Below are 72089 nucleotides of genomic sequence, written 5' to 3'. Positions count from 1 at the left end.
TTTCCATAGATTGGAGGGAAGGTGATTCAGATGTTGCACTCAAATACTCACAGTCTGGATTCAGAATTATTTCTGGAAAGAGGAGAAAGTTATTGGGATCATGACTGAGATCATGGATCGAAAAAAAGGCCAAACTGTATTCATAGATTGATCTTTCTTGTAAAGATGAAAGTTTTTTTTTTATAAATGAAACTATTTCTAAGAATGGTTACTTTTGGAAATCTATACCTTTTTGCATTTGTATTTTGCATGGCATTCATTTAATCATTTTTACATAAGTTAATCATATTTTGTGGGGACTTTGAGGAAGTTCTTCTAACGATAACTGTATTCACACAACACTAAGAATGGAAGAAAAATTTGAGCAACTGAAGAAAGAATTGGAAGAGAGTTTGTAAAAGATTCAAGTAGAGTGGGAATCTAAAATAGAGCAGTCACAAAAGGCCACCATGGAGTGTATCTTGCAAAACCAAAAGGACCTAGTAGACCAAATGGTAAAGAAATTGGTTGGGCTCAACCAAGAAACATGCAAGGAAAAGATTTCTTCAAGCAGATAAACCTCCGAAGGTGTGATGGCCCATGCTAATCAACTGATACTCATTTCACCCTACAAGCTTCCAAGCCATCAAGCAGAATTCTCTGCCACTAAAATTCATACAACTCTGTTAAATCCTCGGGGTAATTCTATAGATACATATCCATTCCTAGGGAATGAGCAAATCCAATAATGAGATACCGAAGAATTTAAAACAGTGGCAAAGAGAGATATTTAAGGGAATGAAAGGACAAAGCTCTCACAATGAAATGGATGCAACAAAACTAATCTTAGTTCCTGACTTGGTGGTTCTGTCCAAATTCAAGATGCTTGAGTTTGAAAAGTACAGTGGAACCAGTTGCCATAAGGCTCGTATAACGATGTTTATTCTAAGGATGACTGGATACACAAAAAATGATTGGATGTTAATCCACTACTTCCAAAACAGTTTGAATGGACCCGCATCTAGGTGGTATAACCAATTGAGTCGTACCCAAGTCCGCTCTTGGAAGGATTTGGTTAGTGCCTTTCTGGACCAATATAAGCACATGATTGATATGGTACCTGATCAAACAACGCTGCAGAATATGGAGATGAAGAGTGATGAGATCTTCTGACAATATGCTCAACGATGGAGGGATGTTGAATCTCAAGTACATCCACCAATGACTGAAAGAGAATTCATCACTCTATTCATAGATACATTGCAGTCTCCATATATCGACTACATGATAGGGTTGCCACTAATAGTTTCTCTGACATAGTCATGTGCACAGAAATGAATGAAAGAGCTATTAAGAATGGCCAGATAGGTGGTACTAGCCATACTGATATTGAGGAAAGAGTTGATATCAGTCTAGTGGATCTAGCTAGTATGGGGACCAGACCTCATAATGTGTTCCATAAAAAGACTCACATCAATCTAATTCCAATGACGTATGAGGAATTACTCCCAACGCTAGTTGATAACAACCTGGTGACTCAACTTCAATCCAAACCAAGAGATGACCCATATCCTGAAGGTCATGGTATTAACGCCATATGCAGATATCACATTGGGAGCTCAATGCATACTACTGATAATTGTAGGGTATTGAAGCACAAGGTCCAAGATCTGATCGATTCAGGGGCATTGACATTTAATGTGTAATGGGACATTCTGATTAGGGTCGGCTTGGGCATCCATTAGAAGTTTTATTGCATAATCAAATGCATGTTATCTTGTTTGAACCTATTTTTCTACTTATGTTTAAATGTTTTTAAGTCATTTAATGATCAAACATTTTAAATAAAATATTGCCTTCTAAGGAAATGAACAATGAGCAAATTTTAATATTGAATTCTTTGAATATCACCTTAATTAGATATTCTTTAATAATTAAGGTTGTAAATATTTGATAATTGACAAGATTGAACCCTACAAAACAAGAACCCCTTGATCCATAACATACAACAGAACACATACCCTTCTCTTGCAGGGACCAAGCTAACTCTTTTCTCATATGTACAGTTGATCATCTTGGTATTCAGGTATGTGTTAAGAGTGAACAAAATGGGGCATATAGAACATGAAATTGCAAAGCTAATTGGTTTCTAATTCTATTGATGACGTTCAATGATGATAATGATCTTCTCAGATAGAATGGTCAAGTAGGTGAATTTAGTTTAGGTCAGTTGCTTGGGAATTAAACTCTAACGATGAGATTTTCTGACCTTCAACAAACATTGGAACTATAACAGGTTCTCCTTAACAAGCTTAAGAAATAGAATCTGTTTACCCAATATATATATATATAATATGTATACAATAAAGCTGAGCTATTCTGCTAAAGCAATTAGTTATAGAGGAAACTTGAAAGCCCTAACTTTATGAATATATTATATTCAAACCATGACATTGATTGGATACTCGACAATTCGGTGTATGCTCCACTGTGATTGTCAAGTCAAAGACTTTGTGACGACATGAATCCTTCAGCTAGCCTGATAAAGGTGATTATAATATATATACAATAAAGCTTGAGTTGTCCCTCTAGAGTAATTGGTTGAACGCCCCAGCTTTATGGATAAGATTCAGCTAGCCAGATAATGGCAAATTAAATCAAGTTTACTAAATAAGGAGTTTCGATGAATATGGACTAAGGGAATTGAGGAACACCTGTTATAGTCAAACTCACACAGCACTCAAAAATCTCATTTTTTATATTGATATTTCTGTACTACCTTGGTTAAAGGAATCTATTAAGCTTGAACAAGTGGAATATTTCAGATAACTGAAACAGAATTGTTCTGAAAAGTCTAGCATTGACTATTCTAGTTATTTCATTTTGTTCGTATCTGATTAAAATGCCAAACCAAGAAAGAGGAGCAAGCCATGAACGAATCGAGGAAACAAACCTTATGATTTAGGTAGCCCACCTCTAAACCAACTTTTCGATCTTGATATTTGTAAAAGATTTGCAGCTATCAAAGATTAAAAGAGCAGTTAATTCTTTGATATCCAATGAACTTCTGTTTTATTATTTGTTTTAATTGTGAAATATAAAAGGAGGTAACATTTTTCAAAAATTCCCTTTTTATATTTTTCAAAATTTTGAAAATTCGAAGGAAGAAAAACATTTTCAAACAAGATAGGTTCTCTGGAAGCATATCTTAGAATTCAGCAAATATTTCTTCGAAGCTAAAGATTGAAGCTGGGGCAAGAGAGCCAAATATTTGGGGCAACATCTGATGGGGCAAGGAAAATAAATTGATTTAGGTCGAGGTTTGCAAGAGTACACCTGGTGGAAATGAAGACAAATTGAGTCAGGGATAGAATGAAGACTGCTCACACAACTATTCCTCTCATAGATCAACATATACACATGCATACATGACACATGAAATTTGCATTGTTACATTCATTATCATGTGCATCAAATATATTTTTCTCATCTCTTGAGGATAGATTCAATAAAACATCAAATAAATTTCATCTTGGCATCCATCATAGGATCTAAGATAGTCAATCATAAATGCATCATTTTGATCTTTCAGGAAATAAAAGCTCAAAAATGACCAGATGTATTCAACTTGAAAGAATAATGACATCCACAGATTTGACTTCTGAAGTCAACGATCAAATCTGCTGAAGATATTTCCTCAACATGAAGGAGCAAGCAGACTGTCTATCACCTCTGATGGTGTTTTTCTAAAAACAAATTTTGTCTCGCTTGAGATAATTTATCAGAACTAAATTCGTCTCGCTTGAGACATTTTCCTTTGAGATATAAATTTTGAGTTTGTTTCACATGAAACAAAGCTGACCACCTTTGAAATTGTTACTCTTGAAACAAATTTTGTCTCTCTTGAGACAATTTCTTTAGAAAAATCTTTGAAACAAAATCGTCTCACTTGAGACAGTTTTCCTCAAAACACCATATTCTAAAATTGTTTCACTTGAAATAAAAATCAACTTTGAGTCCGTTTCACTGGAAACAACAACATCTTAGAGAGCGTTTCTCTTGAAATAAATCTTATTTTCCTTGAGACTATTTTATGAAACAATAACCATCTTTGAAATCAATTTCCTTGAAATGAATTTTGTCTCTTTTGAGACAATTTCTTGTGAAATACCCATCTTTGAGTCTGTTTCCCTTGAAACAAAACAAATATCTTTGAGACCATTTCCCTTGAAATGAATTAAATCTTTGAGTTTGTTTCTCTTGAAACTGAGACAATTTCTTGTGAAATACCATCTTTGAGTCTATTGCCCTTGAAACAAAACAAATATCTTTGAGACCATTTCCCTTGAAATGAATTAATTCTTTGAGTTTGTTTCTCTTGAAACAAAACCTTCTTTGAATCATTCCTTTGAAACGATTTTGTCTCTTTTTAGATAGTTTCCCTTGAAGCATAATATGTGAATTGGTTTCTCTTGAAACCATTATCCCTAAAGATAGTCAGCAATCCTCATACGTAGGAACCGTGCCATCCCTTCACCAGACCTCCTCATCACGTAGGAGCCGTGTCACCCCTAGATAATCAGCCGTCCTCATCTCGTAGGAACCGTGTTATCATATTCCCTAAATATGGCCAAAACTCTTCATCACGTATGAGTCGTGTCATCCCCAACCTATCGTCCTCATTGCGTAGGAATCATGTCATCATTTGACCTGATCTCCTCATCACGTAGGAGCCATGTCAACCCTAGATAACCAGCCGTCCTCATCACGTAGGAACTGTGTTATCACCCTTAGATGGCCTGCCGTCCTTATCGCGCAGGAACTGTGTCATCATCTGACCTAATCTCCTTATCACGTAGGAGCCGTGTCAACCCCAGATAACCAGTCATCCTCATCACGTAGGAATCATGTTATCACCCTTAGATGGCCTGCCATCCTCATCGCGTAGGAACCGTATCATCACCCGACAAGATTTCCTCATTATGTAGGAGCTGTGTCAACCTTTAATAACCATCCGTCCTCATCGCATAGGAACCAAGTTATCATCCTTCTTAAAGATGGCCAAGAACTCTCTTCATGTATGAGCAGTGTCATCCCCTGATTAGATCTCCTCATTATGTAGGAGTCGTGTCACCCTTAGACGACACGAACTCTTCGTCTCTTATGAGCAGTGTCATCCTCTAAATCAAACACTATCAAGTCTGAAAACAAAAAAAGGGATCGGACAAAAATTGATTGTCTTTTTTGGTCTTTGCCCTATTCTTGTTAACACAAGAATGTGCAAAGAGGGGCAGCTGTAGATACCTGTTTTGTATGGATCGAAAAAATTCTTATTAATTATTATTATTATTATTATTATTATTATTATCAATTATTATGTTTACATTTATGTAGGCCTGAAGTTGGACCCAAATGTACAAGACCCAACAGCTAGCCCGAAGACCGGTTTCAACCCAAATTTGAATCCAGCATCTATTGGCACGCGTGCACATCACCGCTCAGTTCCACATAGCCAACGTTCCAGTCGCTACCGAGTCACCATCGATGCCATCATCACCCATTTGGAAACAAGTCCACTTAAAAATCCACCAAATCACTCCAAAAGCAACCAAATTCACCATTATCTATTTTAAATGACATTAAAATCCCAAAATTAGGTATTGTTACCCTACCATTATTCTAGTGGAGAATCCATTACAAAAAAAAACAAAAATCTATTATAAATGGGTGTAACCATTCGAACAAGGAAGGAAAAAAATAAGAAAAAAATTGAGAGAGTTCGGGTTCTCTCCAAAGTATAAAGAAGTAAAAAGTGAGGGGGTAACAGATTTTTGCTTGAAATTTTAGTCATATATTTGGCTTTAAAACAACACAGTATAATGGGTTAGAGTTTCATGCGTTAGGCCCATGGGAAAATAACACTTGGGGTCCTTCAAGTTTTGTAACCACTACAATCAGGTCATATAATGAAAGTCCAACATTCCATTTTAAGCTCTTTATTCATTTCGTGTTTTATTTTAGTCCTTTACTATTTGCCATTATTTGTTTTCATGTTCAGTTTTTTGGGTGCTAATTTTGAATATTCGTATTTTGGTCCCTCTTGATTACTGAAATATAGTTTTATGAAATTTATGTTTTGAATATTATGTTTAGCTCCATATTTATTTTACTCACCATCTTTAGTATTTTAGTGTTTGGGATTTATTGCCCATTAGATCCTCCCTTTTATGTTTCTTCTTATTTTTAATCCCTGAAGTTGTTACATAATATGTTTAGGTATTTCATTTTCTTTAGTCTTATATACATTTATATATAAATATTTATATGTATTTATCACCATTTATATTTATGTATGAACGTCTTGTATTTTAAATATTTATTTTATGTTAAGATTATAATATATTACCATTGATATGTGTTTAGTTAATATTTTACGTCTATGGTGTATACTTATGTATATATATATATATATATATATATATATATATATATATTATGCACTTTAACTACATCTACACTACAAGCATATTTCATGTTTTATGTATGTTGGCTTGATATGTTTTGGTTCTAAATAATATTTATATATATATATATCTTTATTTCGAAATATAAAATTTCATACTCTTTATTCATTAATATATATATATTATTCGAATATTTCAAGAATATGTATTTGTAGAATAGAGCGTGAAAATATCATTTGATCGAAGTGGTACAATCTAATACGACGTCCAAATGAAAAATAAATTTATTTTATTTTATTAATAAAATATTTTTATGTGAACGAGTCAGTACAGTTCTATTAATTTATGTCTATTTTTATACAAAGTGTCAATTTTCAATTTATATTCAATTTGCGTTTTATCACTGAGGAAGAATATTCTTTACGAATGAGAAATAGTTGAAATAGCTTTCCCGACGGAGGATAGCAAATTTCATGATTTCTTATCCACTTAAAGGATTTTCTTTAAATTACTAATTCGAAGCGAATTAATTAAATTTCAATAAACAGGTCATAGTTTAACTTTGTATTCGATTCACGATTTCCACCAGCACGACAACTTGTAAGTGACACAATACTAATTTTGGGCGCTGTGTGGTGTTAATCCTTCCCCACACGTAATCGACTCCCGAACCCGTTTTAATTGAATCTTTGTAAACGCAGACCAGTTTCTGTCTTAAAAAATAATTTTTCTTAAAATTGTTTTTAAAAGGCATTTTTAGGTATTCGACCTACCTAACCCAAAGGTCGATGGCGACTCCTTCTCAATTTTATACAAATCAATTCCAAATCACTGAATTTTCCAAATAAAAAACATTATTATTTTTTTAAACAATAAATAATTGTTCCACCTAAAAAATTGGCTATGACACTACCAATTTGCATGTTAAACTCCTGATCTGTCTGGAAAATTTCTATCAGTGACTTTTTAATCTCTAAGAAGGTACAATCTAAATTTTTGATTCATGAGCAATTCTTGAAGACCATTTTACCAAAAGCACTCTATATGACTGAATTTATTGAAAATGACATAACTACCTCGAGCTTTAAAATGACCAAAACACTCTCATGACTTGGATTAAATGAATTATTTTGGATAAGTTTTGGAAATATCGGTAAAGCTTTAAATGATGCAATGTCCACAAAGATTATGTGGCACGGCCTAGTTATTTCAATTATTCCTAATACCATGCAATACGAGAATAAAGTTAAACAATGATGTACAAATATACATGAAATCTCCTTGGGATCTGTTTAAGAAAATTAAGAAGATAAATTGTTCAACTTCATGGTGTAGTTGGAATTAAGGAATCAACATTCGTGAAGTGTTCCTATAAGAGTTATGGGTATATACCACAATGAGAAGACTTATGTAGTAATTAAACTTGGAAGTTGATTAAGTTATTAGAAATCTTGAATGCTGCAAATTTCCTTTTATCCTTATTAAGCCATCTTACCAAAGTTTCTTCAATAATCAAATGACAAAAGTGCCTCTTAATGTATGGAATATTAGAACTTTTTCTGATATAACTAAAATCGTGAATAACAATGGTGTTCTAGTTTCTGAATACTCAGATGATGTATTTGCATCCTAAATTACCTGATTTATTAGATCTCTATTGTCTGATTTGATCTAATAGTTATCGAGCCATTTAATATAGATCTCACTCATGAAGTTAGTTCGAAATCAATTTTTGGTTCCGCCTCTCATTTTCTTATAAGTATCAAGTACTCATGGAAATAAATTGGGCCCTCTAGTGTGTTCTGTTGGTATTACAATACCATTATAAATTATCTATATGAACTATTTTAAAATTCTGAAGATATTAAATACTCAGACCGCATGACATCTATTTTACTGCATTCTTTGACTTCTGATATCTGGTTTTAAATATTTCTGACATTTTCTTTGGTTACAATAATTTTGTATTTGATTCTAGGATTTGACATGATTTAACGCTTTGGAAATTAAACTATTATTTTCACTATTTTTCGTGTTTTATGAGTACTAAGCATTGGATGCAAATTATGTGAACATATAAACAATTGCACAAGTAATACGGTGATGAGTAAGTATAATCTCCACGAACGTCACCTTAGCATCAGATGCATAGCATGCCACTACCTCTAGCTTAGCTATGGAGGAAAAACTTTGAAAAGATGGAAGATGAAAGAAAGGTTGAACCTTTAGCTGTCCTTTTTCTTGTTTAGCTGACAATTTTCCAAAATGAATTAGCACATTCCCTTTAGTTCTAAACCTTTCTATTTATACTAGGAAAATATCCTAGGTTTTTGTACCAAAATACCCATAGTACCCTAGGATATTTCCCTTCATGTGAGTTTGACTACAATAGGTGGAAGTCATCCCCACATAAGTTGCTGGCAACAAAGAGCACCTGCTGGAAATATAGCTGGCCACTTGTGAATATATCTTCACTCTTTATCTTTTTCTGCGCATAGAAATGCCAAGGCATTTCATTATACTTAAGTACTTAGTTTTCCACAACATTTTTTCTCGCACACCCTTTGCTCCTAGAATCCTGCACACCCATATCCAAAACAAGACCTTCCTCATAAAAATAACACAATTCATAAAACAAAATGCTAAGGCTAGCCAAATCCACCAAATGTGACTATATGCTCCTAAATGCATCTAAATGAACCTATATGAGCCTTTAGACAATCAATAACTTATGTGAAAATGCCCTAAATATAGCCTTTTTATGGAATTATCACACCCCAAACTTAAGCTATTGCTTGTCCTCAAGAAATGGATAGCAGTCAACAAAATACAAATGTCATGGAAAGTTCAGAATCAAGACAATCATGTAAGATAGAGTTTCAACCCTCAGAAATGTTTTGGCATCCTCAAGTTAGAAAAGTGGATATTTCAAGAATATTACCCTAGGACAAGGTCATTTACAAGTGTGTGCGCTTGAATGTATCCAATCTATACTAGTCAAGTTAGAAAAATTCTAAAAAAACACTACTATTCTGCATTAGCATGTTTTTGAGTTTAAGTACAAGTTTACTCCCATTTATTTAACACTTAATAAATATAAATAACTTTTTTGCACTACTATGAGGGGAGTCAGCTTGTCATAACTACCATCTCACACTCTATATGAATGGGAGCATACCTTCTATCCTCGAGTTAGTTAAGAAGAGTAACCCCATGACTACTTTCATTCACTCGTATGACTATGGCTGCCATTTAATAAAATACAGTATCCAGACAATGCCATGGTAAAAAGGAATGTCCGTTTACAGTTATGCCGAAGCATTTATTCATAATTAACCACAATTCAAAGTCTATAAGGGAGTTTAATTCAACAATTAATTTCATTTACATTAATATACACTAAGGCATTCAAACTTTCTTTCCTAAAAAAATTCTAAAACTTCTAAGCATAGAGGGCATACAATTATGTAACCATTAAAAGTACAAATAACCAAGTCCTAGAGTAAATCTTATCAAACTCAATGTTATGTACATTCAGTTCTAGCCATAAAGAATTATCACCATTGGTATTCATCAACTTATTTCAGCATACTATCCTAACTCTTACTAATGTCATGGCAGAATGATTATGCTAACCCTATAATACAAATGCCCTACTAAGAACACTACCTCCCCCAAACTTAAGGGAAGTGTGTCCTCAATTCTTTAATAAAAATTAAATTAAAGTTAAACCACATATTATGAAATACAATACAAGGTTGCCGTGTTGGCAGTGCTAGTAGTATTGCGCCTGGTGCGCTCCTTCAGTGGCGCAGGGCTTACTTCAGGGTTGGAATTGGGTTAAGCAAGTGATGAGCTAGGGTCTTCAGTATTCTTGGTAGTTGGGGTATACACACGCCCAACATATTACCTCAGGCGTCATATGCTCCTATGCGAAGAAGGTTGCCATGACATTTCTTTCTGGCTGGGTATCTCACTTAAGGGCTAATCAACATTATGAGTCCTTTATATAATTTGGGCTCGGTCTAGGATTGAGGTTAAGTCTTAGGCTTAGGTATTTATTTCTCTTCATAGGGCACCGTGTTGAGTGGGTCATCGTCTTATGCCTCAGAAATAGTGTCTTACTGGATAACATTTGGGAATGTTGTGGCATATTCATATAGTAGTAAAATCTCTTCCGAGAAGACTGGAAGATTATGAGCCAAATATGGGAGAATCTTCTTGTAAACGGATGCCACGACCGCATCTCTTTGCTTGACATAAGCAAAGAAATTATTGAGATCATCGCTTAGGTTGTCCATTTGCTCCCTCACATGCCTTTTGATTCCTCGATAACATCCAACTTTGCCATGGCGTATTGGTCCACTCTCTTGAAAAACATTTACTTTGATGGTGAAGAAGTTATCTTGTGCTCCATCTGCTTGATGCACTATTTCTTGTCTTAGTAATAGGATGTTCAGGCTCTAGGATGGTGGGTAGTGGTGTGTCTTTCTCATATTCCACAAGTGGAAAATTCCAAGCATGATCGGCTATCCTCTCCAAGTCATACTTGGTCAGAGGTTTCGTAATTTGCCATGTCATTTGTTCAGGAAGGTGAACATCATCAGCAATGTTATTGTTTGTGCCAACAATAAATGTGTCTTCCTTCTAACGGGAGCATCATCCATGAGGGCTTTGTCCTTGGCAACATGCTTGGGAAGTTTTTCTACTAAAAATTAATATTAAAATTAAAAATAAAGAAATAAAACAAAGAAAAACAAACAAACATACAAGACAAAATAAACTTGCAATGGCATAAATTAAAGAGGGTTGAAGGGATACAAAGTCCAAAACATCCTAAATTGATATGAAATTTTTGTCTTGCACGATTGGAGCACCAATATAGATCAAAATGACCCACACATATAATTGTTCCACATTCAAAATATTTTGCTTGAGCATTTCTTGTCTTCCATATATGCTCATCGTCCCTTGGCATCTATTACAAGATTTATAGAAATCTTGGGTATCCTTAAAGAGTGTAGGCCAATAGAACTCAAATTGTAGGACCTTTGCAGTATGCCTTGCTCCTCTAGAGTGCTCTCCACATGAATATAAATGACAGTGGAATTGGATCTCTTTTTGCTCCTATTTTCTATGGCATCTTTTAATAGTTTGGATAACAAATTCTATTATGCGGTATGGGTCATCCCAATGATAGTAGCCACCATAATTTACGAACTTGTTCTTTCCATGGATATTCAAGTAAGGAAGTAAAATTACCACTAACGAAAAAATTAACAATATCATCATACTATAAAATTGCCATGAAAAATTTCTCGTTAGGAATTTTATCCTTCATTTCAGATTCAGGCTAGGGCTTTAACTCTAATATACGTGCATGTTCAAGTGAGGGATTGAGAGGAGTAAATTAAATGAAATCCAAAGGTTCAAATTTCATACATGGTATAGCTATGAGTAATCTAGACTGACTTATCTCCTTTGGATATTCATTGTGTTCCTCTCGTCTTCTTCATGGTCCTCTGGTCATCTACTCTCACTGGTGGGTGATTATCTTTTACCGTGGCAATATTTTTCCTATCGCAATTCGGTCCACTCATCCAACCCTTATGCTTTCTCTCCATCACAGGTGAGTCCTCTTACAATTAAGATTCTTCATGTACAATCTCAGGTTGGGTTTTCTAAGCATCTCCCCTCAGACTTAGCTTCTTTGGTGATCTGGGGGCTACTCCCTAAGGTGAATTCACTATAGTACTCCTTTTCATGTGCCTTAGTGACATTAGTATCACTAGGTAATTTGTCTTGTGGATGTTCTAGTAATGTCATGACAAAATGACCAACCTAACTCTCGAAAGGTCTTAGAGATGCGATGTGGATTTGTAGCAATACTGAATGACTTTGCAATAATGCTCATTGGTTATTGATTGAAGTATAATGATCTTGTAGCATGGTCCTATTAGATGCTATGAATTCTTGCATAGTAGCCTCCAATGAACTTGTAATTGATGAAGATGTTACCCCTTTATTAAAATTATGTCCTGGCATGTTCGTTTGATAGGTTAGGTGCTCATTCATATTCTGCTACCTAGAAGGTTGACTAGCATTACTAACTCCTTGATTTCCCTAAGAAAAATTAGGATGTTGAAGCCATCCTGGGGTGTAGGTTTTGAGTTGGGGTTGTTGTTGTTCCGATTGAAATTTCCCATGTAGTTGCAGACTCATGGTTTTCAAGCCATTTGATCACATGATGATTGCCACAACAAAATACACAAGCAGAACTAGCCACCTTGACTTTGTTAACTTTGCTAGGACATTGAAATTTTTCAACATATTAGTAATGGTTGACAATTGAGCTGAAATTGAGTCATCAGTATCCAACTCAAATGTCCGTTGAGCTTTTCTCCTAGTTCTTAGACTTGAAGAAGATAATTGATTATACACTATCCTATCAAGGATATCAAATGCTTCTTCAAGTGATTTGTCAAGCAAGGTGCCATTTGCTGAGGCATCTAGCATATTCCTCATAGGTGTATTGACTCCATTGTAAAACATCACACTTGAGTCCAATCGTGGAATCCATGGTTTGTGAAATTACGTAGGAGTCTCTTGTATCGATCCTAATACTCAAACATAGATTCATCATCAGCTTGATGAAAAGTTTCTATGGCATTCCTAAGGTGGTTATTCATATTAGGTGGATTATGTCGTAGTAATAAAAATTTTGTACAAGTCTGCCATGATTTTATTGATCCAAAATGCACTCCATTAAGCTACACCCTTGCTCGATCACTCAATAGTATGGAAACAACTTCAATTTTAGCACCTCCTCATGCATACCTTACAGTAGATAGCAGTCACACACCAAATTGTCCAATCATGTCCAACATATCGAACATCACTAGTTTGAGCTCAAAGTGGGCTGCCTAAATCTCGAGTGCCACAGTACCAAGATATAGATCATCCATGATAGGAGCTAAGTGATATTGAATAGCACAAGGTCAAGCAACATTCCCAGCAATTGTAATTACTATGGCATTTTGATATGCATGATCCTCCACTTGGCCAACACCTTGGTTTCTGAATGCATACATGTTTATTTGAGCACGTCTTTCTCGAGTCATGCAACTTACAACACCTAAAAAAGGTAAAAAATATAACAAGTAAAACTATACAAAAATAAAGAAGTAAAATAAAAATTATATGGCAAAACTATTAAACTTAAAGTAAAAATGCTATGGAAAAACTATTAAACTTCCAATTGCCAATCCCCAACAACGGTGTCAAAAACTTATTCACATTTTATGAGTACTAAATATTGGACACAAACTATATGCAAGTATACACAATCGTACAAGTAATACAGTGATGAGTGAGTATCATCTCTACAAGGATTAGAGGAAATTATAAGTTAAGATAAAAAACAAACTAATCTATCTATGTATAACTAGTGGTATGCACAAATGATTATACCGAGGCAAAAAAATGTATGTAGTTGAAAATGGAATGTAGTGTGAATCGGTAACAAATAGGGATGTCATGGAAAAATGATATCTTTAAAGTGTAGTCAATTAAAAATGCTAAGGCTAAGTAGATTGATAACTCGGTAAATAAGTAAGATAACAGACAATCCTTACACAAACAAGCTACAATGGGAATGAATGGTAGAGTCACTAAGGGATCCTAAGCCTTGTCTTTTAGAATGATCTAAGTTTCTATGGCTTACTTGCTCAACAAAGTTCATCTAGAGTGTCCCTATGCTATCTATAGTCATGGAACCTGAAAATTACGATGCCAAAGTAATCTTCTCGGCCCTATCAGCAACACTCAATCTATCAATTAAGCATAAATCCTATTAGTCGTTGAAATCCTACTTTAGTTTCTTTCAAACAGTAACATTGGATTAGGCCCTAGTTACTATGTAAAACCCATTGTTCACGTTGATATTCCCCTAGTTTCTCTTGAACACTAAGGATCCTTAACTTAGTTTCTCTCAAACACTAAGTAATGTACTTAAGAAACGATCACTTTCATCCCTCCTACAATCTTAAGTAATTCGAAACAATGAACAAAACAAGTGATAAACATAAAAGCCTCAAACATTCAATAAAACAAACACTTAGTGAACCATAAATGAACCTCCACCAAATAAAGTTTAGTTCATGGTGGGGTTTGAATCATCCATGAAAACAATTGGTTCTATACAACCCAAATATTCGAATGAAAATAAAAGCTTAAAGGTGGAGGAAAACTCCCAACGTCTGCTGTCGATAGCTCCTCGGATCACACGAACATCACCTTAGTGGCTAGCTCCTCTTGGACGTGAGCACACCACTCCCTCTAGCTTGGATATGGAGGAAAACCTCTGAAAAGATGAAAGGGAAAGAAAGGTGGAACATTTAGCCGCCCCTTTTCTTGTTCAGCTCACAATTTCCCAAAAATGAATTAGCACCCTCACTTTTATGCCAAACTTTTCTATTTATACTAAGAAAATATCCTAGGTTTTTGGGCCAAATTACCCATAGTATACAAGGATCATTCCCTTCATGTGAGTGTGAGTACAATAGGTGGCAGCGATCTTCATATAGGTGGCTGGCAGCAAAGAACACGTGTTGGAAATACAGTTGGCCACTTGTGCAAATATCTTCACTCCTTTGTCTTCTTCTACGCCTATAAATGCCAAGGCATTTCATTCTACTTAAGCAACTTAGTTTTCCATGACATTGTTCCTCGCACACCCTTTCTCTTAGAATCCTGCACACCAACATCCAAAACAAGACCTTCCCCATAAAATAGAACAATTCACAAATAAAAAATGCTAAGACTAACCAAATCCACTAAAGGCAACTATATGCTCCTAAATGCATCTAAATGAACCTATATGAGCCTTTATGCAATCAATAACTTAAGTGAAAAGGCTCTAAATTTTATGGAGTTATCACTATCATTGGGGTATTATTGGAGGAAGAATCTCAAGCATAGTCTATGACTATTAAGACCTTACCACATGTACCTCTGCTTTATGCTCCGACTAAGACCTTACTGCAGGTCCTTATGCTATCAGTATAAGATTCCTCTGAGCATATATGTGGGTGTATGTTTCAGGGGAACTACACATTTGTGGCGTTCGGATGGAGGGCAATCAGATGATGATTTTTTTAAAAATTAAAATTTACTATTTGTTTAAAAGTTTGTTTTACTGAAATAAATTATGTTTACTTTTTATGTATTGATGGGACACACTAAACTCTTCAGTCCAAAGTCTAAGATATTTCTCTTTTTGACATCTTATGATCTAGATACTTCCCAAATGTTATTGTAAGGTTCGATTAAGAACATTTCTATTATTCTTTAGAATCTTTGGATACCAAAATCAGTAAAGAATTTTCATGTATGATTTATATTTTCTTGTCCTTTAGCATCATTCGATAGTTTTGTATTATTGAACTTTTCTAAAACTCACTCTCTCACTTACAATTTTAGGTTAGAGGAAATGATTATGTGCTCTTATCGACATCTGTTGGAGTTCCTCTGGCGTTGCTTGTAGAGTACAATTTATGTAATTAGGGGGCACGTTGGTTACAATTATTTTTATATCTGTCTGAAACTTGGTTTTAAACTATGTACTACTGAATTCTATTTTGATTAATTTACAATTATTTTGATTGGTTAAAATTTTATTTTTGATTTTTAGAGTGGGTTGCTCCGATGGCCCTAATGTGACACCTCAGATCGGATTGGGTCACCCGTATTTGTTTGGGGGTGTTACACACATTCTAAGTATAACTTAGTGAGACCTTATAAACAAACTAAGGTGAGATAAAATATAAAAACAACTTAATAAAATCAAAATAGTGTAATTGATTGTATAAAACTTTTGAAATTCACAAACCGACTTATATAGTTCATTTCCTTATCTTTGAAACATGACAAATCAATATCTCCACGTCCATAAAAAACATAACAATTAAATATCAATTCACAATGATTGATAAAATATTCATTTCAATTCAACCATATTTCTTTATTTTCAGATCCATAGCCCATTTTCATATTCATGGCCCAATGTATATCTATGAGAATGCAAGGTACATGAGTCAGTTGAGTGTGCGTAATAAACACTCCAGGTGCTATCATCATAAACAAAAATATGCATTTCAAGTGCCTCATATCATTGGCACCAACGAAGCTATACATAATGTACATGAATGTACCATATCAAAATCAGATTCACTTCACCTCATGTTATGCCAATTATACCTAAGACTCTCAATGCAACATACAATGGGTTTTTCTATAAATTCAAGTAATTTATAATTCCAACATTTTAGATCTTTAGCATTTTGAGAACATCATTAATCAGACCAATACATTGGGTAGTTCATACTTGGAATCATCCATAACTAAGATACAAATATCATATAGAATACTTTGGGTAGTTCATGCCCTAAAATCATTTTATAGAATTCATTCAAATATCTTTTTAGAAAATATCATATAAAAACATATTGGGTAATTCCTACCCAAAAATAAATCATAAATCATTTAAGTCACCATTATGGAAATATTACATAATTTGATTCAAGCTTTTGTTTAAAAAATAGAACGCTTGACTTATAACATATCTTCTCAATCAATATAATTATATAAATAATTGCAATTGCCTTAATTGCCTCACTATTGACCTTTTACAAATACTTCTTTTTAAATCACATACTTGATCATTCGTTTCCGACTTGATTTCGATCACAAGATTTATCGTATTCTAGATAAAATCATACACAACATAATTATTCAAAACATATGTTAGTATTGTACTAACATAATCCAAATCCATTAATAAAATCCATAAATAATACTCGATACATGTTCGATGAAAATTCACTTCACTATTTAATAAAAACTTCAACATTTCCAAATTTAATATTTTCATATTCATCACCAAACTACTAAATTTTCATAAACTTTACAATTTAGTCACCATTTATGAATTATTGATTATTTTAGAATTCATACTAACTTTTCCAAGTAATTCAAAATGGTCCTTCACCATTTAATTCAATTCAAACTTAATATCAAAATTTCCAGCATTAAAAATATATTCAATCTAATACAATCACATTTTCAATTTTATCATTTAACCCCTAAAATTTCCAATCATTTCAAATATACCACTAAACATAACCAACTATGCAATTTGGTCCCAAATCATCATTCTAACTTTAAATTTAAGCGTCCAAATATAAATTTATAACATTTTGATACTACACGTAATCTAATAATTTAACATTTGAGAATTCATAATTACATCCCAGCTTTCTAACATAATTCAAATTAATAACCGACTTTACCAAATTCTTGCAATTTGATCTAAAACAATATTCTAACTTCAAATTCAACATTTAAAAATTAAATTATAGAAATAAACACCAATAATTAAGCATTTATACATCAATGTCCCATAATTTCCAAAACTTGTAAAATGGTCATTTTTCTATCACAATGTTCCAAATCAATCCAAATCAACTTCCAAAGCATGTAGAATATTCTAATATCAATTATAGACCATAGGAATTTTCTAAACATTTTCCCCTAATTAATTCCCCATGGCCGAACCTTTAAGTAAAAAATAGGACATACTTTTCATTCAATTTCAAGAATGAATTCAACTTCTTATGGTCAAATTCATGCAGTTGAAATCATCCTAACATCAAATTCAATCCAAATTTAATCAATCTCCATAAACCATAATCATGGTTGAAACTTGTATATTCATTTCTAGTAAATTTTGTTCATCACATAAACTTGGAAATTAATATATAGTACTAATAACAAAAAAATAAACTTTAAATCACCAAAATCCAACTTGTTCTTCATCCACCCAAGTCATGAAACTCATCATCCAAGAATGTGTCCATGAACTATTTTATTTTGATTTAATGGCTTATTTGATTATTTTTTGGGTTAAGCTAATCTACTTAAAATTCTCTATCATGAGGTTGCGACTGAACAAGGGAGAATAAACTAAAATTTCTTAATTTTTCCTTATATTTTGGCTTGATACACATGGCTTTATCCTATTATAAATAAATTTAAAATCCATTTAAATGTGCTTTATCATTTTTTCATTAACGAGACTTGATAATTTCAATCATGCCATTGCAATATCTTCCAATTTAATATTCAAAAGTTAAAGATCAACAAAAAATTGACTTTTCATCTTTTCCATTAAATTTTCAAAAATTGCAATTTAGTCACTAAAATTCACAAGTTTGTCTTAACATGGAAAATCGATCTTAATTCCACTGATCCATGTTAAATTTCATTGTTCTAAATCATGGAAATAACATTTCCAACCATTATACATCATCTTTCAAATTTTTGTGAAATTTTAATTCAATCCGATTATCTGAATTCTTATCATACTTTATTGGTTTATAGCTTTTAATACAAATCTCGAATCAAAATTCTGATTCCACGAAAATGTCAATTTTGTAATAAAATATTCATTTATGGGCCAAAATATGTAACTTTTAAAAATTACATTTTTCCTTGAACTTTTCCAAATGTATATTTGACTACTAAACTTTCAAATTTTATATTTTGGTCACTAACCAAAATTTGGGTATTACAATTCTCCGCTTAAAAATAGTCCTAGAATTTTCAACACCCATTGGATTTAACCAATAAGAGTATCACCTTTCATTTATCCTTTACACTTCTGTCTAACTTTATTATCATTATGCTTCATTTAAAGAACTTCAACAGATAATATAACTTTTTTCTCAATACTTTAACATCTTACTTTTATATCCTTATAAATTATTCCTGATTGTCAAATCCATATGAATCTCAAACTTTTCAATATGATAGCATATAGAAATCCAAACCATACCTTTGAAATTTCTATACATAAATACTTCATAATTTCTATTTCCTTTTGAAAATAAAATAATCAATAAGCTATTAAACGTATTCTTTTAATAATCTCATACAGAATAATAATCTCTCAGCTTAACTTCCTTTGTTCTCTAAATCATAATAACTTTCCCTTCAATAATACTTTGAAAAATAATTTATCCTTAACTAGATATTTAATCTCCTTTCCTTTTTAAGTCCATTTAAAATTTCTATCGATCTATAATCATCTTACTATTCCTCGAAATAATGCCTACTTTATTTGGAATCTATCTTATAATCTTTAAGAAATCTCATTATTCTCCTTTATCTCAAATTTAAATTATTTTTATTTAATTGATATTTTAAACTTTCATGTGTATATGACTAGTATTACAGTATCATCACTCCATACGCTTCCGTTACACCACTATATCTTCAAGTAAGTACAATATATGTCAACATTTGATCATAATTTCCTTTTCATAAGCTTTAAGCTTCATCACAACATAAGATACAACTTTTACTTCTTTCCTTATTACACGTACCAGACCATTATGAAATGTATCGCTATCAGACATATCATCCCTGCACAATTTATCACATTCTCTTTGCTCTGGCTGTTTGTACTACTAGTAAATAAAAAATATTCTGTATTATTTTATGCATTAAAAAATATTCCGTTTGTTCTAATAAAAAATAGATTCAAATACGAGTCTAATCATATAAATTTCTATTTCTAGTTCAACTTGTACAATTTATAGTGGATTTTCTAATCCATCATATAAAATTTTATTTGAGCAGAATTTGTTGTCCAAATTTCTCACCTATCATAGGTTAAAAATTCTTATCTTCTACTATATAATTCAGAATCAACTTCCACTTGTTTTATGCAAAACTAGACAGATAGGCAAATCCAACAGTGTAAAATCATAGAATATTAGTAAACTTTAATACTTTGCATCTTTATCTTCTTTGACATTTTTCAATACAAATAAACGACATATATTTTTCTTCATAACTTGAATAATGGGAAGGAAATCAATAAAAACTTTTTTACAGCCTTCTATAACCAGAGAATCCGAAGAAACCTCGAACTTCAGAAAAATTATTTAAAGTTCCTACTCATTTATAACTTGTACTTTCCAATGAACTATTTTTATTTCCATTGGGAGATTCCGAAATATTATACAAAGACGTGTACCATATTCTTCCTTAATCTTTATAGTTCAAATATATTTTAAGAATACTACCCAATTGATGCAAATACAGTCAAAACCCGATTATCCCATATTCAAATGCTACAAAAGCATTGTTCAATCTGATGGCATTTCTTAGACTCTTTTAGTCGCATAGATTCTAATTACCATTTTAGAAATGTTTTCCTTTTACATAATTAATATCGATAAGCTCCAAGGTAACAAATTCAATCTTATTACAATTTAATCATTCTTATAATTACACTTTTGATTTTCCTTGAATCTTTATTAGGCAATCTTTACTAATACAATTTATCCACACGTTCTAACTTTGATTATTAATCGATACTTTATCACTTGCGATTAATCTCTAAACAATTTCTCATCTTTGTATTATTCTTCCAACTATTATGATCTTGAACCCCCTTTTGAGTTTTTAAATTAATAACCTTATACAATAGTCTAATATTACCCGATAAGGAAATAATTGCTTTACGATCAAACTTATTCTGAATTCTATGAATAATAAAATAGTTTCATCATATTCACTAATAACTTAACTCTCTTTGAACTTTTAGAAGATAATTTATATACCACTTATCATTGCCCTCTGGCCTTAAGGATTTAACTTTTACTCTATCACTCAAGATTAGCTCAAATCAGACATCTTTCTAATCGATAACCTCGTTCTTCAGACGAGTTATCTGTGACTACATTTCAACTTCCATCTCATCAAGAGGGGGCATTTCTCCTACAAAATAGAGGATATTCTCTTATAGCTCCAACTTTTCTAAGGCAAAATACTAAAGTTCACTCTGGTTTGTTTGGGTCAATTATAATCTCACTCTTCTTTTTAGCATTATCAATTTTCTTCACCCTAAAGCTTAAAATTGTCTATTCGAGAAGATCCTTTTGCTTTTAGTATCTAACTCAACCATATTTCAAATTTTTTGTTAGTAAGGAGAAACATCAACAATTAATTCACCTAACCATACCAGAACAGTAATATTGACATCCTAGTGCCATGTACACCTTTTTAACATAAAACAAACTCGGTTTGGGCTGAGAATCGGCTAAACCTGTAGCTCTGATACCAATAAATATAACACCTTTAACCATAAATGTATCTTAATATGAGTTAAATATGTCTCACTGACTTTTTATGACATTTCATACTTGAAAACCCATAAAATTTTGTTCCATTTTAAAATTTCAATTTATCGATTAAAATCAATTTAATCAATCACATAAAAACATAAAATAATACTTAATCATCTAATTTAAATCGATTTCAGGAAACAACTAGACCTTTCGATGTTGTTTCTTAGCATATATAGAACTACCCAAACACTCCCTAATTTAAAATTTCATCAATTAATTTTTAAAACATAATATTATTAAATATTATTTGTTTATACTAATACTTATATCTACTCCATCCATTTTAAACTAATCTATCAGAGCAACCAGAACATTATAATATACATGCCACTAACAAGCAAAGATAAGATGTCTTATTGATACTGTAGGTGAGTACGATTTCCCAAGAAGAGATGCTCTCAATGCTCCTTACTTCACATCCTTATCATTTTCTTTACATACATGTGAAAATCATCACACACTAAGTATAACTTAGTGAGGCATTATAAACAAACTAAGGTGAGATAAAATATAAAAATAACTTAATAAAATTAAAATAGTATAATTCATTGTATAAAACGTTTGAAATTCGCAAACCAACTTATATAAGTCATTTCCTCATCTTTGAAACCTGTCAAATCAATATATCACATATTTGTAAAAAAATCATAACAATTAAATATCAAATCACAATAACTGTTAAAATATTCATTTCCATTCAATTACATTTCTATATTTTCAGATTCATAGCCCAATGTATATCCATGAGAATACAAGGTACGTGAGTCAGATGAGTGTGTGCATTAAGCTCTCCCGATGCTATCATCAAAAACAATAATATGCACCCCAAGTTCCTCATATCATTTGCACCAACGGTGCTATACATAAAGTACATGAATGTACCATATCAGAATTAGAATCACTCCACCTCATGGCATTGCAATTGTACTTACGAATCTCAATGCAACATACAATGAGCTTTTCTAGAAATTCACGTCATTTATAATTCCAACATTTCAAAACATTAGCAATTTGAGAACATGATTTATCAAAACCAATGCATTGGGCAGTTCGTACCCGCAATCATCAATAATTAAGATACATATATCATATAAAATACTTTGGGAAGTTCGTGCCCTAAAATCATTTTAAAGAATTCATTCAGATATCTTTTCAAAAAATATCATATAAAAACATATTGGGTAATTCATACCCAAAAATAAATCTTAAATCATTTCAGTAACCATTATGGAAATATTCCATAATTTGATTCAAACTTTTCTTTAAAAATATATCATATGAGTTTGACTTAATGCAAGCCTTCCTCAATCAATATAATTAAATAAATAAGTGCACTCACCTTAATTGCCTCACTATTGAACATTTGACGATGATATTCTTTTTAAATCATGTACTTGATCATTCCCTTTTGACTTGATTTCGATCACAAGATTTATCGCAGTCTAGATAAAATCATACACAACACAATTATTCAAAACATATGATATTATTGTATTAACATAATTTTAATCCAATAATAAAATCCATAACTAATATTCGATAAATGTTCGATGTAATTTCACTTCACAATTTAATAACAACTTCAACATTTCCAAGATGACAGTTCAATCCTTTATATTTTCGTATTCATCACCAAAGTACTCAACTTTCATAAACTTTACAATTCAGTCACCGTTTATGAATTCTTTTTGAATTCATACTAACTTTTACAAGTAATTCAAAATGGTCCTTCAACATTTAATTCAATCCAAACTTAATATCAAAATTTCTAGCATTAAATATTCAGTCTAATAAAATCACATTTGCATACATATCATTTAATACCCAAATCTAATCTGTTCAAATAAACCACTAACTTAGAAAAATTTGTAATTTGGTCCCAAATCATCATTCTAACTTCAAATTCCAGCATCAAAATATAATTTCCAGCATTGTAATGCTACACTTAATCTAATACTTTAACATTTAAAAACTTATAATTACATTCCAAACTTTCTAACATAATTCGAATTAATCATCAACTTTACCAAATTCTTACAATTTGATCCAAAATAATATTCTAACTTCAAATTCAACATTTAAATATTAAATTCCAACAATAGACACCCATATTAAGTATTTATACTTTAATGTCCCATAATTTCCAAACATGAAAATAGTATTTTTTTCCCATAACAATGTTCCAAATTGATCCAATCAACTTCTAAAGCATGTAGAGTTATTCTAATATCAATTATAGACCATATGAAATTTTTAACATTTCCCCTAATTAATTCCCTATGGTCGAACCTCCAAGTAAAAAACGGGGCATATTTTTCATTCAATTTGAAGCATGAATTCAACTTCTTATGATCAAATTCATGTAATTCCAATCATCCTAACATTAATTTAATTGGTCTTCATAAACCCTAATCATGGCTGAAACTTCTATATTTGTTTCTAGTAAATTTTATTAATTGCATAAGCTTGGAAATTAATATACAACACTAATAACATAAAAATCTTGCTTTAAATCACCAAAATCCAACTTGTTCTTCATCCACCCAAATCATGAAATTCATTATCCAAGCATGTTTCCATGAACTTTTTATACCAAATGATAGAGAATTGCAAGTCGATTAATTCTCTATCTAATAGCTTAACCCAAAAAATCAATCAAATAAGCCATAAAATCAAAAAAAAACTTTCCTTACCTACTATGGAGATCATGGCTAAACAAGGGAGAAGAAGCTAAAATTTCTTTATTTTTTCTTCACTTTTGGCTTGATACACACGGCTTTATCATATTATAAATTAATTTAAAATTCATTTAATTATAGTTTACCATTTTTCCTTTAATGAAACGTGATAATTTCAACCATGGCATTGCAATATCTTCCAATTTAATATTCTAAAGTAAAAGATGAACAAAAAATGAATTTTCGCCTTTGCCATGCAATTTTCAAAGATTGTAATTTAGTAATTAAAATTCACAAATTTGGCTTAACATGGAAAATCGACCTCAATTCCACTGATCAATATTAAATTTCACTGTTCTAAATTACGACAATAATATTTCCAACCTTTTTTATCATCCTTTAAATTTTCATGAAATTCCAGTTCGATCTGATTATCTCAATTCTTATCAGACTTTATTCCTTTATAACTTTTAATACAAATCCCGAATCAAAATTCTTATTCCCACGAAAACATCAATTTTGTAATAAACTATTCATTTACGGGCCAAAATATATAATTTTTAAAAATTATATTTTTGTCCTAAACTTTTTTGTATGTATACTTTAACCACTAAACTTTCAAAATTTATATTTTGGTCACTAACCAAAATTTAGGGTATTACACAATATTTTTACAAAAATATATCAATAATTCTATGTATATACTTGATTTGAATTATACCCAACTCAATTTGAATTGATCTGAAGAACCTAAGTTGATACAAGTCGAAAATAATTGATCGGATATTGACCCCACTCGAAAATCAACTTATCCAATTTGACCAGATCCAAAATCAATTGATCCAATATTGCCCTGACTTACTATAAACCCGAATAAAACTGAAACCCGAAATGACCAGATTCGGCTTACTATAGACTCAAATAAAACTGAAATCCGAAATAACTTGACTTGACCCTAATTAAGCTATATCCAAATAACCCAAACCGAAATTGATCCAAATGACCAGTCTATCACTTCTAAACTAAACTAAAGTTAATTTAATTTATTTTTAAACTAAACTAATGATAATATAATTTATTTTTAGGCTTAATGTAAAAATAAGTGCCAAACTATACCCTTTTCTCAATTAGGTGCCTAAATTGTTTTTCTTGGTCAATCTAAGTGCCTAAAGTTACAAATGTTACCATTTTAAGTGTCTTAGTCGTAACAACCATTAAAAATTCTCTTTTAAGTGATACATGTCTCATTTATATAATTTTGATTTTTTTAAAAAATTTAAATAATATTATGTTTTAAAAAACCCCAATTTCTCTAAAATTCCAAAAAAAATCTAAAACCATCCCCAAATTAATAACCCTAACCTTACCAGCTCCCTTATCGACCATTGTCACCATCGTCGATCTTACCATCTCATTTTCCAGCATTCTTATGTGTTCATACGTATGTCACTAGCATGCTCATGTAGTGCATGTGTGCAGTACAATACAATTATTAGTGTGGCACATAGCTTGTAAGTTCAGCATTCGGAATGTGTTTCCATGTGCAGGTTCGTAAGAGATCAGTCAAGGAGTAATACCGTTGCTATAAATTCCAGATCAGTTGAGGGTTCAGAATACGCCTTGCGTCATATTTAGAGGGCATGTACTATCCGTAGACACTTTATATTCAGTTGTAACCCTAACACTACAAACTCCCTCTTCTTAAACACAATTATTATGTTTTATTTTGTAACTTAAATGGATGGTTTTTATATGATTATTTACAAAAGTTTTTAAAGGAAAATTATGGGTTAACCACTTCATCGGTCCATGTAAAACTTTAATAATTCAATACTTAGGTCTAATTATATTAAGGTGTTACATTTAGTGGTATCATGACATTAGGTTAAGTCGTTCCTAGGATCCATGAGTTAGAGTCAGTCAGTGACTATTTATGTATATGGCTCTAAAGTGTCATGAGTAATTAAATATTGGGTTACCACAATAACCTCCCTTCACTTCTAAATTTTAGAAAAATCCATGGCAAACGAGCCAACTCATAATCAGGACGGTATGGATGAGAGTCGTGCCTCTTTAGCAGTAAATATAAGTGGTGAGTTTGTCTCGATCTCTTAGAAGTTTGAGGTACTAGTAAAGTAGAGGTCAATGAGGCGATCTTCTTTGGGGACCTGGTCTCGACTCTTACATAGATCATTGGAGCTATTCCTAAGGCATCAACTATGCCAACTCCCCTTCCAACTCTCTAAAAACTATATCTTACCCTAGAGGGTAAGCTCTAATGCATCACCGCCCTACTGAAGGGTGACACCATAGACAAGTGTGAGATAATAGAGATGACAATGGAGCCAGGACCTGTCTTAGAAGTATTTCCTGTACTAGTTTCTACATAGTTTACAGGGACCAGACTGTGGTGGAGTATGAGAGGGAGTTCCTCAGGCTAAGCATATATGTTCTAAAATTACTTTTGAAAATGAACCCCCGCTATCAGAGATTTGAAAAGGGCCTCCACCTTGTTATCCTCTCATACCTCGCAATAGACTCTCCCAAGGTCTTTGCCAAGATGTCCCTCTAGGCAAAGACGATCGATAGGGTCTTGAGTTTTAGGGCTTGGCAAACTAGCGAGGCCATGGGGTAGACTAGGAGAGCCACTCATCCAACAAGATTGTCAGAAACTTTTTCCAAGAGGGCCAAAGAAAATTAAGGTTCATAGAGACCCCAAGTAATATAGTTGATAAGAGTCGATCAGTGTTCGGATCACAGGGGCAGGTTTGATCCTCGGACAAGACCCCTAACATTATCCTCTAGGATGAGTTCTAGTGATTTGGCAAGGGTCTTCACTTATACAATTTGTGCTTAGTATAGTAATAAGAATCTAAGGTCATTGCAGGAGGGGTCGATGGGTTGCTTTAGTTGTGGATCTTTGGATCACTTCATCGAAGACTATCTAGGGATTCGAGGAGCAATTCTAGCATCGATGTAGAGATCATTGCCTCTATGCAGAGATGTTAGGGTCAGTTAAGAGTGGTAGTGTTGTGTCTGGGAAGCTTAGTAGATGGGCAACCATATTAGTAACCAATATAGAGCCGAGGGTTGCCTTTAGATAGTACACGGTGAAAGTCTATGAGGAGTGAATTTGGCAGACTAAATATCAAGTACCTTTACAGTATTTTCTGTTTCAGTTATTGTATTGTTAAATCTCGGTTCCACCCACTCCTATATTTATCGTGGCCTATTACAAGAGATAGAGATTCCAACAGAAGAATTAGAGATATGAGTTCAAGTATCGAGCCCCTAGGTCTAAACATTCTAGTAGATAAAATTAGTCGATGATGCCTAGTAGTGATTCAGGGTCAAATATTTATAGGGGACTTGATTGAGTTACCCTTCAAGGAATTTTATATTACTTTAGGTATAGAGTGGTTATCCAAGCACAATACCAATCTGAATTGAAAAGCAGGCAACTTGAGCTCATGGAAAATGATGGTACCAAATTAGTAATGACCAGTGAAAAGTTGGGCCAATCAAGGATTGTGTTAGGAAAAATGGCTCAGTGGATGATCGACTAGGGTTGTAACACCTTCTTTGCTCATGTAGTTGATACCAGAATCTTACTCCTCGAACTTGTAGATATCCAAACAGTACGAGATTTCCCGACGTGTTTCTAGAGGAATTGTCATGTTTACCACACGACCATGAATTATAGTTTGGCATTGAGGTGTTCCTAGGATAATCTCTGGTGTCCATTGTTCCCCATCGTATAATGCTGACTGTAATACCCCAAAATTTAACTACTGACTAAAATATAAATTTTGAAAGTTTATTAGTCAAGTAGAAATTGGGAAAGGTTTAAGGACCTAAGCGATAGTTTTCCCAAAAAGAATTTTTATTTCATAAATGGATAGTTCACTCTTTAAAGTGGGGTTTTATGGAAAATATATTTTTTAATCCATAATTTGTGTTAAAAGTTATGAGCGATAAAGTTATATATTGAAATCGGATAATCGGATCGAATCAAAATTTTATGAAAATCTGATTGATATTATAAAATAGTAGGAAATATTATTTACATATTTTAGTTTAGATAAATTTAGCTCATATCAGCATAGTTTTACATATTTACATATTTTAAATGACGAGTGGAATTTTAGTTACTAAAATGCAATTTTTGAAAACTAAATAGCTAAAATAGAAAGTCAAAGACAAGTTGATTCATCATTGACTAATGAATATTCTAATGGAAGATAATGCAATGTCATTTTGTAACTATCATGGTTCATTAATAGTAAAAATGGAATTTCTTAAGAATTAAATTTTAAATTCAATTTAATTAGTTAAATGCCAAGTGTATTAATTAATAAATACTAGAATTATCAAGATATAAGGTATATTTTTCAGCTATATTCCTCCTCGTCACTGAAAATACCAAGCTTATTAAGGTAAGATTTTATTTTTGATTTTAAAGCCATATACTTGATTTTTGGATTAAGCTATTAGATAGACAATTAATCTACAAGAAATTCTCTATCATTTGGTACCAATATTACATGGTAAGGATGCTTATACGTTGAGATTGAAAGTTAGAGTTTATGTAGGGTTTTTGGAGTTTGAAGAATTAATGAAAGATTATTATGCTTTTGAGGTTGGAAATCAATTTTCAAGCATGTGTGATGCTTAAAACTAAGTGTAGAATGATTTAAAGCATTTAACTTAATTAGAGTTTTAGTGAATGATTGTATTTTGGTTTAATTTGATGTTATTGTTAGAATAACATGAATTTAATCTAAGGAAGTTGAATTCATCATTGAAATTGAATGAAAAGTTAGCCTTAAGATTAAGGTGATATTCGACAATTAGGGGAAATTGGGAAAATATTGAAAAATTGCCTATGGTATAGAAATGATATTAGAAGTGTTTTGTGTATTTTGGAGATCAATTTGGATCCATTTGGAATCTTGAGCTAGCAAAAAGGGCTAATATACAAGTTTTTAGAATTGAGGGTGTATACACTAATTTTCCCATTTTTTTTATTATTAAAAAATAATAAATACAAATAATTATTATAGGCACAAACAGCTCGATCCAGGCCCAAATCTGAGCAACCTAACTTGGTCCAGGCCCAGACAACCCAGCAGAACTCTCCTAGGGTTTCAACTTAGCTTACAACCGCCACAGCTCTCAGCCGTTAGATCTGGAGAGATACAACGATCCACAGATGGTCCAGTATAAACCCTAGGGTTATCATCTCGCCCCGCCGCCTTCATATGGTCCATTCCAGCAGCTTCCATGGCTCTACCCTCACCGAAGACTCCAGCAACTTCCATGACGACGTACACGTTATTACCCTATGGTGAGTCACCACCGTAGATTCGGTGACTCACCTAGGGTCGCTCCTTTACACAGTCTAAGTCGAGCATCATGGTGGCCTATAAAGGCCACCAATCATGCAGAGAAGAAAACCACAACCCACAACAACATCAAACAGAAAACGGAGAAAAAGAGAGATACAACCAGCAAACATAAGACCCAAGCGATCAACAAATGGAAATAAATCGAAAGGAAAAAGAAGGGAAGAAACTTATCACGGAGGAGAGCCCAAACGTCACCGAAAACCACTAAAAAACCAAAAGTATTAATCTAGATTATGAAATTCTAGGGGTTTTTAGGATAAATAAAAGAAGATTCGGCTTTAGGACTTTCCGATCTACATTTTAGGGTACGTTAGAAAAATCCAGACACCGTGGTGATGGCTGACAGGGTGATCGACGCCAGAGCAAGGCGGCTGACTTGTAACAGGTTTCCCTCTGGCGAGGAAACCTAGAGAAGAGGAAGAGAAAATTTCATCTCTCTTTGTTTTAGAGAGAGAAAATTTTAAAAAATAAGGGTTGAGGCCCCTTTTTGGATGGATTTTGGTTTAAATACTCTCCCCCATACGACGTCGTTTTGGGTAGGGGTGCCTCTATAATTTCCCTCATGGGAAAAATTATGTCCGCAGTCCCTTATAGTTTTGTAAACTTCTATTTTAGTCATTAAAATCAAGTTTCTGTTTATTTTAATTTTGTCTTCATATTTTACTTTATTTTATTTTAGTCACTAATTAATATAGATATATATTTAAGGTAAAATACTAGATTTAGTCCTTTTAATTTTAATAATTTATATTTTAATCCTGATTAATTAATTATGGTTAATGACACTTTTAATACTTAGATTTCATGATATTTCGAGTTAGGGATATTAACTTTGTTATTTTATGATTTAATCCCTAATGTTTTAAATAATTTTTATTTTCGACCATAAATTTTATTACTTTTTAATTTAATCCTATAATTTATATTTTAGGTATAAATTAACCTATTTTATAATTTGAGTTAAAGATAATATTTATTTATTTTTTTAATATTAAGAAAAGGTTATCTTAAAGTAACTATAAGTTATTTTCTGATATTTTTAAATAAATAAATACCCTACTAATAAAAACCCAAAATATATATTTACTTTAGTTTTATTCAAATTATTTTAATATGATTTTCTTAGGAATAATTATCATATTTTATTATTATTTATTTATTTTTTAAGAAAGGGTTGTCTTAAATTAACTAGATGTCATTTTCTAATATTTTTAAATAAATAAATACCCTACTTATAAAAACAATATATATATATATATATACTTTAGTTCTATTTTTCCTTAAAATTTTCTTAAAATTATACAATTGAATTTGAAATAATAGAATTGTACATTAAATTTATATTCTAATTCTTAGACTTTCACTAACAGAGACAATTTATAATCTACGGGTACCAATTTTGGGCATTGTAGGGCTGATAGTTCTTCCTCAAACATAATCGACCACGAAGTCCTTTTTATTATTAAAAAGAATGAATTTTTGGTTATACGCAGAACAATTTATCTTTTAAATAGTTTTTTCTTAAAAAACTCTTTTAAAATATGATTTTTAGGTATTCGACCTACCTAACCCAAAAAGTCGATGGCGACTCCAAAACATTTCGTTAAAAAACCCTTTTATTCATTAACTTATTTTTCCACCAAGAAAAATAAGTGCCCGAGAGAAACGGTTACGACAGCTTGGCGACTCCGCTGGGGACGCTAGTCAAACCTAAATTGATTATATATTGTCTCAATAGTTGAAAATTAAGAATTCGTTTTATTTAATTTATGATTCTTTTGATTTCTTTCAATTATTTTTAATCTTTATACTAATGTTTATATTTGATTAATTTTCAGATATTAGGATTCATTTTTTTAAAGTAGTTGTTTGTTAAAGGTGTGAGAATTTCTCCTCACACACAGCACTTGCATTGCATAACATAAGCTTTATACTTGAGCTATTTCTCTTTTTAAGTGGAAGTGAAAACAATGTCTTCGTAGGAATTTATTCTCCGTGTTTGACCTAGTAAGTAGCTTTTGGGGTTCATATACCTATATTTTCGTGAGGATTTATTCTCCGTGTCAGCCATAGGGAAATATACCCTCTTGAATTACACTCAATCTAAAATTTTGTGATAGACAAGGATTATGGGTTTGACAGCCCTAAGGGGTCACCAACAAGGACAATTTGAGTACCTTTACTCCTAGAACTGAAATCCTGCGTATAATAAACCATAGAAATTCACCCGATCTAAGACTCTGCTGAAACTCTGTCTATAGGTGTACACAAATGAGAAATGAACTCTAACTTTCGTCTTTTAATTTATTTGATTTTTTTCTTAATAAATGCATGCTAACTAGTAATCATGCGGTTAGGTTAATTTTTCCAAACAAAGCATGGAACTAGAAAGCATGAGGTTAGAATTTATATATAGATACCATTATAGATAGGATCTTTTCTTTCCATTACTTGGTACTAAGAATTTTATTTTTTCTTATTTTTTATTTATTATTTATTTTTATATACATTTTATTCTGCTTTAACTTGTTTATATTAATTTCTTTTGTTTGGATTACATTTGTATTGCTCAATACTTTTCTAAATCATGCATTAAAACATTTATTCATTAGAATAAGGATTTCGACCAAAGTGTTCTTGGTTCTTACTTGTAGCAAGAACGCTTAACATCTGCACGACACGAGAAAAATGCCTAAAGAAACTGAGGATAAGCTAGCCAAAATCGAGAAAGAGCAGAAAGAGATATAAGAAGAAGTGATGAGTAAGTTGGCACAAATTGAGACTGATATCACAAACTCTCAGCTCGATTTACTGAACAAGATGGAAGAAATGTTTGGGAAGCATTTGACGATGGAAAGAGTCTTGTTGAAAACCCCACAAATCCTCTTGGTGTTACACCTGTTCACATTCCGGGGCATACCTCTGCGCATGAGGAAATCCAACCAACAGTCCACTTCATTGTTAAGAACCCACAATATCAGGCTGGAGCTTCATTCCCCACTAGCTGTCCTACTGTTTCTAGGTTAAAGCCAGATGAATTTTTTACTGAAATGAGGTCCTTGACCCAAATGAATTAGTTGCGAAGGAAAAATTTACCCAACGACTTAAAAATATAAAAGTGGTGATAAAATCTAGAGATGGCTGAGTCATTTTATGGGTTTAACGCCGAAGAGCTAAGTTTGATCCCCGACCTTATTTTCCCACCAAAGTTCAAGGTTCCAGATTTTGAGAAGTATAATGAGACCACATTCCCTTCATCTCATATCATCATGTACTGTCGTCGAATAGATGGCTATGTGGAGAAAGAGAATTTATTGATCCACAGTTTTTAAAATAGTTTATCTGGACCTGCATTCAAATGGTATAATCAGCTAAAATGTACTCAAATGTATTATTGAAAAGACTTAGCTCAAGCCTTTTTGGGTCAATAAAAGCACATGGCTTATATGGCCCCTGATCGAACAATGTTGCAAAACATGAATATGAAGTACAACAAGAGCTTTCGACAATAATCACAACAATGGAGGGACGTTGCTTCTCAAGTGCATCCACCAGTGATAGAAAGGGATTTCACTATTTTGTTCATATTAATACATTAAAATCTCCCTATATTAATCACATGATAGGGGTTGTCACTAAGAATTTCTCTAACTTTGTCGTGTGTGGAGAAATGATCAAAATAGCTATCAAGAATGGCTAGATACGAGGCTCCGACAGTACAGACATCGCGAAAGAAGATGAAATCAATACAGTGAGGTTTTATTTAGCTAATCATGGGCCAAACCTTATACAATGACACGAGAGAAGGCTCCTATCAGTGAAATTCAAATGACATATAAAGAATTGCTCCCATTACTAGTTCAGCAGAATCTCGTGACTCCAGTTCAATCTAAACTGAAAGAACCCCATTTCTGAAGGGTATAATCTTAATGCAATATGTAGCTACCACATAGGAAGCTCGGGCATATTACTGAGAATTGTGGGGTTGAAGCGCAAAGTTTAGAATTTAATTGATTTAAGAGCTTGGACATTCGAGGAATGATGAAGAATTTTAGATAAATAAGTGGAAGTTGTTATCTACCACTGTAGTACTTTCTATTTTCAGCATCTTGTTTGAAAATTATTGGGATTATGGGGTCCAGCGATCACCCTTAGGGATTCTATCGTGTATGGGCGCGATATCAGGTGTGTGACAGCCCAACCTACTGAGGCCCACGTTGCCTTGCGAAGCCCCTAGACCAGCCCACAGCACGCTATAGATGCGGGGCTCTACAATGCCGTGGTAAACTGTGGGGGTGCCCCACAAGAATCTATCTTGACTTGGGGTAGACCAGTGATCACCCACTACAAAGATATGATGTTAAAATGGCCTACCTACTTATCACTAATTGGTTTTAAGAAGGAATGATGACCATTCGTTTCAGAACTCTATAGTTAAGCGTGCTTGAACCAGAGTAATCCAAGGATGGTGACCCACTGGGAAGTTGTTTGAAAAATGAATGACTCGATCCTAACAAGATTAATTGTTGAATTATGTTTCGATATAACAAATTTAAGGCAAAATGTTTTTGGACTTGAATTGAATTTATTCAAAGTTTTTAAAAAGGTTTCAAAAATAATTCAAAGTCCAATAAAGTCGGATTTGAGCAAAAATGCTAAAGTGTATCCATGCACTCTGCAGTGTATCCATACACTGGTGTACCGGTACACCTTACAGTGTATCCATACCCCTATACTGCTCAAACACCGAACGTAATTAGTGCACCGATACACCATGAAGTGTTTCCGTACACTAGTGTACCGATACACTATGCAGTGTATCCATACACCCTGGTTGCAACGACTAGTAACAGCTAGTTTAATTTGAATTTAATGAATGTGTATTGATACCCTATGAAGGGTACCGATACCCCATGTTATGGGCAACCTATTTTTGCATAAAATAATCCCAAATGGCTCCAAAACATCCCCAACAGCTAGATACGACTTCAAACACATTCCAATCTATAAATACAAGCTAAGGACACTTGAAGAAGTAAGAGAAAACCTATCCAAGTATTCAAACACAAGAGAAGAGTTTTTTCAATCTTATTTTTCTATTCTCTTGTAAATATTGTGTTCTTGTGAGCTTAAATTTTGTAAACACCCTACCTTTGAGAGGTTTTCTTATTTAATTCTTTTATCCTTTTGTAAAAGGAAAGGTTCTAACTGATCTCTTGAAAAGCTAGGGATAAGTTTCTAGTTTAGCCCGTGAAAAACTAGGGAGTTGTAAAGTTTATCTCTTTGTCCTGTAAAAAGAAAGAACAAATTTGTGAATTTGTTAGAAAATCCTTAGTGAGGAGCTAAGGTAGTGGATGTAGACTTGATTGAGAAGTCGAACCACTATAAATCGCTGTGCAAATTTCTATCTTTCCATCTCCTAACTCACTAAACACAAGAACTGTCCCGAACCCTCTTGGCAAACCGTTTCAATTATCGATTCAAGCTTCAGCAAATCCCAACAATTGGCATCAGAGCTTAACTCCTTAGAAGGCTTAACATCCTGAGACGATCCTAGAAGATGCTCTACCAATTCCCGAAACAACCGATAAGATAGCTTCCACCTCCGGCTCGTTCCACATGGAAGACTCCCAACTAATCGACAAGCCTCCATACTTAAATTGAGAAACTACAATCATTGGGAGAAATTAATGAAGTTATTCATACAACCCAATGATCTTGATGCATGGGAGATGATCAAGAACGATTACTCTTCTCCAAAGAAGAAAGAGAAGAAGTGAAGTAACCAAGAACAGAAGAAAGCTCAACTTAATGCCAAGGCCATGCACATGTTGTTTTGTGCATTTGGTCCAGATATATATGAAGGAGTTTCTTCTTGTTCAAGTGCCAAAGAGCTTTGGAATAAGATCAAAAAGTTAAATGGAAACATGAAAGAAGAACCAACAAAGGTGGTGTCTCTAATGGCTCGTGAAGAGCCCGAGGTATATTCTAACTCAAATGAATTAAATTCGTATTCTTTTAATGAGTTACAAGATGAATTCAATGAATTATTTTTGGAGTTTGAGACCATGAAATCCAAATATAAGAAAATGATTTCAAAATTAAAAATTGAAAACGATTTTCATTTGAAATTTAAAATTGATTTTGAAAAATGATTTAGAGCTTTCAAAAATGAAAATTGAAAGTTTTGAAAAAGAATGTTTTGATTTAAAAGTTAAGCATGAATGCTTAACAAAAGAAAAAGAAATCATTTTAAATAATTCAACTAGTTTCATAATGGCAAAATTTTCACATTGTTGTTATCATGGTCATAAGGAACATACTTGTCTTTTGAAGAAAGGAAAACATTTTAAAATTAGACAAGTATGGGTTTCGAAAGGAACATGGGGCATTGAAACTAACGTTCAAGGATCCAAAGCAATTTGGATACCAAAATCCACTTAAATGTCTCTTGTAGGTGTGTGAGAGCAATGGTGATGAACGTGATGATATTCAAGATGCTCTAGTCACACATGAAAAAAGGAATGGGTAACCTCTAAGCTTAATGCTTTTAATTTTGGTTATTTGGTTGCTCATTTGATTTTAATCATGCATGAGTTTTTGTTTTAAATGATTATGCATTATTATTTTAATCTCATGTATGTTAAAAAACGTTTTATGATGAACATTTTAAAGTTTTAATGGTTTTTCTGAATTTTTAGTTCATCATAATAAAATTTTGGTCAAAATTGGTTTTAATGCAAATGTGTTGAGTTAATCATCGATGGAAGCGGCCAAGAGGGGGTGAATTGGCAATTAAAATTTTTTGGAAGCTTTTGCAGAAAATTGAAAGTAAATGCACAACAATTTAGAGTGGTTTGATTTTCTCAATCAAAGTTTACGTCCACTACCTTAGCTATCCACACTAAGGATTTTCCAACAAATTCACTAATTTGTTCTTTCTTTTGAGGCCAAAGAGATAACCTTACAACTCCCTCAAGAATATACCCCAATTCTTGAGAACACTCTTTCTCAAAGAGAAGATTATAAATTTGCAAACTTACAAGGAAATCCTCACAAGGTAGAATGTTTGCACAATTCTAGAACAAAGAAAAGAACACTCAAAAATGAATACAATTGAGTACAAGTAGTGTTCTTGAAAGAAAAATGAATATTAAATGAAAAATAGGCTTGAAATGCTCAAAATTGAGGTTTGATGCTTTATCTTCGATTCTCTCTTGATTCTAGTTAATTGTTGTTTCTTTTTGTTGATCAATGGCTTCTAAGCTTGTTTAAATACACCTTCAAATGATTCTGAACGTTGGGGATGATTAGTGGAGTCAATAGAGCCGTTTAAGTGTGAAAACAATTAATTAAAGCAGTTGGGAGCGTTAGTGCTTCGATGCATACCCTAGGTGCATCGGTGCATCGGTGCATCAGTGTAAAATTCAAATATTTTTACCGTTGGACTCTCAATGCATCAGTGGACTAAGAGTGCATCGATACATGGCTGGTGCATCGATGCATCAAATGCATTCAATGTTTTCATAAAATCCTCAGTGCATCGGTGCATGGTATGTGCATCGATGCATGAAATGCATTCGATGTTCAATTTAATTCATGGTGCATCAATTCATGGATTGGTGCATCGGTGCATCACTCTGAAAAATTGATTTTAGGCTTGATTTTGGTTCAAAATACTTTGTGAAAATTGTTTCAAAAATATATTAAGTATAAAACACAATTTTACACATTTAGTAAGGTTTGAAATTGATCTTAAAAGACTTGGAGTAATAATTTGATATTCGATTAATTGAATCGAATATACTTAGAAAATCATTTGTAAAATCTTAAAATTCATTTAAACTAATTTGTTATATCGAAACACAAAAATGTTTTCAACAATCTCCCCCTTTTTAATATAACAAAACATTTGTGTTATTTTAAGATTTTCTAAAAATTTGAAATCAATTTTGAAAAATTACTCCCCCTTACTATAACACTTCTCCCTTTTAAAACATTTTAACACTTAACATTTCTCCCCATTTTTGTTAAATTAAAAAGACTAAAAAATCGATCTAAACAAGTTTTTGAAAAACATAGCCAATTGATTAAATATTTATATATAGCTTAAGCTGCTAAGATCACAATCAAAAGAGAGATTAGCCATTAGTTCCATAAACAATATTCAAATCAAATGTGAAATGGTAAATTGGTCATAATTCAACTAAAATGTCAATAATGCAAAAATTAATAAACATGAAGCTCATAAATATCAAACCAAATAAATAAAAAGTTCAAACATCCAACAATAGTTAAACAATTCAAAAACAGCAAAATGTTTTAGCAATCCAAGTTTTAAGTTTTAATCCCAAATACAATCAAAATAAAATAAGTGGAGTACCTACCCACGGATGGTCGAAACCACCACGAGATCATTAAATGAAGAAAAAAATCGTGATGAGATCGAATGGTAATAACACTAGCATTTGGGAGATATGGATATTCCACAGTTTCTTTTTCGTCATATACACCATTGTCATCTAACCAAAATTTTGAAGCTATAGTTGCGGAATCAATAAGAATATATTGTCCTAAAAGGTATGATCTAATTCCTATAGTTCCACATTGAGTTTCGTTTTGAATACAGACCGTATTAGAATAGAAAATGCGACTAATTGATGAAAGATGACAGGTCTAAGAGAAAACAGTTTATCAAACTTCCATGTTCTAAGAATTGGGAGGTATTCAAAATTAAAGTCTATCATGACTTGTAGAGATGGAATATGTTCTTCCCTAATTCTATAAGATTGGAAAGAATCCATGTACCTATGGTACAATTCTTCTCTTCGACGTTCAGGCATATTAAAACATGTACTAATTATGGTCTTTTGAGGATTGTTTGGATTTTGTGATGGAGGAACGGGAGGACGATTTTGGTTTGACCGACTCGAAGATGACCTAGAACGTTTGGGATTTGACATGATTTAAAGATCGGAAAATGGAAAGAAATAGATAACCTGCAAATTGAAAAACATGTATGCATAATAATCAATCCCAAAACTCAATTGAGTCCGCAATAATCAAGGTTCTCTAAAACAATCCTAATGGGCAAAGTTTTGAAAACTATTTGAAAATATCATTGGAAATATTGCAATACATATTGTTTTCATAAAAACAATATACTGAAGTCAAAAACATCAATGATTTTCGAAAATAATTTTTTTTAATTTCGAATTTCAAAGAAAATTTTGAAAACTTGTGTGTTTTTGATGAAATTTGTTGTAAAATCTAGTTTAGAATCATCATATAACCAATGCCCGATATAATGTTCATCCTAGAACTAATCAAAACTAGCCCTAAGATCAAAAATTGATAAAATGATATTTTAGAAAAGTTTACCTTGAAATGTCAGATTGAGAGGGATGTATTGATGTTTTGCACAAATTAATGATTGAAGCAGGATTAGGAGTTGAAAAGCTCAAAGATTTCGATCAAAAACCAAGGATTTGGAGCAATTTTGAGAGTAGGAAAGAGAGAGGAGGTTAACAGCTAAGAGAGTTTAGTTTTAGGTTTTGAAACAAATGAGAATAAGCCTTTTTAACCTAAAACCCGACGGATGCATCGATGCATGACCCTGTGCATCGATGCACATTCAAGGCGTGCATCGGTGCATCAGCAAGATGAATCGATGCACATTCAAAGGGATACATCGATGCACTGTTAAGTGAATCGATGCATTAAGCACAAAAATGTCAAAAATCCATTTTAAACACTCAAAATGTTAAATTAATTAGCTCTAGTGGTTTTGGTAACTCATATATTGAAAATTAATCATGTTCAATCAATCAAATTATTCCTTAAACTACATTTGAACATAAAATTAATTTTCACCAAATAACATAAACTCCCCCTAACTAATAGCATAGAATGCAATCAAAAATTATTATTATAAGCATTTTTCATTTATTCTTAAAAGTGCTAAAATTATTTTAAACACTAAGTGAAGATAGGTTGGTTAAACCTAATTCCCTCGTAAGTGTCCAAAATCTTTCCTTGTCTAAAGGCTTTGTAAAAATATCCGCTAATTGGTGCAAAGTATCAACAAATTCTAGAACTACATCTTCCTTAATGACATGGTCTCTAATGAAGTGATGTCTTATTTCAATATGCTTAGATCTAGAGTGTTGGATGGGAGTTTTTAGTGAGACAAATAGCACTAGTAATGTCACACTTGATAGGAATGGTACCTACTTCAATTCCATAGTCGAAAAGTTGTTGTTTCATCCATAAAACTTGTGCACAACAACTACCAGCTGAAATGTATTCCGCTTCAGTGGTAGATAATGCTACATAATTTTGTTTCTTTGAAAACCAAGAAATCAGCATATTTTCAAGGAATTGGCAAGTACCGGAGGTGTTTTTCCTATCTAATTTGCATCCTCCATAATCCGCATCAGAGAAGGCATGCAAGCTAAAGCTAGAGTCTCTAGGATACCAAAGTCCTAAACTAGGAGTGTCCTTAAGGTATCTAAAGATCCTCTTAACAGCTAGTAAATGTGATTCCTTAGGGCATGATTAAAATCTAGCACATAAGCAAACACTAAACATATTGTTCGGTCTACTTGCAGTTAGATAAAGCAAAGAACCAATCATTGACCTATATAATTTAACATCCACACATTTACCTCTTTCATCTATGTCAAGCTTTGTCGATGAGCTCATTGGAGTGTTATGTGGCTTCCCATTTTCCAGTCTAAACTTCTTAAGCATATGTTTGACGTACTTAGCTTGATTGATGAAGATGCCATCTTTTCTTTGCTTGATTTGGAGTCCCAAGAAAAATGAGAGCTCCCCTATCATGCTCATCTCAAATTCACTTTGCATTAGCTTAGAAAATTAATGGAAAAGAACATCATTAGTAGAACCAAATATTATATCATCAATATAAACTTGAACTACTAATAAATCTTTACCTTTATGCTTTAAGAACAATGTAGTGTCAACCTTCCCTTTTGAAAACCCTTTTTCAAATAAAAAATTTGACAATCTTTCAAACCAAGCTCTAGGAGCTTGTTTCAAACCATAAAGCACTTTTATCAATTTAAGAACATGATCCGGAAATTCTGAATCTTCAAAACCTGGAGGTTGTTTCACATACACTTCTTCTTTTATAAAACCATTTAAAAATGAACTTTTAACATCCATTTGATATAATTTAAATTCATGAAAACATGCAAATGCTAATAACATTCTAATTGCTTCCATCCTAGCTACGATAGCGTATGTTTCATCATAATCTATGCCTTCTTCTTAAGTATAGCCTTGAGCAACAAGTCTAGCCTTGTTTCTCATTATATTAGCACTTTCATCAAGCTTATTACTAAACACCCATCTAGTACCTGCAGTAGATTTATTACTAGGCCTTTCAACTAATGTTCATACTTTACTTCTCTCAAATTGATTTAACTCTCCTTGCATAACCATAATCCAATGTTCATCATTTAATTCTTCTTTAATATCCTTAGGCTCAATGCATGAGATAAATACAACATAATTACATATATTTCTAAGAGAAGATCGAGTTGTTACCCCTTTGGATGGATCACCTATGATTTCACCATCCTTGACATAGTTATACTCTCTTGGATGAGATACTTCTCTTTCTTCAATGGTTGGATTTTCGAGAGGACCATGAGTTTCCTCATCTTTCATTTCTTCCTTTGATGATGATTCTCCAACGTCATGTCTAACGTCATTTGTATTTATAATACATATATCATCATTCAAACAAGAATCCTTTCTCGGAAGGAGATTATCATCGAAAATAACATGTATAGACTCTTCTACAACTAAAGTTCTTTTATTAAATACTCGATAAGCTTTAAAACTTAAGGAATAACCCAAAAAAATTCCTTCATCACTTTTACCATCAAATTTGCCAAGATTGTCTTTACCGTTGTTTAAAACAAAACATCTACATCCAAAAGGATGAAAATAACTAATGTTAGGCTTTTAATTTTTAAAAAGTTCATATGGAGTTTTCTTCAAAATAGGCCTAATCATTACTCGATTAATAACATAACAAGCAGTATTTGTGGCTTCCGCCCAAAAATATTTTGGCAAATTGTTTTCACAAAGCATGGTTCTAGCCATTTCTTTTAAAGTTCGATTTTTCCTTTCAACAACTTCATTTTGTTGAGGGGTTCTTGGTGCTGAAAATTATGACTAATACCATTAGAATTACAAAATTCAGTAAATCCAAGATTTTCAAATTTAGTTCCATGATCACTCCTAACACTAGTTATAGAGTAACCTTTTTCGTTTTGGATTACTTTTGAAAATGTGATAAATTTTTCTAATGCTTCATCTTTAGTACTTAAGAATAGAACCCAAGTATATTTAGAATAGTCATCTACCAAGACAAATGCATATTGTTTTCCACCCAAGCTAGTAGTTCTAGATGGACCAAAAAGATCTAAATGGATCAATTGCAATACTCTACTAGTTGATATATCAATAATGGATTTAAAAGAAACTCGCTTTTTTTTTCCTTTAGCACAAGCATCACAGATTTTATCATTATCAAATTTCAGTTTAGGCAGCCCTCTTACTAAGTCTCCTTAAATTAACCATTGCAAAACACTCATACTAGCATGTCCTAGTCTCTTATGCCATAACCAACTCATGCTCATCCTTAGCAACTAGGCATAAATTAGTCATATCAATAGAGTCTAAATGCACCATGTATATGTTTCCTATTCTATTATCAACAAGCATAATTCGATTAGATGCAATGTCAATAACTTTACAACCATTGGTTTCAAACATGACATTGAATCCTTTATCACATAATTGACTAATACTCAAAAGATTATCCTTTAATCCATTCACATATAAAACATTCTTAATTTGTATGGAAGAGGTATTACCTATAGTGCCTATACCTTCAATGTGACCTTTTGAGTTATCACCAAAATTCACTTCTCCTCCATTTTTGGCGTTAAGCTCAATAAATCGGCTTTTGTCCCCGGTCATGTGTCTTGAGCATCCACTATCAAGGTACCATGAATTTGAATTTGTTTCCCGTGCCTTGTAGCAATGCTCCTTTTCCTACAAACATAGATTAATTTCTAATTTTTGGTACCCAAATTCTTTTGGGTCCATATTCATTAGTTTCTAGAATCCTAGTCCCCTTAGGTATCCATTTGTGTAGGATATCTTTATCTTTAGTAGTAATTAGTCCTTTAGGAACCCATATACTTCTAACGGTTTTTCCATTAGAGGTTCTTCGGGGACCCATATGATTGTAGTTTTAAAACTTTTTCTAACAAAGTTGGATTTTGAATTTTCTCCTTTTTCAAAATGTTTTGTTCCAACTTTATCAAAAGAAGCTTTAAGATCATCAATTTTCTTTTGATGATCATCATTGACCTTTGAAAGTAAATTTTGCAAATCTGAATTTTTCTTTTCAAACTCTTCTAGTTTGATTTACAAATCTTTGATTTTACTTTCAAGATCGTTGTTGGTTTTGGAAATGAGTTTATTTTCATTTTTCAATTTTGAAACATCATTTTTATATTTTAAAAACAATTTCTCATAATTTGAAGCCAACTCATTATATTCCTCTAATAGCTCATCATAAGATAAATTATCAAATTCATATGAGTTAGAGGTTACCTTAGAATCTTCCCCGAATGCCATCAAGCACAAGTTTGCTACTTCTTGTTCCTCTTCATTGGAACCTTCTTCATCACTCCATGTAGCCACATGAGCCTTGTGCTTATTCTTTGATTGACCCTTTCTCTTTAATTGTGGGCAATCATATTTGACATGCCTCGACTTTATGCATTCATATCAAATGATCGGGTCATTCTCTTTTGGTTTATTTTTGAGGCCTTTATTTCATTTGAATTTTCTTCCTCGGTAAGGTCTCATCATTTTTCTGAACCGTTTGGCAAACAATGCCATTTCCTTGTCATCGTCATCTTCATCCGAATCACTCTCTTCTTTTATGGATTTAAGAGCAACTCCAATATTTTTCTTCTTCTCCTTCTCCTTTGGTGTCTCTTCAATCTTATCGAGGTCCACCTCATCTTCAAGCATCATTTCATGAGTGAGGAGGGAACCGATTAGCTCTTCAAGAGTTAAGGACTTTAGTTTCTTAGCCTCGATGATTGCAGTCTTCTTGTATTACCATGATTTTGGAAGTGAGTAAACTAACTTTCTCACAAGCTTTTCGTTTGGAATGATCTCTCCATATGATTTGAGACCATTGACAATCATTGAGAATCTATCTGTCATAGCTTTGATATCTTCATTTGGTTTCATCCTGAAATTTTCATAGCTATGTGTTAGAAGACTAATTTTAGATTCTTTTACCTCGTCGGTGCCTTCATAGTGACTTTTAGTTTATCCCATATTTCTTTGGAGTTGTACAAGATGAAACTCTTCCATATTCATTTGGTCCAAGAGCACAAAATATGATATGGATGGCTTTGGAGTTGAGATGGAACATTCTTGCCTCTCCTTCACTCCACAATCTTGGATGAGTGAGAGGCTTGATATATCCGTCTTCTACAACATTCCATGCTCCCATGTTACTGGCTTGAATGAAATACATCATCCTATTCTTCCAATAGGCATAGTTAGCTCTATTGAAGAAAAGAGGCTTGTTGATGGGCATCGAATCGAGACCGGAGTCGACGTTTGAAGTGAAGGCCATTGATGACTTTGATTATCGATGTAACTCTTCCTGAATCGAATCAAGAGGTCATTAAACCTTCAAATGAGTTAGGCTCTGATGCCAATTGTTGAGTTAATCGATCGATGGAAGCAGCCAAGAGGGGGTGAATTGGCAATTAAAATTTTGGTGGGAGCTTTTGCATAAAATTGAAAGTAATTGCACAGCGATTTAGAGTGGTTCGACTTTCTCAATCAAAGTCTACATCCACTACCTTAGCTATCCACACTAAGGATTTTCCAAAAAATTCACTAATTTGTTCTTTCTTTTGAGGCCAAAGAGATAACCTTACAACTCCCTCAAGAATATACCCCAATTCTTGAGAACACTCTTTCTCAACGAGAAGATTACAAATTTGCAAACTTACAAGGAAATGTTTGAAATTGATCTTAAAAGACTTGGAGTAATATTTTGATATTCGATTAATTAAATCGAATATACTTAGAAAATCATTTGTAAAATCTTAAAATTCATTTAAACTAATTTGCTATATCGAAACACAAAAATGTTTTCAACAAAATGATATCTCTCTAGCAATTGATATCAATTTTTCAAATACTTTGATTTTACAAATTTAAAATTTTTGACCTAAATTTGAATGTTTAATGCATATGGTTTAAATGAAAATGATATCTCTCTAACAATTGGTGTCAAATATTTCAAATGCATAACATTCTTGGAAGACTTTATGCATATGCACTTAATTTCAATAATTGACATTGCATACATGTATTTTAGACTTGGATATATTGAATTTCATGAGCTACTAACATATTTGTTATTATGTGTTTAAATTCAACTTTGTTTAAGTGTCAAACTTTAAAAGCTTAATTTTGTTTCGAATATATTTATTGAGGGGGAGCTTTTGATTTTTTCAAATGATTTTAAAATGTCAAATTTATTACTTACTCTCCAAAGTTATTTTGAACTTCAAAGATTGAATTATTTTTTATATAACAAAAAGGGGCAGAAGTTTGTTTTGAAAATTTCAATTTTTAATGAAAAAAGGGGGAGCATAACATTTTCATATATTTTCCAACAATTTGTAACAATTGGTATCTTTTTCATTAAACACTTTATTAAGGGGGAGTTTTTCCAAAAACAATTTTTCAAATGTTTTGTATATCAAAAAGGGGGAGATTGTTGAATTATGTTTCGATATAACAAATTTAAGGCAAAATGTTTTTGGAATTGAATTGAATTTATTCAAGTTTTTAAAAACTAGTAACAGCTAGTTTAATTTGAATTTAATGAAGGTGTACCGATACCCTATGAAGGGGTACCTGATACCCCATGTTATAGGCAACCTATTTTTGCAGAAAAATCATCCCTAAACGGCTCCAAAACATCCCCAATGACTAGATACAACTTCAAACACATTCCAAGCTATAAATACAAGCTGAGGACACTTGAAGAAGTAAGAGAATACCTATCCAAGTATTCAAACACAAGAAAAGAGTTTTCAATCTTATTTTTCTATTCTCTTGTAAATATTGTGTTCTTGTGAGCTTAAATTTTGTAAACACCCTACCTTTGAGAGGTTTTCTTGTTTACTTCTTTTATCCTTTTGTAAAAGGAAAGGTTCTACTTGATCCCTTGAAAAGCTAGGGATAAGGTTCTAGTTTAGCCCGTCAAAAACTAGGGAGTTGTAAAGGTTATCTCTTTGTCCTATAAAAAGAAAGAAAAAATTAGTGAATTTGTTGGAAAATCCTTAGTGAGGAGCTAAGGTATAGTGGATGTAGACTTGGTTGAGAAGTCGAACCACTATAAATCGCTGTGCAAATTTTCTATTTTTCAATCTCCTTGGTGAACCATTTCGGTTGTCGATTTGAGCTTCCGTAAATCCCAACGAACATGTTTTTGTTCATTTCTCCGCCTTTTTTGTAATAAATAAATTTGTGTTTCTTTTAAGGTTATGAGCATTGAATCAATTTTGTAATCTTGTAGTTCTTTGAATATCAACGAGATTAAAAACTCTTTATGATTAGGGTTACAAATGTTTGACAAAGTATCAAGATTGAAAACTGGAAAAATAAGGACCCTTGACCTTACCACTAAAAAATTTTGATTATTTGTGGCATCTGAAATATTGTCACTGAAACATACATTTATGTCACTATTTGTATTTTGTGACATAGAAATTGACGTCACGGAGAACGTCACCCTAAGTGTGTCACTAAATGTCAAATGTGACGATGTATAAGATTTTGTCGCGTATTATTAAACATATAATGACGTTAATCAATAATGTAACATTATAGTTTGCATTCAATGACTATTAATTATGTCACCAAATAATGTACATTTTCGTCATTGATAAACCATATCGTCACCAATAACTCAATAATTTCTTTGTATACGTGACGAAAGAAAAAGTTATCACAATATTAGTGACGCAATACATGGTTACCTATTAGCAGTATAAATGACGTTTATACATAACGTCACTTTATAATTGATACTCAATGACAATTAGTTACGTCATTAAATTATATAAAATTTTGTTATTAATAATTCACATCATCATGAATAATAAATTAAAATCAATCTATATTTGACGAAAGAGATATTTTCACGTTTTCAGTGATGTAATATAACATTAACTAATAGTATTATGAATGACACTTATGCATAACGTCATTTTATAACTTATATTGCATGACAGTTAGTTACATCACTAAATTATATAATATTTTTATTAATAATTTATATCGTCACGAATACTATAATAAAATCAACATATTTGTTACAAAAGATATATTGTCAAATTTTTAGTGGCATAATATAATGTTATGTAATAGTATTTTGAATGATGATTATGCATAACATCACCTTATACAATTTTCTCCAATATAGTGACAAAATAAAGATTGTCACCATAATATGACAATATATATTAAAATGAAAATACTTATGTTAATCTAAAGAAAAAAATATCATAGTTTACTTATTTTAAAATAATAAAATTTATACGAATATTTCACTAGAAAACATAATAATGTCATTTTTATAAATATAAAAACACTTAAATGTTCAAAGAAAATAAAAATAATATGACTTGTTGAATAACTTTTTGCGAGAATCTCAATCCAAATCTTGTGTCGACTGCGAGTCTGTTGATGATGAGTTTGCGATATCATTTGAAGCTACAAAAATAATTAGCACGTTAATTGTCATAGTTAAAATTATATAATTATTTTATTTATTTAAAATATTGTTTACCTGAAAATTGAAGTGAGGGCACAAGAATTTTGACAGCTAACAAAGCAGATCTCATAATCTCCATTTGAGATCTCCATTTGAGTTTGACGAAATCAATACAAACATTTTTGGAGATACATTTTTCAGAATTTACTTTCATTTGCTAGTGAAACTTTGTGTGTGCATGTATTATTTTGAAACCAAAAAGAGGAAATATGAGAGTTGTTTACCTTAATAGAGCAGGGATCTAATCCGGGTTAACATCTTCAGTGTGATTGAAGTTGATGCACGACGGGGGTTCTTCTAAGAGCCTCAGTCAAGAGAGAAAAGAAAGATTCAGTAAGGTTTCGTTTCTTTTACTATTTTTTAAACGAATTAATATAGAAGGGATTAGTTTCATACCTTAGGCGTCGTTTTCATTCTTCATCGGGTTACTTTCACCGGAGTTGTGAGCGAGGGGTCGGTTTTGGTCAGACATTGGGGTTTTATGTTAATTTTAGGAAGGTTTAATCCCGGTTGGATTTGGGATGGTAGAAGGAGAGGAGGTTTAGATGAGAGTTGTGGTTCTGGAACTTGCTTGGGTTGTAAGAAATGATAGGAAGAAACTCGGTCACCGGAGTCCAATGATCAAAGCAAGCTAGCGACTGGGATTTGGGGCTGTGCGTGGTGGTTCTGTTTTGTGACGGGTCTCGATCGAGAGACCAAATGTGAAGAGAGTAAATCATTAGATGAGAAGCAGCCGTGAACTGCCATAATTTGGCATATATACTTTAGGTTAAGTGTTATTTTATAGTTTAGTCATCATAGTTTAATATAGGTTTTTCTTTAATCCTAAACTCTGGTTGGTTTTATGTTTCTTGATTTAGTCTCTTAATTATTTAATTTGATTGGATATATATTAGAATTAATTATTTTTTATGGCCTTGTAATTAATTAGATTAGTTTTTATCATTTTAGATTGTTTCAAATAAGTAAATATATTTATGTAAATTTTGACATGTTTTAAGTTACTAGATTTTTAGAATTGATCCCTTGGTTAGATAGTTTCTCTTTTAAATAATTACGGTTAATTAGAACTTTAGTTTATGTTTAGTCATTATTTTGAGCTATATGGTCATTTTAAATTCGGTCCTAGAAGTTTAACTTTAAATTAAACCTTTAGATTTAGATTAATTCATTTTTAGATTAATTCATTAAATTTAAGTTTCTTTTATTTTAGTCCATTGTTAGATTTGTTCTCTTTAATAAATTGTTTATATTTATTTCGCATGGTGGTATGTTTACATATGTATAGGTATGCGAATAATTAATTAGTAAATTGCATGTCATCATTTTGTATGAAATGTATGATACCCTCACTTGCATAACTCGACATAATTACAAAATTGGATTAAGGGTAATACCCTTTTAATTTAAAAATATTGTTTTTAATTATTAAAAATAATTTGACATAAATATTTGACTTTTTCTATACGAGCATAAATACGACTTTTGTTCATGAAAGACTTCATTGGTCTTGTCATGATCAAGCTACTTTTAAGTTGTTGCAATATGTAACAATATTTTTTATGACCTAGTTAATATAATTGGTTATATAAGATTGTTGGAAAGTCGATACAACGGTAAAACATACTTTGAAGGGTCAATTTTGATTTAATGTTTTTAAGAGTCATTGTAGGATAGTTTTATCTATTTTTAGTGTATAAAATGCATTTTGAGCTTATTATAATTTATTAAATTATTTAATAAAATATGTAGAATACTAAATATTGTGTTCGATTGTGCCATTACAAGTAAGCTTATAAGTAACACACTATTTTTTCTTTTGTTTTATTTTTATTACAAGAGTAATATTTTATAATTTAAGATTGTCGATGTTATATGTATCTAAATATATAGGAGCTTTATGGGTATTTCTATGATCAAGTATAAATATCAATTTTTCCCTTAACACTTTGATGTAACATCATGGAAATCATAGAAGTATAATAATATATAAAAAAATCATCTGGTCATTTCTTTTTTACGATTTATTATTTTAAGTTTTTCTCAAAAGAAATTTTTGAATGTGAGATAATCTAATACAGAATAATGTCAATAAAATTAAAAACATAAAAAATCTCTGTAAATTGCATTATTTAATAATTTTTTAGATTATCTTATTTTTTTAACATTAAGTGACGTAAATTCATGATGTCTTTTAAAATCGTCATACAAAAAAAGAGAGATAGCAATAAGTGACAAATATAGATTTCGTCATGCTAAAACTATTTTTTGTGACAATACTAAAACGTCATTTTAATGTCTTATAAAATATGATGAATTATATTGTCACGGATAAAATTATTTGTGACAAATGTGCAACGTCACTAATTGAAATCGAATCGTCATTATAATAAATTGTCACTAATACCTCTTTTTCATTGGAGACGATTTTAAATGTCATTAAAAGGTTTGCCACTAAAAATATTGGTGGGAAGATTTTGGCGCCAAGCATATAGTGACGAAAATCAATGACCATTTTTGAAATTGTCATAAACAATATACCATTAATCAATAAATACGATGAAAAGAAAAAAACTTCACATTATATTATATTTTGTGACGTTATATGCAATGTCATATAAAAATTTCGTCATAAATTGATAAATTTGTTGTAGTGTACCTCATAAGAAATACACTCAAACACCATCCTTTTACAAATACGAGATAGACTTCTCCCATTTTAAAAAGGTTTGGTATTTATATGGAAATGTTGATGCTGCTCTACCTCCTTCTGCAATAGAGTCGAGCAAAAGGTTGAATAAGTTCTTCAGATTACGGACTTCTTCTTCCTCTTCAGATGAATTCTTCACATTATGAACTCTTCTGGAAATGTTGATGTTGATCTATCTCCTTCTGTGATAGAGTCGAGCAAAAGGTTGAACAAGTTCTTCTCATTATGAACTCCTCTGGAAATGTTGATACTGATCTATCTCCTTCTGTGATAGAGTCGAGCAAAAGGTTGTACAAGTTCTTATCATTATGAACTTCTTCTTCCTCTTTAGATGAGTTCTTCTCATTATGAACTCCCCTGGAATTGTTGATCCATCGAATGATGGATTCAAATCTTTGTTGAAATCTTTTTTAATCTTTGAAATTCCTGTTAAATATTCAACTATGATAAAATGAATGAAAAAGCCCCTATTTTTGCTAATGTCTAAATATGATGCTTGAATGTTAAGTTCATCTTTATTTGATTTCAATGTGGTGAACTAGGTCTTCTTTCACTTAGTCAAAATCATTTTAAGCTGGCATTCTCTTTTTTTGGAAGAGACTCTATATCCTCTTTGTTTCATTTGCATGAAAGTCTCAGAAGAAATGTTTCTTTCACGGAGTTCTTGATGCAGTCAGAATTATGACCTTGTTGCCCTATTTTGTCTTTGATGACACCAATTTTCTTTTCTTGGGATTTGTGTAGAAATCCAATAAAGCTTTCCTCTTTGAACAGATAATCTATCATCTTTAGAGAATGTAGATATGCCAAACTCAGCAGACATTATGATAGCAACGTCTGTTCTGATTTGACTCTTGAAATGCATCACAAGGATTTATCCTAATTCCTTTCATGTCTCCACATCTAATTAGATCTCAAATAAAGCCATTCAGACCATATCATGTTGAGATGTTTACCAACAACCTGTTGTTCAACCTAAGTTGGCTCCATTAGTTTTTTGTTGTTGAAATTTCATCATTTGTTACTTCTAACCTTGGGGTTGAATAAGACAAACTTTATCTTAAGTTAATAATTGGAAATACCATATGATCGCAAATTGGTTCAACACCATAATCACTAGTTCATAAAACATTTGACAACACATTCATCCTTTCTTGTGTTTTCTACATAGATGTTCGTAAAACATTTGACAACACATTCATTTTTTCCTGTGGCTTTTACCCAGATGTTCGTAAAACATTTGACAACACATTTATCTTTGGCTAGTTTCTGCATAGATGTTCGTAAAACATTAGATAACACATTCATCATTTCCAGTGGCTTCTGCACAAATGTTCGCCAGTGAAGCTCTTTACATAGTGTTCAAAGCTTTTGTATGATGTCACAAGACCACTTGAGAACAAAACTCTGTGGGAATACAATGGGATGCTGGTGTGTTTCATGACCAAAAAGTTGGTCAAATTCACAAAATATGCTAATGCCGAATTTAATAAGAGATACCAACTGATCTTGATATCATCTCAAGCAAGGGCAAGTGTAACAACCCCAAAATTTCAAAATAATATTTAATTGAAATTTGAGGTTTTAATTGTGAAAATATGTAACTTTTGGGGACTAAATTAGAACTTTTTAAAATTTTAGCATGTTTTATAGTTAAAGAAAATTCAGGGACTAAACCCTGAATTTACCCAAGAAAAGTTGGTAAGTTTGGTTGATATATAAGTTCAATTGGTTTCTGAAAAATCAGAAACCAATTGCTCCTAATGTTCCCTTTCCCAACCTCAACTTCCGACAACGATCCTGACGCCGTCCGAATTTCGATCGTCGTTTTGAAACCACCATCGTGCTCGTTATCGAGTGAGGAATAATTCCCTTAAATTAATTGAGGTGAAATTCTGCCAAACACCGTGAACTTCAACTCAAAGTCTCGATATTTTTTTAGCAAAACGCCTAGAAAATCCTAAATTCATCGCCGATCGTCGCTCCGTTTTCGACACCTCCCATACCATCATGTTCCTTGTGCCGTTCCGAGTCCACCGGTGTTCTCTTTTCTCCAGCGGCGGCGACGCGTGTGTAGGTGAAGCGGTCAAAGTTTTTGATTTCTTAAAATTGAGCTCTCCATCGTTCAAAAATTTGAACCGAGCTTTGTAAGTATCTCGAAATCGCTCAAAATAATTTTTAAGAATTTTTCTGTGAATTTTACACTGCCAGAAGACCCCTCACGCGCCTCCACGCGCTGCCACTACGCGTGGGGAAGGAAAAAATGACCGGTTTGACCGGTTTTTCAAAGGGTTTGACCGGTTTCGACCCGACCCGACCCGTTGACCGTTGACCGGGTGCTATTTTAGGAATTAATTCAAAATGGGTGTTATTTTGGGAATTAATTCGAAATAGGTGTTATTTTGGGAATTAATTTGAAAACTGTGCTATTTTGGTAATTATTTTAAAAAAAGGTGATATTTTTGAAAAATGCTTGACAGTTTGTTGACCTTCTTTGACAATAACTTTGACCGGCTTTTACCGGCTATTAAGCAGGCGTTAATCTTTTCCGAGAATACCTATCCTGACATTTTTTGATGTTTTGAATCCGTTTTTGGGGTCCTTTTTACCAAACTCAAACCCGAAAGTCTCCAAATCGTCAGTCAAACGTATTGACTTTGAGTTTGACCAAGAATTTAAAATTTTGGAAGGTCATATTTAATGATTTTCGACATTCTGAATCCGATTTCGAAGTCCGTTTTGCAAAATTATGACCCAAAATTTCCGAATCGAGCTTGTAAACCCAAAAGGCTTAATATTTTGATTATTTATTTGAGATTTGGTTAAGGAATTGATTCGATAAAAATATTTTATGAAGGTACTCGTGTTTCACCTAAGCAAAGATCAGTTAGGTCTGGTCTTGTCCGTTTGTTAGATCAACCTGAACCGCGTACTACGAGAATTGCCCGTAGGTTTCCGTATATTATTTAAATAATAGTTAGATTATTTATATTAGGATTCCAATATGGATTTTTTCAATTCGTATGATCTAGCGTTGTAGCAGAGCGTGATCGACAAACCCAGTAATAAGCTTCCGTATCTGATTTCTCAGACTGTTACAGGTGTGTTTCCCGACAGTGTTACATTAGTAATGTTTCAAATATATATAGGAATATTGTGTACCTGATATCTTATTTACTGTATATTTAGATTATTTATATTAGGATTCCAATATGGATTTTTTCAATTCGTATGATCTAGCGTTGTAGCAGAGCGTGATCGACAAACCCAGTAATAAGCTTCCGTATCTGATTTCTCAGACTGTTACAGGTGTGTTTCCCGACAGTGTTACATTAGTAATGTTTCAAATATATATAGGAATATTGTGTACCTGATATCTTATTTACTGTATATTTCTGATATGTTTTTTGGTTACGGTATTTTATACCGATTCACTAAATACTGATTATCTGATATCTGAATTTCTATATACTACTAATTTGTCTTATGATTTCGTATTTCTGTATATGATTTCAAAATATGAACAATTTTATGTTTTAAAAAATTAATCTTGGTTTTCATTCAAATACATTCATGAACATTTCTGTCATTGGGGGGGATATTGTGGAATGAAGTATATATGCAGGTTCCTTGGCTGTGTGCTCAGGGCCTTACTGGTTGTGTGGGATGGGTGTATGGTTCTGGGGAACCTACACAAACAGATTGTGAAAGGATGAGGGTAGTGTTCATGTTTTCAAAACATATTGCATAAACAAAAAATTTATTGTAATATTTTAATTGTATATTTTTATACACTGTATGGAGCACACTGGGCTTTTTAGCTCATTATGTAGTTTTTACCCTTTTTCAGATAACAACAGACCATAAATTATCAGATTTGGCATCAGGGGAGATCAACTACTTATTTTGTACGAACTTATATCTCTATATGTTTTTCATTTATGTTTGGTGACATGTATTTGCTATCGTTTTGGATATATATGTATTATTAACATTTTGTTCTGTAGTATATCTAATGTATTGTAAGATATTTTAAAGAAAAAAAATCTCAGAATGGGATATGTGACCACTTAGGCTTGGGTCTAAATTACAGACCGGGTCTGGAAGGTTACATTGGTGGTATCAGAGCTTTCGGTTTTAAACACTCGGACTGTATATGGGTCCTAAACTTTGGATTTTTAAGAAATTTTTGAAGAAAAAAATGTCACCTTATTTTATGATTTAAAATTTTCTCGAGATCCCTGATGCTAATCTGACATATGTTTCAAATTCTTTCTATAGAGCCTTATAGATCCAACGATGAGTGCTGCTAGAGGTCGCAGGACAAAACGTGGCCGTGGTCGAGGACGAGTCACTCGACCTTCTGTTATGATAGACGATCCAATGTTACCACGTGATCCTCCTGTTTCGCAAGTAGATCCGACCCTTTCTCATGATGATCAGTTTACTCCTGTGAGAGATCCTCCTGTCACTGGATACAAGGATACTGACATAAATGAAGATGCCCTTAATAGAGCTATATTCCGCATGTTTCAGAGAGCTGACAGAGCCCCTAGTAATATGACTGTTGTTGAGATTTCAAATTCTTTGGTCGCTGCTGGTGTAGTTCCATTCGAGGGTATTACTGGTGGACCCCCGATAGACGCTGAGTATTGGCTAGAGGATACAGAGAGGATTATGGATGAGATGGATCTCAGACCTGAGCAGAAGTTGAAGGGGGCCCTAACTATGTTGAAGAAAGAGAGCTTCAGATGGTGGCAATCGATTTCTGGTAGTATCCCGAGAAACCAGTTAACATGGGATCTTTTTAAGACACGTTTTCGGAGTCACTATATTGGGGAGAGATATCTACAGGAGTGACGCCAGGAGTTTCAGGATTTAGAGTAGGGTAATATGTCTGTTATGGACTATGAGGTGGAATTCATCCGATTGAGCCGATATTCCCCTGGACTTGTTAACACAGAGGTAGATAGATGCTTGAGGTTTGAGAATGGACTCAGGTATGAAATCAGGAGCCGAGTTGCTACCCACCGAGAGAGGAATTTTGATGCATTGGTTGAGATAGCCAAGATTGTTGAAGAAATAGAGCGATTGGGTATGGAGCATAGGAGAGATAGTGATCAAGCTCAAACCCGATTCAGGAGGCCTTCTGGTTCTATTGATTCTTCTCCACATCCTAGCAAGAGAGGCAGGAGTGATTCCTTTCAGAGAGGTGGTACGAGTATCAGACCTGTTGCATCTGGTTCTTCAGCTGTTCAGCCTTCTAGACATGGTGGATCTTCTAGGTCGCAACCTTTGCAAATATGTAAGCATTGTGGAATATCTCATTTTGGGGAATGTAGGAAGAAATTGGGTACATGTTTTAGATGTGGTTCAGGTGACCATATGGTAAAGGATTGTCCAGAGCTAGCTTATACAGTTCAGACACCAGCTCGTATTCCCGCTCGTACTCAAAGTACTGTTCAGACTCCTGTAGGTGGTCGTACTCAGGAGAGATCATCGGGATCGTCTAGTAGAGGTCGAGCATCTCAGTAGGGGTCCAGTTAGATCTGAGGCCAGACAGCCTGCATTGGTTTACACTGCCAGGCTTCGATAAGATCATGATGGGCCTAATGTGACTGCAGATATTGTTACTATTCATTCAGTTCCATACTTTGAATTGTTTGATAGTGGTTCCACCAATTCCTATGTATCGCATTCTATTTTTGAGGGTTTAAATATTCCTGTTGAGAATACTGAGCATTCGGTGATAGTTCGAAGTCCCTTAGGTAAGTCCATAGTGTTGGATCGTATTTTTAGAGAATGTCCTATAGAGATTAATGGGGAGATTTTTCTGGCCGATCTGATGGAGTTACCCTTTGAAGAGTTTGATTTGATTCTCGGCATAGATTGGTTGGAAAAACATCGAGTAAATATTGATTTTGAGACTAAGAGAGCTGTTTTGAAAACACCAGATAATCAAAAGATTGTAATGATTGGAGAACGCCGTGGATTTCTGACGAATGTTGTGTCTGCTTTGGTAGTTGAGAAGATGATCAGGAAGGGTTCTGAGGCGTTTCTTGCTTACATTTTGGATACTAGGAGTTCTCAATCTGATATTGAAGGTATCCGAATTGTCAAGGAATTTCCTGATGTTTTTCCCGAGTTGCCTAGATTACCTCCGGATAGAGAAGTTGAGTTTGAGATTGAAGTCTATTCTGGTTCCACCCCAGTTTCAATGGCTCCTTATCGTATGGCCCCAAAGGAGCTTAAGGAACTGAAAGTCCAACTCCAGGAGTTGTTAGACAGGGGATTTATCCGACCCAGTGTATCACCGTGGGGAGCCCCAATTCTCTTTGTCAAGAAGAAAGATGGGACATTGAGACTCTGTATTGATTATAGGAAACTGAACAAGCTCACGGTTAAAAACAAATATCCTCTGCCCAGGATTGATGATCTATTTGACCAATTTCGAGGGGCTTCTATCTTTTCAAAAATAGACTTGAGGTCTGGTTATTATCAACTCAAAGTGAAAGATTCGGATATTCTGAAGACTGCTTTCTGTACTCGGTATGGGCACTATGAGTTTTTAGTGATGTCATTCGGGTTAACAAATGTCCCTGCTACTTTTATGGATTTGATGCATCGGGTGTTTCGACCTTATTTGGATCAGTTTGTAGTTTGTTCATTGATGACATACTAGTGTATTCTAGAAGTGAAGTAGAACATGAGAAGCATTTAAGGATTGTTCTATAGATTCTCAGGGAGAATAATTTTATGCTAAGTTGAGGAAGTGTGAGTTTTGGCTCAGCGAAGTGACTTTTCTTGGACATATCGTTTCTGCTGATGACATTCAGGTGGATCCGAGCAAATTGGAGGCTATTTGAACTGGAAGAAACCCAAGAATGTCTCAGAGATCCGTAGTTTCTTGGGCTTAGCTAGTTACTACCGTTGTTTCATTGAGGGGTTCTCCCTTATTTCAGCTCCTCTGACGAAACTATTGAGGAATGATGTTCCATTTGTCTGGTCTGAGGACCAACAAGCTAGCTTTGAGAAACTGAACACTGTTCTAACTCAAGCCCCAGTGTTGATTCAGCCTGAATCTGGGAAAGATTTTTCTGTCTACAGTGATGCTTCTCATTCTGGATTAGGATGTGTTTTGATGCAAGATGGGAAGATCGGCCCTTATGCTTCTTGTAGTTAAAGCCGCATGAGCATAACTATCATATTCACGATCTGGAGTTAGCTGCCGTGGTTTTTGTTTTAAAGATCTGGAGACACTACCTATACGGAGAAAAGTGTTACATTTATATGATCATAAGAGTTTGAAGTATATGCTTTCTCAGAAAGAATTGAATTTGAGACAGTGTCATTGGTTGGAGCTTCTAAAGGACTATGATTTAGAGATAGAATATCATCCAGGGAAGGCTAATGTAGTGGCAGACGCCTTGATCCGTAAGGCGATATCAGATCTCAGAGCCTTATTCGCCAACTTGAGTTTATTTGATGATAATAGTCTGTTAGCAGAGTTACAGGTTAAGCCTACTTTGGCCGAGGAGATTAAGACCAAACAACTTCTGGATAACTCATTGCTTTCCATTATTGAGCAAGTTAAACAAGGATCGAGTTCAGAGTATACTGTGGATCAGGATGGTATTTGTGTTTTCACGGTCGTTACTGCGTTCCTAAAGATGATGAATTGAGACGAGTTATTCTTCAGGAGGCTCATAGTAGTCCTTATGATATGCATCCTGGCGGGGACAAAACGTACAATAATCTCAAAGAGCGCTACTTTTGGACTGGTATAAAAAGAATATTTTAGATTTTGTGGCGAGGTGTTTGACTTGTCAGCAGGTTAAGGCAGAGCACCAGCATCCATCTGGATTGTTACATTCAATTAAGATTCCTGAGTAGAAATGGGAACGCATTACGATGGACTTCATTACTGGTCTTCCTCTGACTCCTTCCGAAAAGGATTCTATCTGGGTGATTGTTGATCGACTCACCAAGTCAGTGCACTTTATCCCTATTCGAGTTAATTATTCTCTGGACAAACTAGCTAAGTTGTACATTTATGAGATTGTTAGACTTCATGGTGTTCCATTGTATATTATATCTGATCGAGATCTGAGATTCACTTCCAGGTTCTGGAAAGCTTTGCACGAGGCTCTGGGTACTCATTTGAATTTCAGTACAGCTTTTCATCCTCAGACTGATGGACAGTCTGCGAGTTATTCAGGTGTTGGAGGATATGTTACGGGGTTGTGTGATTGATTTCCGTGGTAGTTGGGAAGATTTCTTGCCATGAGCTGAGTTTGCTTACAATAATAGTTACCAGGCAAGTATTCGCATGGCACCGTACGAGGCTCTGTATGGACGTAGATGTCATACTCCTATATGTTGGACAGAGTTGCATGATAGAAAAACTTTGGGTCCAGACTTGGTTAAGGAGACTGAAGATACTGTCAGATTTATCCGTGATCGCTTAAAAGAGGCATTCGATAGGCAGAAATCATACGCAGATAAGCGACATAAGGATATCGAGTTTGAGGTTGGAGATCAGGTTTTTCTCAAGGTATCCCCATGGAAGAAGATATTGAGATTTGGACGTAAGGGTAAACTGATTCCGCAATTTATTGGGATGTATCGTATTTTGAAGAAAGTTGGACCTGTTGCTTATCAGCTTGAGTTGCCTCCTCAGCTCAGTCGTATTCATGATGTTTTTCATGTGTCTATGTTGAGCCGATACCGTCCAGATCCGGATCACATCATTCAGGTTGATGAGGTATAGCTGAGACCTAATTTGTCATATGAGGAAGAGCCTATTCAGGTTTTATAGAGGGATGAGTGAGTTCTTCGGAATAGGCATATTCCAATGGTCAAAGTTCAGTGGAGTAATCGTAGCCCCTCAGAAGCTACTTGGGAGACTTTGGAGTCAATGGAGGCTCAATTTCCTCATCTATTTTCATAAGGTAAATTTCGAGGACGAAATTTCTTGTAGAGGGAGAGAATTGTAACAACCCGGAAATTTCAAAATAATATTTAATTGAAATTTGAGGTTTTAATTGTGAAAATTTGTAACTTTTGGGGACTAAATTAGAACTTTTTAAAATTTGTAGTTTGTTTTAGAGTTAAAGAAAATTCAAGGACTAAACCCTAATTTACCCAAGAAAAGTTGGTAAGTTTGATTGATATATACGTTTAATTGGTTTCTGAAAAATCAGAAACCAATTGCTCCCAAAGTTCCCTTCCCCAACCTCAATTTCCGACAACATCCCGACGCCGTCTGAATTCCGATCATCGTTTTGAAACCACCATCGTGTTCGTTATCGAGTGAGGAACAATTCCATTAAATTAATTGAGGTGAAACGCTGTCAAACGCTGTGAATTTCAAGTCAAAGCCTCGACGTTTTTTTTAGCACAACCGCCTAGAAAATCCCGACACCTCCCGTACCATCGTGTTCCTTGTGCTGTTCCGAGTCCACCAGTGTTCTCATTTTCTCCAGCGACGGCGACGCGTGTGGAGGTGAAGCGGTCAAAGTTTCCGATTTGTTGAAATCGAGCTCTCCATCGTTCAAAAATTTGAACCGAGCTTTGTATCTCGAAATCGCTCAAAATAATTTTTAAGAATTTTTCCGTGAATTTTACGCTGCCAAAAGACCCCTCACGCAGCCCCACGTGAGGCCACTGCACGTGGGGAAGGAAAAAATGACCAGTTTGACCGGTTTTTCAAAGGGTTTGATCGGTTTGACCGTTTCGACCCAACCCGTTGACCCGACCCGACCGTTGACTGGGTGTTATTTTAGCAATTAATTCGAAATGATGTTATTTTGGGAATAATTCGAAATAGTGTTATTTTGGGAATTAATTTAAAAAACGGTGCTATTTTGGGAATTAATTCGAAAATGGTGCTATTTTGGTAATTATTTAAAAAAAAGGTGATATTTCTGTAAAATGGTTGGCAGTTTGTTGACTTTCTATGACCAGAATTTTGACCGGCTTTGATCGGCTATTAAACAGCCGTTAATCTTTTCCGAGAATACTTATCCTGACATTTTTTGACGTTTCGAATCCGTTTTTGGGGTCATTTTTACCAAACTCGAACCTAAAAGTCTCCAAATCGTCAGTCAAACTCGTTGACTTTGAGTTTGACCAATAATTCAAAATTGTGAAAGGTCATATTTAATGATTTTCGACGTTCTGGATCTGATTCCGAAGTTCGTTTTGCAAAATGACCTGAAATTTCTGAATCGAGCTTGTAAACCCAAAAGGCTTAATATTTTAATATTTTGATTATTTATTTGAGATTTGGTTAAGGAATTGATTCAATAAAAATATTTTATGAAGGTACTCGTGTTTCCGTATATTATTAAATAATAGTTAGATTATTTCCATAGTTAGAATTTATATTAGAATTCCAATATGGATTTTTCCAATTCGTAGGATCTAGCGTTGCAGCAGAGCGTGATCGACAAACCCAGTAATAAGCTTCCCTATCTGATTTCTCAGACTGTTACAGGTGTGCTTCCCGACAGTGTTACATTAGTAATGTTTAAAATATATATCTGAATATTGTGTACCTAATATCTGATTTAGTGTATATTTCTGATATGATTTCTGGTTACGGTATTTTATATCGATTCTCTAAATACTGATTATTCGATATCTGAATTTCTATATATACTATAATTTGTCTTTGATTTTATTTCTATATATGATTTCCAAATATGAACACTTTTATGTTTTAAAGAATTAATCATGGTTTTCATTCAAATACATTCATGAACATTTCTGTCATTGGGGGGGATATTGTGGAAGAAAGTATATCTGCAGGTTCCTTGGCTGTGTGCTCAGGGCCTTACTGGTTGTGTGGGATGGGTGTATGGTTCTGGGGAACCTACACAAAAAGATTGTGAAAGGATGGGGGTAGTGTTCATGTTATTGTAATATTTTAATTGTATATTTTTATACACTGTATGGAGGACACTGGGATTTTTAGCTCATTCTGTAGATTTTACCCTTTTTCAGATAACAGCATACCATAAATTATCAGATTTGGTATCAGGGGAGATCAACTACTTATTTTGTACGAACTTATATCTCTATATGTTTTTCAGTTATGTTTGGTGACATGCATTTGCTATCGTTTTGGATATATCTGTATTATTAACATTTTGTTATGTACTATATCTAATGTATTGTAAGATATTTTAAAGAAAAAAAATATCTGAATGGGATATATGACCACTTAGGTTTGGGTCTAAATTATAGACCGGGTCTGGAGGGTTACAACAAGTGTGATATCGATCATGTTTTCTTCCATAATGAGTGTGTTAGGAAGTAGAAACACATCAGCTATAGGAGCCTTGTACAGGAGGAGGTTCATGGATTCTTACTACTGTAGATGAAACGCACATGATAAAACCAAATGGATAAAAACTCAGTTCACCCCGACTGGCAATGATAACCCAATAACAATGGGAATAAGGGTAATGTACGGAAGTCGAGCCTCTCTCTTCAATGTCATCAAGTAAGCAAAAACTGTTGTGAAAAATGGCTTCGTAACCTCAACAACATGATTGAAATTAACCGCCAGAAACTTCAAAGAAATATGTCCAATCATCACTGACACACAAAAGACCAAATTCAAAGTCGAGATCTTGAGGAACTGAACCCTGGATCGAATGGTCTGTATGGAGACCATCTTTATCCATGTAACTGTGATGTAGCTTAACAAAGAACACGCTGTCATGTGACACATGGTTAAGAAGATTGGGTATTTGTAACCATACTTGCTGAGTAAATATTTGTTCAACACTAGGACCGTAATGCAACTGCCTGATGAACAAAGTAATTATGTATAGTCAGCTCCAATGTCACTGTTTCACCATTTTCATTCTTCATGTCTTTATGTCTTATTGGAAATATTTGATTAATTCAATGATCTTTCCATAAGATTATATGGGCCCTCAGCATGCCCCAACAATTGCTGATACGAATGTTCAAAATGCGTCAACATTCTTGATTCTGATTGAAATGGGCTTTCAACAAGCCCCAACGTTTGTTGATCCAGATGTTAAAAATGCGTTCAACGTTACTTCTTGCTGAGATGAGTATCCAAGAATGCTCAAATATTAATACTGACGTGGGCCTTCAAAATGCCCCACATGGATCGTTTCTGTATGAAATGGGATTTTGAGATGCCCCAACATTTGCTTCTTGCTAATATGAGCTTTCAAAAATGCCAAATATTCATACTGACGTGGGACTTCAAAAATTCCCCACATGGATCATTTCTGTTTAAATTAGGCATTTAAAATGCCCCAACATTCTAAACTGTAAGTCTTACTCTCAATGTTTGTTTGATTTGAATCTCATGATCCCTACGAGGTCTAATTTTGCTAATGCCCCATTGAGGGTACTCATGGCTCTATCTGTGCACAAATCTGTTAATCTTGAATGCTCTCATTTTGGTGTCACTACACAGCGATGTTGTTCAGTAGCTTAAAGATTTTTCCTGTTGTAGCCATAATCATTTAAGAAGTAATCAATCATTCTGACAGAAATGTATGAGATCTGTGCCTCTCATGAATGAGGTGATCATTTTCTTCTTGATTGGTCGTTGCTAATGTCACAAGAGAGCGTTACAAGTTCAGTTCTCCATGTTTCTGGCTTCTGGGATCACTTGCTTTCAAGAATGTGAAATGCTTCATCATTCTGGCCTCGTTTATTCTTTTTCTACAATAGAGGTAGAATAGGCAACAACTTGCTTCAAGAACCTTTCTCATTTGAGACTGTCCTGTTTGAAAATGTTTTTTTCCTTTCTTTATCGAATAATGAAAGAAATATGTAAAGTATTACCCATTACAGGTTCACAATTGAATCAAATCATAAATATGAGTTCAAAGAATATCAAAAGAATCAACAACTTTTAATGTTTGAGAATTATAGCTCTTGACAAGTATCAAAATTTGGTTTGGTTTCAGGATGGATTTCCTATTTTCTATGGTTACATCTATTTAAGATGTCACTCTTCTCTCGCTCTTTGTGAACTTTTCCACACGCCTCACTTTAAGGACTTGGTATTTTAACCGGATACGTATAAAATGACGCAACTTGCATAACCAATTAATAGAATACTTCCATTTCAATTCTCTAAGTTTTCCATTTGTGTAAGCTTTGTAAACTCTAGCAGAAGCAGTGTGAAAACATCAATCTAAAAAGTGATGTTTATAGTACTCGTGTGAGGTTAACTATAACAGGTGTTCCTTAACCCCCTTAGTCCATTTTTGTTTAGTAACTTTTTTCCATTTTGGCTAGCTGAATTCAGCTTTATTGTATATAATAATATAATCACCTTGATCAGGCTAGTTGAAACTTATCCATAAAGCCAGGGCGATTAACCAATTGCTCTACAGGGACAATTTTATTGCATATAATAGTATAACAGGCTAGCTAAATATTATCCATAAATCCAATGCTACTAACCAATTGCTTTAAGGGGATAATTCAAGCTTTACTGCATATATAATATTATATGAGTATACGACTCCAACTTCTTAAGCTTGTTAAGAAGAACCTGTTATAGTCTAGGTGTTTGGTGGAAATCAAAAAAAATCTTTTTGTTAGAGTTCAATTCCCAAGCAACTGACTTAAACTAGATTTACCTTTGTGAATATTACATTCATCATCGAACGTCATCAATAGAAAAATACTCTAGTCAGTTTTGTAATGTAATACACAAACGATGCCCATGTTGTACGCTCCTATATATAAATACCAAGCCTTTTTGTAATTCCTTTCAATAGGAGAAGGCTATCTCATATTTGTAATAGGATAGTGTTTGGGTGTATTTCTTCTGAGGTAAGATCAAATGTCCTTGTTTTTCTAGTTTTCAATCTTGATATTTTGTCAAAGATTATAACTCTAATCATGAAGAGTTTTTTAATCCAGTTGATATTCAAAGAACTGAAAGATTGCAAAATTCATTCAATGGTCATAACCTTACAAGCAACACAAATTTATTTATTGCACAAAAGATGGAGAAAGGAACAAAAAAACATGTTCAAACAAGATGCTGAAAATATAAAGGTATTACAGTGTATTTAATAACTTCCACTTGTTTTGTTTAGCTTGCTCTATCATTTCTCGAATGTGGGTGTGTACTTGGCCCAGGATTTTCTTGATCATCTTTTGTGTCGACTTCTTTGAATAAACCTTTAGATGCAGAAATCTCTTCTTCTTCCTGAGCAGTTTCTTGGTAAAATCTCATCATCATCTTTTTCTTCCCTGACTGGAAATTGGGCTCAATTTTAGATCCATAACAAATTTCTTTGGTGATGACAGTTTTGTCTTGGTTTTGAATGCTCATTGCAACTATAATTGGGGTAGTATTTACCAGATTCCTTAAATTTCCCCTACCTCATTTGTTTTTAGAAAATCTGATATAGGTGTCTGAGGTGTCTTATGGTTATCTACCCCATTCCTTTTTAAACCTATGAGTCAGTCTCGAATTACCTCTCCTTTTACTTCTTTATCATTTGTAGTCAAAGAGGTATTGAGAGTTGAAGGTTTTATCCTTGGCTCAAGTACTTTGTTTTCCTCGTCCTCTACGGCATGTACTTCACTTGTTTTGATACTATTAACTCCATTTTAGGGTTTGATCCCAATTGTTTGAACAAAACAGACTGATCATTAATATCCACTTCTATGATTCCCTGAACCAAAAGGTCTTGAACTCACCATTTGAAATTACCACAATTCTCTATGAAGTGTCCTTGGGTTCCAGCATGATAGTCATGAGAGAGTTTCTCATTATACCAAATTGGGTATGGAAGCAATAAAGGCTTAGTTCGATATGGAGCAATAATCTAAGCTTGGAGCAACTTGTAATATAACTTGTTACATGAAACCGAAGGAAAACGGGGTAAAATCTCCCTTGACATCGCTGTCTCTTTACAATTGTTTACTTTGTTTTCTTGAAGACCTTGTGAATGATGACAAAAATGTTTTCTTTGAATGTTTGACTCTTGAACAACATCATGAGATAGACAGTAATTCGAAAATTTCTCTTTCTCGACCAGTTCTGAGTTTTTGAGGAGCTTAGGTTTACCATCTTCAAAACATAACAACCCTTCTGTTATAAGATCTTGGACTTTTAATTTCGGAATTATACAATTTTCCGCAGAGTGACTGAAATCTCCAGAATGATAATTGCATAATTCTTTGACATCTTTCAATCTGGATACCAAGAATAAGCTCCAGAAGGAATTGGTGTTATAATACCGCTTTCAAAGAGAAAAGGTAACAAGTCTGAATATGAGATTGGAATTGGAATGAGAGGTATCACTTTCTTTTTGCTTTTCTAGTTTTCTTCAATGGCTTTTGAACCTTTTCTATGCTTCGCTTCAAATTGATCTCTGTCGCCTTTTTTTGGGATCATACCCGATTTTTAGAGACTTATTGGATTTCCACATTTCTTGACAAGTTCTTGGTCATTTTTTTCCATTGCATTGTCTATACCACTAACATTCATAATCTCATTCAAATTTGTTACAACAAGATTCTCTAGGGGTTTCTCTCCATGAATCACATTATTCACCATATCCATTAGTTTTGTCATTTGCTCTTTTGAATCATCTTGGAATTTTTTTGCTTGATCCATTTGTTCATTTGAATCACCTTGGAACTTTTTTACTTGATCAATCATCTCTTGTTGAGTATTGATAATTGCTCTTGCAGTTTCTTGATTCTACCAACCCTTGCTAAAATCTCATTCATGGCTATTATCCTTCTTTAGGAAGACCAAGTTAGCTCCAATTTGATTTCAAAAATTCTGTCATGGAATCCTCCACGAATTACTCCCATATATTCATGATTAAATGCATGTAAAATAGTTTGAAACAAAATGTAATTGTGCAAAGATGTAAATGCAAAAATGAAAATAAAAACGTAAAAATTCAAAGATGCGAATGCATGCAAAGATGCAAAATGAAAATGCAAAAAATGTAGAAATGCAAAAATAAAATGCAAATTGTGCAATGCAAAAGAAAACATAAAAGTATGAATGCAAAATGAAAATGCAAAGATGCAAAATGCAAATATGTATGAAAAAAGTGTTACTTAAGAGTGATCATCTTAAAACAGCCTGCATTGAACACAAAAGTGTCGGTACATCATACAAAACTTTACATACATGGATAACTTTCATTCCTAACTTCAATAAAACTTTACATATAGGAGATAACTTTCACTTCTAACTTCTCCAAAGACAAGTTAGTTTCCATTCATGCTCAAAAGTTGAGTTATCAATATGCTTCAATTCTTTGTAAAGTCAGCTAAGTCTATCAGCTTATGAGCCATATTGATTGTCTGAACATCAGCTTCTTCCCTGACATTGTCTTTTTCCTTCATCTTCTATGTCAATTCTCGGAGTTGTAGACAATGTTTTTCATTCTCCCTTGTGAGGGAATCTTTATGGTTACGAAGTTATTGGACAAGATCTTCATAATCCTCTACCATCTTCATCAATGTATTGTTCTTGGCTTCAGTGCCTTTTAATTCAGTATCAATCTCATGATAATGGATCTGATATGAGGCTTCTTTATTGGCTATGAGCCTTCTTAACATTTGATTTTCATCTTGATATTTTTCTAAATTGATGATGGTTGCTGTGCCTTTCTTCTGCAATTCGTAAGCGATGAGAAAACTTCTTGGCTCGACCCTTATGTATGTTGCAGTTCTTTTTCAGTTTGTGACCCCTGTTATCCACTCTTCTGGGGTGTTTCCTATGCCAGCATTTTGAAAGGCTTGACTGATCTTTTGGAAATCCTCACACATGATGCTCATCTTTGTACTTAATTTCTTTTTTCATCCTTCAAAAATGTGTTTGAGCTTCATAAAAACTTCCTTCATTCTTAATACTTCTATTTATACTCTTACCATAAAATGCTTTTGGTACCAATCTAACAGGATCTTTGTGGAATACTTTTGGTATCAATCTAACAGGATCTTTGTTTGCATAGCTCTCCTCTGTCCTCAGAGTTCCCTCAGATGCATTCCTTGGCTGCGTCATATTTTGCTTGATCATAAAACGTTTTGTCCATTTATAAAAACTTTTCAATTTGATGAACACTCTCTCGAATCAACACCTTCTGGTTATGCCATGATTATGCAATGTAAATGCAAAAGAAATCAATATAAACAAGTTAGAGTAAAATAAAATGTATCTACAAAATGGATAAGAATGAGAAAAGATAAAATGGTTAGTACCAATTAATAGAAAGAAAAGATTCTTATTTATCATGGTATATAAATCCTAACCTCATGCTTTCTAGTTCCATGCTTTGTTTGGAAAAATAAACCTAACCGCATGATTACTAGTTTGCATGCATATAAAAAATAAATAAATAAAACAAAAGTTAGAACTTATTTCTCCTTTGTGTACACCTACGGACAGAGTGTTAGTAATGTCTAAGATCAGGTGAATTTCTAGGGTTTATTATATGCAGGGTTTCGGTTATAAGAGTAAAGGTACTCGAATTGCTCTTGTTGGTGCCCCCTTGGGCTGCCAAACCCTCAATCCTGGTCCATTACAGACTTAAGCAGATCGAGTTCAATTCGAGGGGACATATTTCTCTATGCCTGAAATAGAGAATAAATTCTCACGAAGACATAGAGCATATGAACACTGAAAGCTACTTACTAAGTCTAACACGGAGAATAAATTCTCACGAAGACGTCGCTCTCACTCCCACTTATAAGGGAAAGAGCTCGAGTATAGAGCTTATGTTTATGCAATGCACGTGTTGTGTGTGAGGAGAATTTTCACACAAAAATTAATATCTAAAAATCAATCAAGTATTAATATACAAGAGTATAAAATAAATGGAAAGAAATAAAAAAGAATCATAAATTAAATATAATTAGATTCTCAATTTCTAATTATAGAGACAATATATAATCAACTTAGGTTGACCATGGTCCCCAGCGGAGTCGCCAAGCTGTCGTAACTGGTTTTTGTCTGGGCACGAATTTTTACTTGCCGGAAAAGTATGTGAATAAATAAATGGTTTTTATTGAAATGTTTTGGGAGTCGCCATCGGCCTTTTGGGTTAGGTACGTCGAATACCTTAAAAATCATCTTTTAAAAGAGTTTTTAAGAAAACATCAGTTAAAAGATAAACTGGTCTGCGTTTAACCAAAAATTCATTCTTTTTAAAATAAAAAAGGATTCGTGGTCGATTACGTTTGGGGAAGGATTAACACCCCCACAACACCCAAAATTAGTCCATGTCGATTATAAATTGTTTCTAATAATAGAATTTTAAGAATTCTAATATAAACTTAATTTATGATCCTTTTATTCCAGATTCAATTAGATAATTCTAAGAAAAAAATAATTTTTATAAAACTAAAGTAAATATTTATATTTTTAGGGTTTTATAAAAAGGGCATTTATTTATTTAAAAATATCAGAAATGCATCTAGTTACTTTAAGACAGCCCATTTCTTTGATATTAAAAAACAAATAAACATTAATAAGAATATGATAAAATAATTTAAACAAAAATGAAGTAAATATATATATTTTTTTATAAATATGATATTTGTTTATTTTTAAAATATCAGAATAGAATGTCTAGTTATTTTAAGACCGCCCTTTCTCAATATTTAAAAAAATATTATTATTTAATCAAATTATGAAATTATTATATTGTATTTCATATAAATATTAGTGAATAAAACATAAATAATAACAAATAAATAAATAAAGTAATAATTTAAACATATTGAAAAATAGATGACAATAATAAAAAATAGAATAAAATTACATTAAATAATGACTAAAATAAAAGGAATTAAAAATTATAGGATTAAATTGTAAAATATATAAAATTCATGGTAAAAATAAAAGTAATTAAAATATCAGTGATTAAAATATAAAATATTAAAATTAAAAGCTCTAATTTGAAATATTATAAATTTAGACATTAATAGTGTAATTTAGCCATAAATATTAATACGATATTAAAATAAATTTTTTAAAATTATAGGGGACTAAAATGAGTATTTACCCTAAATCTTATATAAATAAGGTTAATGACTAAATTATAAATAAAAAATTAAAATAACGAATTAAAAGGATCAAAAATTGATTTCAGTGACTAAAATGCAAAGTTTCAAAATAGTAATGGCAGCGGGTATAGTTTACCCATTATTAAATTACGCATATACTCCTCCTCAAAATGACATCGTTTGGGAAGGGGTATATAAACCCCAAATAGCCGGCTCTACGGGCCATTCTTCTCATTTCTTCTTCTCTCTCAAAAATGAGAGAAGATATCACACTCTCCCTTCTCTCTAGGATTCCCTCACCAGAGGGAATCCGGTCGCCGATCGGCAGCCACACGTCGTCGTCGACACCACCGAATAATCCTCTCAACCTCACAAACAATAATATGACCTTGTTTTCAACCGAAACCCAACCTAGTGACGTAGATCTTCAAATTTTACCTTCGAAAAAAAAATTCGGTGACGTTTGTTATTTCTGATGGCGAGCGAGACTTCGAGGGTAGGGTTCTCTTTTTTTCTAGTTTTTTCCGTTGTTTGTGTTGCTCGATGTTCGTTGTTTTTTGTAGTCCCCGTTCTTCCTCCTTTGTTCCCTTCTTTATGCAGGTTCGGTGGATGACTTTTATAGCCTCGTCGGAGCTTCCTTCGGTCCGGGTAAAAATGGTTCTTTCGGTGAGTCATCGAACTATGTGGTGACTCACCATATAGCAGCGCTGTGGACGGTAACGCGGCGCTTCTAGAGGCTTCGACGGGGCATGGCAGAAGCTGGCTGAGGCACCTGACGGTGGAAGCATCGGCAGTGGATGGTGGCAGCAGAGGCAGTGGCCGTGTGGTCCCTAGGGTATCATAACCCTAGGGTTTCTTGTTGGAGAACTCTAGAACTACAACGTGGAGGGGCTACTTCCAGCTAAAAATGGTGATTACAGTTGGCTTTTCTAAATAAAAGGATCACATTTTCAATTTTGATTTGATTTTGCAAATTCCACAGTCAAGATAACGTATAAGCAATTAGGTACCAATTTTGGGTGCTATAAGGGTACTAATCTTTCCCCACACGTAAACGTCTCCCGAACTTTTTTCAAATGAATTTATAATTACACGTTGACTAGCTTTATCTTTCGAAAGATTGTTTTAGATTTCTCTTAAAATAAGAGTTTTAGGTACTAGACCTACCTAACCCAAAGGTCAATGGTGATTCAAAAATCATTTCATTTCTATAAACTCGATCTTTTAAAATTAAGTTGGATCGATCCCCATCAAAGGCTTTAAGGATTATTCTGATAGTCTTGATATCTTCTGTAACACCCAAAATTCTGAGCAAGTAGTTTCGTGTTTTCCCGAAAGATATATGACCTAGTGGACTTCATAATTTAAGTCATTGGGCTGAACTGGTTTAGATTTGGGGCCCAATTACCCATTTTCTAAATATGAGACAAAATACGATGGACCATAATAGCAATTAGACCATTGCTAAATTCTAAAGTTGTTTTTGGGGGTTTTATATCAAGTTTGGGTGGGGGTTTTGTCCCATTTTCTCTCCATGTTCTTCCTTTCTCTTCTCATTCCCTTCTCCAAGTCTTCATAGCTCCAAATATTAGTAATAGCATCTTTCCCTACTTATTTAGGCTTTTAATTTGTTTCAACACATCCTACAACCCTTGGTATGCTAAGAAATCCTTGCATCTTTATTGTCTAGAGAAAAAGGTGAAAAATCAATCAAATCATAAGAGAAGTGAGTGTGGTCAAGTAAGGAGCTTCATTTTAGGTTTCTAACAACAAGGTAGTGTATTTCTAAACTTTTGAAGTGTTAAGGCTTTCATAAGTATGACGCATTGCTAAGGTTTGTGTAGTTGAGCCTTTTAGGGTTTAAACTTGATTTCATGATTAAATAACATTTTAAGTGTAAATAAAGTTATTTTAGGACACTTTAAGACCTTAAGTAATTGCCAAAAGCTTTAGCACATGATTAAGAACCAAACTAAGATAATTGGTCAATTTTTGGGTTTTTTAGCCTGAATAAGACATTTATGGGTTTGAGTATATATAATGGAAGAGCAGTATCGATACTGAATGAATTATGACATAAATTGGGAGTTTCCAATAGTATCGATAATGCCCTTACAGTATCGATAATGCCCTTACAGTATCGATATTCAGGGTGACAGTGTCGATACTAGACCTAAAGTTTAGAAACAAAGTTCATTTTTTGTACTGATATTTATAGGGATTTCGATATTTGATCCTAGTGTATCAATATTGCAAGTAGAGTATCAATAATACTAACTTTAGATGGTTAAATTTGACCTGTTTAAGGGTCGTAATAGCTAAATATGATTCGTAATGGTAAGACTTAGTCCGTGGGGGACATAAATGACAAAAAATATATAGGAACACTCATAGGAGTGGGTTACAATAGATGCAACCACACTAAGCATAGTACGCCCAAGTATCTTCAGTCGAGCGTGTATCAAATAGTTAAGAATAAGGATTTTAACATGAGATGTATCGGTAAGTGATATGATGAGTAAGTCAGATTCAATAATAGCATAAAGCATGAACTTCTAGAGTGTCAGTGAACCAAAAACATATAAGTCATCCCTCCACTTCAAGGGATATT

The sequence above is a fragment of the Hibiscus syriacus genome, unplaced genomic scaffold (assembly GCF_006381635.1).
Source record: "Hibiscus syriacus cultivar Baekdansim isolate YM2019G1 unplaced genomic scaffold, ASM638163v2 tig00110076_pilon, whole genome shotgun sequence".
Lineage (NCBI taxonomy): Eukaryota > Viridiplantae > Streptophyta > Magnoliopsida > Malvales > Malvaceae > Hibiscus > Hibiscus syriacus.
This window is presented reverse-complemented; position numbering follows the sequence as displayed.